The 63,740-nt window shown below is 49.4% G+C and overlaps 1 protein-coding gene across 1 annotated transcript; it reads right to left on the minus strand.

Annotated features, from left to right (window-relative positions):
- Window positions 1–1,588: 1,588 nt before the first annotated feature.
- On the minus strand, window positions 1,589–44,277 carry FAM117A (family with sequence similarity 117 member A). Its single transcript, XM_040640802.1, has 8 exons — window positions 44,052–44,277; window positions 19,628–19,797; window positions 11,169–11,264; window positions 9,183–9,293; window positions 8,584–8,718; window positions 7,294–7,495; window positions 5,742–5,892; window positions 1,589–2,819 (listed from the first exon to the last, which is right to left on the minus strand). The coding sequence occupies exons 1-8, from the start codon at window positions 44,245–44,247 to the stop codon at window positions 2,519–2,521; spliced, it is 1,362 nt and encodes a 453-aa protein (XP_040496736.1). The 5' UTR covers window positions 44,248–44,277; the 3' UTR covers window positions 1,589–2,518.
- Between the last annotated feature and the right edge of the window lie 19,463 nt (window positions 44,278–63,740).

A 63,740-nucleotide genomic window follows, 5' to 3' on the forward strand; every position in this document is an offset into this window, starting at 1 on the left:
GAAATGGAAGCTTACTGAAGTGGATTTTCTCCGGGGTCTTACACCTCACCGACCATGGAACAAACCCTCCTGCTGCCCTCCAGGTTCTTTCCCATTCACGACCTCCTTTATGGACCCCTTCCTCATCCAAGTGTCGGGCCTCCACCTGCTGGCACCAAGAGCTACAGCGAGACCCCAGGACTTTCCACTACAACCCCCAAGCCCCACTTAGTCAATGGACTCTGGGCCGCTATCTGGGTAGAGGCTCCTTCTCTGCTTCTGACAGCCCACTTCTTTGGCACAGCCTCAGGCAAAGGAAGGAAACTCAGGGCAGCACCACACCCATCACTCCGGGCCTGACTCACTAAGGCTTTGGGGGTAGGCCAAACATCTTTCAGGGGGAGGGGTAAGCAATAGAAGACAGGGTCTGTCCTCAAACCCCTGTCTCCTTTACATCAGTGGGGATGGGGCCCCCACATTTGCTCTCTCGCCCAGTGGCTTATTCCGCTGAATCAGCCTGTGATTCCTGGGCACCGAACAGTAGCTGGGGTGAGAGACCTGGGTTCCTGTCCCAGCTCTGCCGCTTCACCAGCTGGGACTTCAAACAAATCTCTTGACCTCTGAGTCAAGTTTCCTCATCTGAAATTAATGGGAAAATAGTAACACGCGGGAGCGCACTGTGGTTAGAAGCATGGGCCCTAGATTCAAGTGATCTGCTTCCCCGTCTTAGCTCCCCCACTTCCTATCTGTGTCTTGGGGGTAAAGTTAAACAATCTTTCTGTCTTCTCATCAGTACAGTGGGATTTATCACATTTCTCTCACTGGGTTGTTGTGATATTTTGGTAACATTTTATGTCAGGGTATCTGATGCTTACCGAGCCAGTGAATGGTAGTTGGGATGGCCTGCCTTAGGAGTTTGTCTTGAGGTCTTCTAACATAGATAAAATTGTAGTTATTATGACTGCCCTTGGGGTCGTCAACTTCTCACCCACACAGTGGGGATAATAGGTCGTGAAAATGTTTGTAGGTCGTAAAGCACCAGGAGAATGTCGGGATATTATTCCCATTCTCCCCAAAGCCTCTAAGCTCTTACAGGTGCAGCACTATGAAGCTGAGAGGCCGCAAACCCCTCTGTGTTGTGGGTACTCACGAGATGGAAAGAATACTCCAAAAGAGCTAACGCTTCCCTAAAACTGTGCCGAGAGAGTCAACCCGATGACCATTCCCTGGTCCTGTCCCCTTGCCGGTGCAAGGGGCACCCGGAGCGTCAAACTTGGGTCACCCTCACTTCCTCTCTGAAGCCCACTCGCCCTTAGGGAGCTTTTCCAGACTCATCCAAGAATTAATGACTTCCCCCACTGACTCTTTCACCCCACCTCCACCACGCCCTTCATTCTGGACAGCCTTTCTGTGGACCTACTGCTTGGTGTCCATCTAAAGAATCCAAGCCTGGGGACCTGAAGACAGGGACTCTGTGCTCCCATGTACCACCCACATCCACGTCCTCGCGTGTTAAGTAAAGGCCCCTCCTGAAGACAAGGATGATGGGTATAACACACTCAATCTCCTACGCCCTTCCCCCCCAAAAATGTTTAACAGAACCTCAGGCTGCTGGGAATACTTATTTATTTGGTCTATTAACACCAAGATCTGCAAAAAACAACTTCTAAACACAGGATAAGAAAACTTGAACATTACCATTCTTCCATTTTGTGTAAGCTCTGCAGTACGGAAAATATACAAACTTCAAACAGCTGCAAAAATAGTGTCTTTGGGAGAAAATAGAGTTTCTACATCGATACAAGAAAAATAGGCATTTTTCTAATCCAACCCAGTCCTGGGGCAGGTGGAGGGTGTCGAGTCGCCACTTGCCACCTGGAGGAATGCCAGCCGTCCCCCTCTCCCCCACCACCCACCTGGGGCTGGGCAAGCTGGGCTGCTGCTTCAGACAATCTTAGGGTGAAAGCGAGATGAAAATGCCACTTGGGAAAACGCTTGGCTCCCCCCTCTGCCAGCAGCTGGATTGGTCAAGTGTTATGGCCCTTTAGGGCTGCTTTGGTCAACTCCTCCAATGAGAGGGAGGCATGGGGATGGGGGCTGAGAGGGTGGGCTATCTATCTTCAGGTCTCCTCTTCCACGTCTGTGGAGGAGAGGGAAGGAAATCCGTGGTGGACCCTCTCCTTCCATCATGGCCAGCTTGCTCCATGACAAGGTCAAGGGCCCCACAGACAGTCCTTTGGACTCACACCCAGGGGTGGGGGACCCAAGACCTTCGGGTGAGTTTTCCACCAAGTGAGAGAGGTGGCAAGAACACAGGTGTGACTTGTGAGCTGCCCAGCTGCTAGTGGAGAAGGCAGGTCCCCTCACGTTGGGAGGGGCCGGTGTCCCTCAGAGAGAGGACCCCGGGGCTTTGACACAATAAATGAAAGTGCTCGAAGGCCAAGAGGGAAGGGCTCCTTCATCCCCCACCTCAGGGGGGCTAGGGAGGGCCTGCCGCCAAGGCACTGGTCTCCATGGTGAAGTGGTGGGGTTGGGGCCCTCAGACCACCAGGGAACTCTGGAAAAGCACAGGCTCTTCTGATGGCGGGGTGCGCTGCCATGGCTCGAACGGCAGCGAGGCGGCTTTGGAGGCCTCCGGATCCTTCCGAGGTGGTGGCCTGGGGCTGGCGGGGGGAAGGGGGGACCCCGGGCTTGAGGGGCAGTTACGGAAAATGAAGCCCATGCTGGGGAAGAGGGGCTTCATCAAGCTGACGGGGCAGAAGGCCGAGCCGGTCGGGTTGAAATGGACTTTGTTCTTGTCAGGACAGGAAGTCAGGAAGGCCAGGTCAGGGCCTGGGGACCTGGAGAAGGGAGAGAGAAACACACACACACACACACACACACACACACACACACACACGGAGAAAAACAGCCAGTGAGAAGGGATCGGAGATGTCATGGCATCGGGGGAGCAGGGGAGCTGGGTCTCTTCAAATAGGACAGTAACTCAACCGAAACACTACAGGCTGCTGGGTAACAGCCAGTCTCCAGGCCCTCAGCAATCCATTCACTGGGACTATGGCTAACCAACAGAAAATCTACTCCAGCTAGAAACAGGAGGGATTGAAGCTAGACAGGAAGGAGAACTTCCTGACGAGGTGACTTTAGAAGAGGAGACCAACGGATATTTTAATTTAAGAGATTTCAGCAGTAAACAGTGTTCCGAGGACAGACCACTTGCCCAAGACTTCATGTAGCCTAAAGCAGGGTTTCTCAGCATCAGCACTATTGACATTTTTGAGATGGATAATTCTCGGTTGTGGGGAGCTGTCCTGTGCATTGTACGATACTAAAGAGCATCCCTGGCCCCTACCCACTAGATGCCAGGAGCACCTGTACCCCCTTAAGTTGTGCCAACCAAAAAATGTTTCCTGACATTGCCAAATGTCCCCTGGGGTGCAGGCGGGGAGGATGTCCCCCACTGAAATCTACTGACCTAAAGAGTCTCATTCTTGAACACGTTTGAAGGGTGTGATTTTTCAAAGCCCTTGCTGAGAGGCAAGGGTAACAACCATGGCGAGAAGGCAAGCCGACCTTAACAGGAGGTCTGGGCTCTAACTCACCATGTGATCTTGACCCATCCGCCTCACCTTTAATGTGGAAAGAACCATCCCCACCCTTCTGATCATATGGAAGAAATGGAAGGATAAAAGGAGTGAGGTCAGGGAGCTCTAGAGTAAGGAATCCTTATGATAAAGGAGAGGAGTGCCTGGCCACGGTCTGAGGGGGAGGCAGCTAAGAAACCGCTGGTTGCCAGGGCTCCTGGGGAGAAGGCAAATGTGTGGTGCGATGGTGAGGCTCTGCTACCAGCAGGTCCCTCGACTGCCTTCCTCTTTACATAGGATATGGAGACAGAAAACTGCACTTGGCGTATAGCGTGGTAAACTGATGACCATTCTAACTGTAGAATTCTAATAATTCCAAACCCAGGAAGAAGAGCGAGACAGGAGGAGGGCAGGGCTGAGCCCAGAGTGAGAGGTGGAAGAAAGAGGGGAAGACCCATGTGCTGGGTGTATCTGGGAAGGTCTGGGGTCCCAGCGGAGTCCACAGCGGCAAGGTCTCTGAACAAGGAGGGTTTTACAAGAATCCCACCTTATGGACGGTGAGGAGGGGGCAGGAGAGGGGAATGCTCTCAGTGTGTGCTCGCCCACGTGGGGAAGGTGACCCAGGAGACCAAGCCCCACTCGAAGGACATGAGGGCAAACGGCATGACCCTAAATGGCTTGATTCCCCTCCTGGGAAATCCAGGCCAGCTTATAGGCTTAGCAGCTAGGAAAGGGGAAAATGTGACAGAAGAATTGCTAAACACAAGAACTTCCCAATGGGCAAGTTGATACAAGGAAGGAGGCCCCAGTGAGCTGAGAATGCTCTCTCAGGGCCTTTCTATGGAAAGCAATCTGTAGGTCACCACCTCTTTTTTTTTGAGATCATGACCTGAGCCGAAATCAAGAGTCGGATGTTTAACTGACTGAGCCACCCAGGGCCCCAAGGGTCACCATCTCTCTTCAAGGATTACCGCCGGGGCTGGAAGCCAGAGGAGATGGCTTGAAGACCCCTGCTGGCTTCATGAGTCTGTGGAAGAATCAGGACGGGGACCAGCCTCATCTCCACGAGCAATCCAGGCTGCGGCTCCTCAAGCATAACGTGGACGGAGGAAAGTCACAAGAGCCCGGTCCGCTTAAGCTGCAAGGTCTGGTCTTTTTCCTCCACACCACCCCTGCGGACCCAGCGTTCCTGGAGAGCTACCAGGCAACAGCGAAGCTGGGGACAAAACCCGCGGGGGCCGTGGCTTTCTCCCTCACCCCACTCTGCCCTCCAGCTGTACCCTCTGTCGCTACCACGGACTGTCCTCTCCCTGACCTGTGACACGAATGCAGCTCTCAAGGCTCAAACCCTGTCCTAGCTACATCTCAGCTCACACACCAGGACCAAATCTTCCTGGCTGAGAATCTGCCCCGCTATGAAGCTGGGGATGGGGGAGTGGGGATGAGCTCTTCGGATGCCTGCTATGGGGGACCGGGTGGGCATTTGGAAAGGTTCGGCCCTCGATCCTCTCTGCTCGGGGGAGGGAACTGTGGTAAAGAGGTCAAACAACATCAGAACGGCTTCTGAACTGTCCCACCTGGTTTGGGAATATTCCATAGTCCTTCCTTGTAAGGACTGGAAATTTCTTTTTTTTTTTTTTTAATAATTTTTTATTATGTTATGTTAGTTGGAAATTTCTGTCTGGGAGTTTATGACACTTGAACCACCTACAGCCACAGGGTGAAGACTTGACTCAGAAGCAGTGAGGAAGCTGTTCGGGTCCCCCTGCCACTCCACTGGGGACAAGACACTTCCCATCTCTGCCTGAAGAGAACTACTAATATGTTCTCTCTCTCTCCGATACCGTCTAGCAAACTCACACCTTCCCCAGGGATGGAAAAAAATAGAAAAAACAAAGGGTTCGGGTTTCAGATCTCTTTCCTTTCCAGCTCCTGCAGCACCTGTGGCTGGCATGTGGGCAGAGCACGTTTCCATAGAGATCATGATAAGCAAAGATTGAAGGGCTCCGAGTAGGTAATGTCAACAAGTTTGATCGTGGAAAAAGTTGCGATTCCGATCATCTGAAGTTGACAACGGCCCCCAGGCCGAGAGAGAAGACGGGCCTGTCAGAGAGGACAGCGCAGGGCTCACCCCCATCCCCGGCCCCGCCCCGTCCACGGTCCACGGGAGGTACTCACACGGCCTCTTCGAACACACGCACTCTCTCGCAGCCTTCCGGGGGCTCCCGTTTGAAGACATAGCTGTGATTGGGCCGAGGGGAGGCGGCAAAGGCAAGGACCGGAGATGGGCTGCTGTCTTCAAGGCAGGCTGGGCGGCCCGGAGAGGAGGCTGCAAACAGAGCGAGGCTGAGGCCCGTGGAGCTGAAGGAAAGGAGGCTCCCCGCTTTCCCGAGCTCAGGCTTCAGTATAAAGGGGCGAGACTGGGACACGTGGTGAGTGGGCTGGCGGTGCTGATGCTAATCCAGGTTGTTTGTCCATGCTTTACCTTAAAATAGCTTTGAGGCGGCTTACAAAAATCTATACCTCATTATACAGGATAAAAAAATACAGCTGAGGGGCGCCTGGGTGGCGCAGTGATTTCAGCTCAGGTCATGATCTCAGGGTTGTGAGACTGAGCCCCACGTTGGGCTCCCTGCTGAGCGGGAAGGCTGCTTGGGATTCTCTCTCTCCCTCTTTCTCTGCCCCTGTGCGCTCGCTCTCTCTCTCTCAAATCAATCGATCAATCTTTTTAAAAAAATATGGTTGAATTGATGGAAAAATCAGGTCTAATAGCAATTCTGTATTCCCAGGAGGTAGACTACAACTGGGATTCCAAGTCTGACTCAAAGGAATCCTAACTTCTGTCTCCCTGCTTCCTTCCCAGCCCGCACTGCCCCGTTGCCAACATACCACAGCATCGTGCTCTCCACCGTCTTGCAAGGCTAGCCCTTCTTCCAGGAAGAGCTCTTGTACTGACTCAGAGAAGCAGTCTTTACTCAACCCCACTTGTGGGATAAAATCCCTCTCCCTTTCCACACACAGCGAATGTACTTTGCCTAGGCTGCAAATATTGACTTTATCTGTATTTATCTCACATTTATTCCTTATTACTCTATGCTCTGTTTACCTCTGCGTACTGTGAGATCATGCCCTTGACTAGCCTACCTCACAGGGCGCTGTGAGAAGCCAGTTCGGGGCGGCAGGCCACAAAGCTCTAGAACAGGACGATCGTTATCGTGGGGAGGAAGGGCTCGGGTCTCATCCTCCCATAAAGGAGCCAAGGCACAGGACAAAGGAGAGACTTGGGAGTCGGAAAGCGTGGGTTTCAATCCGGGTCACAAAGCGTGACCCTGGGGCAAGAGCCCACATTTGCTTATTGTCTATCTTTCCCAACCACCGTGAGACCTGGGGCTGGTCATGCGTGCAGTGGGCCAGCTGGACAGACCCCCAGGCTTTCTACTCAGCATGCTGAGCCTTAGCCAAGACAGGAGGATGGGAGGCACTGCTTGCCTGGGTCCCAGTGAGAACAGACGTGCAGGTGCGGAGACTTTATATAAATTATAAATCAGAATCTGTGCGAAGGACCATTACCACAGCTAGTATCGCATATACAGTAAAGACGACCCATGAAGATATTCTAGTTGGTTAGTAAGGAGGACTCCCAGGCTTGAAATTGATTAGAGGGGGAAAGGGCATGGAGGCCTCCCTGTACCTCAGATGGGCCCTGCTGCCCTGGCCCCCCTCAGCTTACCTTTGTCATTGGGGATGGATGCCAGCTCCTCGACTGCACCCCGCTGCTCCTCGCGGCTGGCCCGGCCCGAAGGCTGGGGGGATGCCAGGGGCACGGAGGGAGAGCCGGCAAGGTTGCCAGGCTCCAGGAGGAGAAGGGGGTGGTCACAGCTGCCACTCTGGGGGGGAGCGGGGGCGCGGTGCCCATCAGGGATATCAAGGATCTGCCGGGGAAGAGGGTGGGGAAGGACTCTCAGGCCCCACTCTTCAGGCCAGCAGAGCGGCAGGGACCCTTAAGCTCCTCCCCTCACTGTTGCTCTGGCCTCTATCCCTAACACACGGTGACACCAGGATGTGGCTTTCTCAAGTCACTGATTTAGGGGAGAGCCCCGCCTCTCTCTCCCCTAGCCCTTGCGACCCAATCTAGAATCACATGTTTATTTGTATGGTTTCATCAAGGTGATGCCACCAGCAGGCTGTAAGCCTCGAGGGCAGGGACCTTCTCCGGGAACCCAAAGATGAAGAACATTTGGGAGGCACGACAGGGGGCGAACCACCAGGACACTAACCACGCAAGCCACGGCAGGACAGGCATGCACATCATCACGTATGAAATACCCCCTCCCTGCTTCTTAACCATCAGTGGTACTTGTACCCACAGCTCACCGAATTGTGCGCAGCTGTCTGGGTGGGAATCAAATCCTACACATACATGAATTAAAAATCAACTAGCAAGTAACTCATAAACGGAGGAGTGTGCCCATTCGAATTATATTAATACTGCCCAACTGGCATTCTCCGATCGTACTGTGTCAGCATAAACATGTGCCTGAGACGGCAGAAAAGGTAGCAAATATTTCTGCCTGGGAGTGGGGCGGGGGCGTGGGGAGGGGCAACTGGGCATGAAGGATGAAGGCAGGTGACCAGGTGGACATGGGGGAGAGCTGATGGACACAGGGATGGTGATGGGGATGAGGACGTAGGGAGCAGGGAGCCAGTGCTTTGGCAGAAGATCGGTGCCGAGGCCCTTCCTCCTGGCTGGGGAGTCTCCCCTCCACCGAGCCCGGCTCCCTCTCTTTCCACCCAGCACCACAAGCCTGTCCCGGATCCACCGCCCAGCTCTGCTGTCCTGGTGGCCAAGTCCATTTGAATCAAATGAACTCGATTTGTGTTCCTGGTGCAGGCTGGTGTTTGTACCCCGCTGCCGATGTGGCCACAGCCCAGGGCCCCGAGAGAGCCAGAGTGCCACCAGCCCGCACCCACAACTCAGCAAGCCACTGGCTGTCACGCATCGAGGGTGCACCCCACTCACCCGCAGCAGCTCCTCTTCACCCTGTTCCTTCACAAACACCTCCTCCAGCTCTTGGTTCAGCCCTTCCAGGCTCCGGTGCAGGCAGGGGCTGAGCCGCAGGACAGGTGACCCTGAGGGGAAGCTGGGAGGGGATGCCTGAGGAGGAGGCAGATGGAGCGATCACGGAACCCCCCTAAGCCCCATAGAGTTACTAGTTCTGACCAGCGGGTAACGGCATGTCTACACAGCAGAACCAAGCGAATAAAGGAGGACCTGGGGACAGGGACTGATTGCAATAGGAACACACAGTGGGCTTTTCTCCAGAAGTTAGTGCTTTGAGAGAGGTCTAGAATGTGCCTTTAGAGTCTGCAGGCTCATCCTGCATCAGTTGTAGGGGGGCGGGGGTTGGGGGAGAGCCATCGGCAAGGGCAAGAAGCCCTTCCAGCCTCACTCAGTGAGCCCAAACCACCTAGGCAGCCGTGTGGCCATGGGACGGGCAGCCACGTGGCCACGGGGCATGGGGTATGGCAGGCTCTGTCGGAGGCGGGAGGACCTGCCCACACGGGGTGCCACAGGCGACGACCAGGGGAGCAGGCCCGGGGAGGGGGCGGGACACATACCCTCAGTGCTCCCCGCACTGCATGGTCCCCTTGCAGGGGGGAGCCCCGCTCCTTCTCTTTCCCGCTGCGGCTTAGCTTTGTCCTCTGCAGTTGTTGCTTCAACTTGGAAATCTGGCAGCCCAGAGATGGGAGGGGGGGGAGAGACAGGTGAAGCAAAGCTAAAGGGCACCGGGGGTCCCTCCTCCCCAGTATGGCTCCTGCCCGAGGCCCATGAAAATGCGTAAAAGGAAGATGGAAAACCTCCCAGGAAACCTCGGTGAGTTCAGAACTGATGATACGCTCACCGGGCAAGCTGGAGACCTTATTTTTTTCTTTTTAAGATTTTATTTATTTATTCGACAGAGATAGAGACAGCCAGCGAGAGAGGGAACACAAGCAGGGGGAGTGGGAGAGGAAGAAGCAGGCTCATAGCAGAAGAGCCTGATGTGGGGCTCGATCACAGGATCACGCCCTGAGCCGAAGACAAACGCTTAACCGCTATGCCACCCAGGCGCCCCAAGCTGGAGACCTTATTAACTAGGTATTTGGTGTTGCTGACTTATCACGTATTCCGTGGATCAGTTGGAAAAATGAATCAGATGGATCTGTTTCCAAAAAGCTCAAAATATGCAATGCCGAAAACCATTTTTGTCTTTCACAAATTCCAAAGGCGTGGAATACTACTCTATTAATAGAAATGGGAAATGATGTTTTTGAATTCACTCTTCAAAGTACATTCACAGCTATCTCAAAGGCCCCGGGACCAGGAAGGATGGAAGGATTTCCCCTCATTTTAAAGGAGACTGCACCGAGCAAGGAGCAGACGCGCAAGAAGGAATATCAGATTTTGTCCTGACTTCCATATCTTGTAACAATTACGCCTTATTATCAATGGTTTTGACTATTATCCCTGTCACATTTGTAATTCTCCACCTACTCGCCCTCAACTGGCGAAGTTTCAGGAGATGCAGATCTATTTAAATATGGGCCCAAATTAACTAGGATTCATCAAGGAGATCTGCTGCCCGTAGCCACACGAGTTATGACCACTGCCAAGAAGGAAGTGGTTTTAGATCTGCTATCGGGCACCATTCACACCACGACTCCACACTTAGCGTAAATAACTTGCTTACTCCGATCGTTCGGAACTTTACATACTCTGTATTTCCCACTAGCTTTTAACTTGTAGAGCATTCCCTTCACATTTTCTCTCTGTTCTTGCCACAAGAGGGGCTCGAAGGGACTCCAAGGGAGTGGGCCCTCAGGGACTGCCAGCTGGTGGGGCAGGTGGAGCTGGTTTAGGACCCAGGAATCCCCGTCTGTGCTTTTCCCTACTCAACTTCCATGCCTGGAGTCCTGGGCGGGGCGGGGGGGCAGTGAAAAGTGGGAACACAGAACTCTTTTTCTCTTCTTTTAAAAATAAGGCTGGATGGGATGTCTGGGGGGGCTCTCAGTCGGTTAAGCATGTGCCTGCGCCTCGGGTCATGATCCCAGGGTCCTGGGATCGAGTCCTGCATCGGGCTCCCGGCTCAGTGGGGAACCTGCTTCTCCCTCTGCCTGCGCTCCCCCTGCTTGGGTGCGCACATGTGTGCTCTTTCTCTCTGACAAATAAATAATATCTTAAAAAAAACAAAATAAGACTGGATGCATAGTTAAGTAGGAGGTGAGGTTGGGGGCTTCCAGTTCCCAGAAACTCAGTCCCTGTCTTTCTCTAGCTTCGGAATGGCTTATCTGGATACGACCTGAAAGCAGAGCGAGAACAGTGGTGGCTCCCACCCTGCGCTTGGCTGCTGGAGGGCGCCAGCGACAAAGCCCCTGAAGGCAGAGGTGTCTGGACTCCTAAGCCGGGCCACCAGGACGCTGAGAGGTGGCTTTGAAGGAGCCACCCCATTAGGAAAAGGCAAGTGAGACCGAAGATGGGAGGCCACTTTGGAGCAGACGCATCCCCGGCGCTGGGCGTGGACAGGAGGCAGCCACCGTGGCCAGGGAGTCAAAGGGGGCAGTTACCTCTTTTCGGTGGTCTGTGCTGCCCCAGGACGCCGAGCGCTTGTGCGTACAGGAGCTGGCCCGCTCTCCTTCCAGCTCTTGCCAGGACAGGGGGGTCTGTAGGGAGAGAAACCCGGTGAGACAGAACAGCTTCTCGGGCAGGCTCCGGGGAAGCAGCCACTTCCTGGACATTGGTGGTGGCTCTTCGAAGCCTTCTCTGTCATCTGGTCATCACCCTCCTCAACACTGACTGCCTCTTTTATTCTTTGAGGCTTCTCCACCTGCACCGCCTATCTCCCAGTCCACGTCCTCCAGGAAGCCTTCCCTGATGAGGCAATAAGGCCAGCCTGCTCTTCACTCTCTTGTGACTTTTACACATGGATTGGCCCCAGCTATTCCAGATGCTCCCCAAGGGACAAGTACTGCCCCTCCCTATCCCAACCAGCTCCAGAAGAACGCGGGCTCGGGGAACCACCAGCATCCTCGATTCTTGGACCCTTTATGGGTCCGGCACAGGTTCGGGCTCCTGGGAGCATAATGAAAACCAAGTGACTAGACGGGACTCCATTAAGCAATCATTACTTGGTAAAACAGGAAAAATGTCAGTAGAGGTCCCTCGTCCTCCATCTTCAACCGAAGCAGGAGACTTCCGTGTAGCGCAGTGTCTCAGGCTGGTTTCATGATTTTTCCCTGCACATGGAGTGAATGTTGGGGGCCCCAAGGTCCTCCTGAACAGGCACGGGAGGGGACATTCTCAGCAAGGAGGAAGCCAGAATTCTGAACTCAGCCCTGACCCTCACCCTTCCTGGCTTTACCACAGCTCCTTCTCCTGGGCCCTGTGCTGCCCTTTGTGAGAACAGACCTCTGAGTCGGCCACATCCCCCCCTCCTCCCTGCTCCCCAGCGGCATAGAAGGCCAAGGGCCCAAGATTGAGGCAGGGGGAGTTGTAGACCCACTTCTTGGGCCCCAACCAGAGGGAGGACGCTATTGGCTTAAGCATGAGGCAGAGGAGGACTAGATCGCTTCCCACCACCAACACCCCTACTTCCATTCCAAGGGAGGGGCCCAAGGGGGAATGCTCTGGGGGAACCAGCTCTAACTTCTCTGCACGAGCTGCCAAACCATGAGGGCCTGGGAACCGTCTCCTCCAACAGATCTGCTGACCTCCCCCGAGAGGTTGTTGCAAACAGAAAAGGGGGAGGATATGGGGGGGGATAAAAACCCAACCACTCACCACCCAACAGCTGTGAAGAAGAGCCGGGGTGTGGGGGTGGGAGGCAGATTGCCCTGTGCGACAGCTGTATGGAGGGGCCACAGGGGGCTGGGTCTCCCTGGCTCTTCCTTCTCCCAGCTGCTGACCAGGACCTTTCCTGGGCCATGCGACCCAGCCAGGGTGAGACGGCTGCCCCACCCTCCTTCCCTCACAGCGGCACGAGGAAGACGGGCCAGAGCTCTAGTCTCCACAGCTCCCCCTCCTTCAGGAAGAGGGCAGGCAGCGCATCCTTCAGGCCGCAGCCCAAGCCCTCAAGGTACAGCTGGCTGCGACAGCGTCCTGCGAGCAAGCGGATCGCTGGTCGACTTCCAAAGGCCTGCGTCTCCCCAGACTGGGGTGCTGGCAGACAGAGCCTCAGGAAAGCTACTGCACCTACTGCAAAGTGAGGAGGGGGTCCCCCCTCCCAGAGCCCCCTCGGCCCAGCAGACACACAAACGGCGCCTCCCTTCCCGGGGCTCCAAAGCCAACCCCACAGATTGTCAGCTCTGCTCATCCAAGCTGAGCCCCACACAAGCCTGCTGTCCCTGGAAGGCGGCAGAGGCCACAGGGGAGGGATGGCGGAAGGCTAAGGTGGTGATGCCCTTTTCCCTTCCACCGGGAAGGTACCGCACTCACAGGAGCCCCATCCAGGCTGCCAGCAGCTCTATTAACATCTCTTCCAGACCCTTCAACTGCCTCCTCCTTTCTGAGACGCATGAGGGGGTGGAAGGAGAAATGTGGGCTGACAGTGGAGTCTAGAAAGGATGTGAAAATTCATGCCAAACTGGGATCATGCCTCTCAGTCCATCTTTTTTTTTTTTAAGGTTTTATTTATTTATTTGACAGAGAGAGACAATGAGAGAGGAAACACAAGCAGGGGAAGTGGGAGAGGGAGAAGCAGGCTTCCTGCTGAGCGGGGAGCCCGATACGGGGCTCGATCCCAGGACCCTGGGATCATGACCTGAGCCGAACGCAGATGCTTAACGACTGAGCCACCCAGGCACCCCGTCTCTCAATTCATCTTACCTCACCTCTCTCTGCTCAGCCACATCTTCCAGCAACCGCTGCTGCCTCTTTGTAAACTGTGCTACTAGGGCCATTGCTTTGCCTCAACACCCAGCTAACCCCTGGTCACAGATGTTACCAATTTACCTTCCATCCCATGGACCCTCCATACTGGGCCCTCATTGCACCCAGGCAAACCTAGCTCTGCCTTTCTCCCCTTACCCTGGACCGCTAAGCCTGGCCTCTCCAGCTAAGAGGGCCTGCCCTGCCATCTCTTCCCAGCCTTCCCCTCGGGGAGCCCGTCTAACTGGTCTACCTCGTACTGCCTGCTCCTTTGCTCCACGTGTCCTCTGTACAGATGGGCTCAGAGTATACATCATCCACACTCAACATGTAGTTACTGAATGAGCACTGAGCGTCAGGTACCGTTCCAGAGCCGGCGACAGAGCAATGTACAGAACAACAAAGATCCTTGTCCCCTTTGAGTTTATGTTCTAGTTGGGGACATAGTTTAAACAGTGATAAGTACTAAGAGAAAAACACAGCAACAAAAGGAGATAGGAATGCTGGGTGGGGAACAATTGATTTTAAATGTCAGGGACATTCTCAATGAAAAAGTAACATCTGAAGGAAAACGTGAAGGGGAGGTGGGGAGTGAGCCATGTGGATATGTGAGGTAAGAGTGATCCAGATGGAGGGAACAGCAAGTGCAAAGGCCCTGAGGCAGGAGTGAGCCTGGTTTGTTTGAGAATGAGAAGGAGGCCAGGGTGGCTCAAGCAGAGGGAAGAAGGGGCAAAGCAGTAGAAGATGAGGTCAGTAGGTGTGAGAGCCTGAAAAACAGCCCTACAAAGATATCAGGTCCCGATCCCTGGAACCTATAAATGTTAGCTTATATGGCAGTTTTTGCAGATGTGGTTAAGTTATAGATCTTGAGATGGGAAGATTATCCTGGGTTATCCAAACAAATTGGGCCATTACAAGTATCCTCATAAGAGAGACATCAGAGGGCAATTAGACACACATACGGAGAAAGATAAGGTGATGTGACCACAAAGGCAGACACTGGAGTGATGTGGCCACAAGCCAAGGAATGCTGGCAGCCACAGAAGCTGGAAGACGCAAGGAATGATCTCCCAGCAAGCCTCCAGAGAGCACAAAGCCCCGCCAACACCTTGATCTCGGCCCAGCGAAACAGAATTCGACTTCTGGCCTCCTGATCTGTGAGAGAATAAGGTTTTGGTGTTTTAAGCCACGAAGTTTGAGGTCATTTGTCACAGCAACCCCAGGAACCTAATACATTAGGTCATCCTGTGTTTGAAGCCATGTACATGCTGGCTTTGAGCATCTGTAAGGCAAGCCCACGCACGAGTGTGGGCTTTGGCCCCTCCAACTGAACGGGCATGTCAAGAGTGGGGACCATGCCCTGCTCCTTTAGTTCCAGTATATCTGGGTAGACAAGCCGCTTCGCCTCTGGGTCTCACCACAGAGGTCTGAGCCAAGGTCTCCCTGGGGCACAGAAAAGTCACAGCTCAGGAAGGCTATCCTTCGAAGAGTGCCCCTTTCTGGCACAACAAGGGTCCAGCCATGTGGCAGGACGGCAATGGAAGGAGCCACTCCAGCTGATCGTCTGGAAGCACCGTGGACCTTGAGCTCAGCAGACCGAAACGTGTTTGTCAAGGGGATTCATGCACTGGAACCCATTTATTTTAACACGCTGGCCCAAGGGGAGCAGCTGAGAGAAGCAGGACCACGTACTAGCCATGACCGACATCAGCCAACTATGCAGACGATGCTCGCATTATGCAAAACTGGAGGTGGGTCAAACCAAGGAAGCCTTGCCTGGGCTTCTGAGCTCCCAGAGCCACATGTGGAAGGATAACTGGGCGTGGGGGTGGAAGACTGCTTTCCAAAGAACAGCCCGATAGAACAAGAAGGCAGGGGTGGGATGGGAGTCGGAAACCCTCCTAACTGGAACCTAGTTCTCTGACCCCAACCAGCTCGGTCTTTACACCTGGACTCCCAGGCAAGAGCCCCGGCTGTGCTGTGTCCAGGGACCTTGGCAGAGCCAGTTAGGCCCTGGGAACACTGTCCCGTATACCTATGCGGGGACGAAGAACAGTGTGGCACCTGGCCTGGTACAGATGCTCAGGAACTACGTGTCGAACATGACATTCGGCAGGGAATCAGCCCCTGGGGGACTCTGGCGAAACACAGGCAGGAAAAGACTCTCTGAGGGTGGTCTGCTGGCCGGCGCCAGGAACTCCGGCTGGAGGTGGCCAAGGCCACCGGCCCTGGCCCTCCAGTGACTACATAACCCTCAGATTTTCCATCGTGGACCCATTTTCAAATATTCTGTGCTGCTGTGAAACCATATGCTGACCAACTGGTCCTGCTCGCCAGTTTGGAAACCAGGCGCCATGCCCAGGCCCCCACACCCAGAAAGCAAGCCTGTGATGGGCAGACTGGATTGTGTGTCGTCACTGAACGCCGAGGCGCTGGCTTGGGAAAAAGAGTAACGAAAGGAAACAAAACACAGTAGGGAAAAGTCACAGAAAGGGAAGTCTTCCCAAAAAGAGTACGCCAGCTCTGCCTCTGGCCTCCAAGACACTCCCTGAGATCTGTCAAGGACTTAAGCTATTTTTTCCCTTGTAGGATAAATCAAGCCTCAAGTAAAGAGTCCATCCTCGAAGCTTCCACACCTCACCTGGAGCGCATACAGGAAGCAGGGCTGGGACGAGCAGCACAGAGGGCCGGGCAGAGCGGGAACCCAGAGTCCCGTCTGTCTGCAGGATGAGACCAGCGGGGGAACTGTGCTCAAACAGTCATTCCAGCTGTGGTGAGACCACTTCCTCCCTGCAGAAGAGCTCACGGAGACACAAGTGCTTTGCACAGCAGGAAGGGAGGTGGTGACGGCACCCCGCCCTGGCCCAGCCACTAGCAGGGCCAGCCCAGAGCACTTGGTGGCCAGCTCGGGTTTACCAGCTGACCTGGGGAGAGGGTGGTCCAGAGAGGGGAAAGCATATTCAGATTGGCCTGGAGAATCTTGACGAAGTCCTCCAAGACACAAAGAACCTCCTCCAGATGATGGTGACTCCATCCAGGAACCTTGCTAGTCCTCCCTGGCTGGCTACTCTGTGCCCAGCTCCCGCCGACCCAAGCTCTTCCTTGGGCTCACCAAGCTTGGCTCTGGGAGATCCAGTCAGCTCTCTCGCATTGCTCTTTCTGGCTCAGAACATGCAGAACTTCACAGAACACCCGATTCCCCAAATAAGACTTATCCACCTCTCTTCCTCCCCTGCCCCAAATAACTTGGGTAACCATCTTGCGAGGAAGACTCGAGAATGCAGCATGCTTGGCTATTTAAATGGCAGGTGCTCTGTGTCTGCCGCCCAGGTCAGAAACTTGCTTGGAACGGGCAGGGTTCTTGTTTCCTCTCGGAGGGTCAGCCTAACTAAGGCTGCTGCCCTCACTACAAGGCATGGCCCCAGGAATGCCAGGGCTGACGTGGTGTCCAAACACACACACTCCAGCTGCTGGCTCTAGGGTGGGAGGGCAAATAGGAGAGCAGAAGTGAAGGCCTGCCAGGCACAGCAGAAGTGGTACAATGGTGTACCTGAAGGGAAGGGGCAAAAGGCAGGGATAGGGCTCAGAGAAATGAGGGAAAAGTGCTGGCCTCAATCTATTTTTTTAACAACATAAAAGCCTTCAAGGACTTTGGTAAATCCTACCTCCCCACCTTCCCTCTACCCTTGTCCATGCTCCCTTGTATCTCCCCAATAAAAGCCCTCCCTCATCTCTAGCCCATTCTGGGGATATGCCCGTGCTCTGGAGAGAAGGAACACCAATCACTTAGGGAGAGGTCAGGAGAGCCTCAGGTCTTCCCGGTGGAACATGAGTGTTGAAGGAGGTAGCTTGTGCCAGGCCAGGGGGGTCTCTCGAGCAGGAATTTGACTGGAGCCCAAAATCTAGAAGCAAAACATTCCCAGAAGGCCGGGACGGAAAGATGGGCAGAGTGCATATTTTGGTTTGGATGCCTACGTTGATCAGAATTCTCCCACCTCTTGACTGCAGCCACAATATTGACAGGTTGCTAAGAGTTCCTCGAGGGCTGGAGCCCATCCCGGGAAAAGAGGAAAGCTGCACAGCTTGGCCTTGCCAGACCCACGGAGGCGCATCGCTGACCTCTGTCTTGCGGTGGCAAGAAGCCCAGAGCTGTTATATAAAAGATCTGGCCTGCAGCTGGAGCCCGAGCAAAAACACATAGCCTAGAGCCCAGGCCTCTAAATCCCGCCAGGGAACATCTGAGGCCAACCCTCCCTTGAGTTGACAAAGAGAACACTCTCCAAGGAGTGGAGTAGAGGCTTCCTAGAAGGTCGGTGGCCGGAAGTGACAGCGACAGGGAGAGGTGGGAAGCCCGCACCTGACAAAGGGGGATACACTCCTGAGCTCGCACACCAGAAGCAGCCTCAGGTCCTGTCCTCCTGGAAGCCCTACTTGACTAGATACATTCTTTGGATTAAACACTCCTCTCCAAAGAGAAGGGGGTGTGTACTCCAGGCCTGTGAGGGCAAAGCAGAAGCCATCTTGCTCAGCCTTTCCCAAGGACGCAGGGAACAGCAGTGCCTGGGGCTCCAAGGAAGCAGCCCCTGCCGTCCCCCACTGGAGTGAGTCCTCCCCTCGCATTCTGTTTGCAGATCTAAAGAGGGCCACTGATCTCAGCTGCGGCAAATTCTTGTTGGTTCAAGGTGGGGCATTCCCATGAGAATTCCTCTCCTCTAAACTGTGCCAAACATTTGGCCCCATCTCATCCCTTGGCTGTCTGTTCACTGGCCTTCATGGAACTGGCATCCAGACTCACAGAGGCCAAATCTTGTTCTCCTTTCCTTATCCTTCATTCCAACATGCCGAGAACAGTACTGCGCATTCAGACGTTCACTAGCAACATTTGAAAATGGATCTCACTAAAAAAAATAAATAAAAGAAAGGGCCCAACGTGACATGCACAAAAGAGGAGGTAGGGGGGATGTGAGCGCACGAAACACTTCTATGCTTGGCTGTCCCCCCACCTGCAAGCAAGCAGGGCGGGCACATGCTCCCAGCTTGCAAAGGAAGAGCCGACTTGCCCAGGACCCCCCGGGATGTGGGCCTGCTTTGGAGCCCCTATTCTTCCCACCCTGTTTCCTCTTTCCTGAGAACAACTCATTTGTTCTGAAGTTGAACAGGATCGGGTTTAAACTGTATCAAAAGGGAAAAGAGTAGACTCTGACCAACTGCTAAGAATGTTGAAGTCCTGAATCAGATTAAGAAGCATCTTTGTATGGGGGCGCCTGGCCGGCTCAGTCGGCTGAGCGTCCAACTCTTGATTTTGGCTCAGGTCGTGATCTCAGGGTCGTGAGATCCAGCCCCAAGTTGGGCTCCATGCTCAGCAGGGAGTCTGCTTGGAATTCTCTCTCTCCCTCTGTCCCTCCCCACCCCTGCGCAAAAGGTCTCTCCCCCCTCTCTAAAATAAGTAAATAAATCTAAAAAAAAAAAAAAAAAGAATATCTTCGTATAATTTCACATAGGAGATGACTCCTTGCTCAGGTGAACACGATCTTATTCAAAAACCAACCAATGGGCTGGGTGGTCTGCAGAGATTCTTTCCAACTTTAGGATTCTTATTGAAAAGACTGCAGGGAAGAAAAATACTGACAGAGGGGACCTGGGCTCCAAAGGACTCGAACAGGCCCAGTGGACTCCCATGGGCTGCTGGCTAGGGCTCGAGTCTTCATTATCGGAGAGCTTTCCACTCCTACTGCTCCAGTGGGATCTATCTGGGCTCAATACACTTTTTGGCCCCCTCTCCCAGTTGTCTGGGGAGTGCAAACTCGGTTGAATGTTGGCCTGCTTAATTTTAGAAAGGTAAATCTCATTTTTGAAAACCTAGAAGAGATTCCAAAGTCAACTCTTGCTTACCCACACACGAATACTCAAAGACAGACTGGAAAACCCAGATTGACTTCTCTCTTCCACCAGCCAGGTGGAATGCAAACTTGTTTTCACGAAAGTTTACAGAGAAAACCAAGCTGGTAAATATCAGATGCTAAAAAGCCACATGGCGAAGATGTACAGCCAAAACCCAGGACAGATCATTTCAGTGACTGAGAGTTTGGAGAGTAGACCAAAGGTCTCTCAGCCATCTCCCTCCCCCCATCCTTATCCCCTTAGGAGAGCGCGTCATTACCTGGGTGGCCTTGTCATTGGTACAGCAGGTGAAGGCCCCATCGGCATCTCGTGGCCACTGGCCCAGAAGGTAGGAGCTGAGGATGGTGTCCAGGGAGAATGTACGCCGGACCTGGGGTGGCTGAGGCCTACACACTGACTTTTCTGGGGCCACGGAGCATGGGACGCTGGCTGGAAGAGAGCACAGCCCACACACCTTGACATCAGCATGGAGGAAGGAGACGAGGTAACCAACCTTCTGTCTCCTAGGAAAGCCTCACCTGATGGCCACATCTTCACTTGTATCCACCTCCCTCCTAAAAGATTCTTCGAAGCGGCCCATAAAAGCAAATATAGTCTGACCAGAGCTTTCCTGACTTGACCAGCTGGCCTTTATCACTGGAAACAATTTACATCATTTTACTTTAGACAAGGGGTTATTTTATACATGTCTTCTATCTTTTTCCTGTTCCTAATGGACTATGAGCTCTGAACTCCTAAGTCTCGGACTGAGTTCCCGATAGCAGGGCTGTTTCCCACCATTAACGAGGGAACTCTAAGGGGCCCCAAACCAATCTTTTATCCCCTGCCCTGCCTCTCTCCAGCACCTACTGCAGGGCTCCTACGCACTGCACAAATTCAACCCAATTAACTGAAGGACTCTTCATATTTCCTTCATGACTGGTTAGCTCAGGGAACCTAGGTGACTGAGACAAAGAGAACAATAGAACTCCTTTCAACCATCCAGGAGGGACAAATCCAGCTTAGGAAAATCAGTCTTTTGGTTCCCTCCTCTGTCTCTGACTTCTGGCTAAATGGGACAAAAACAAAGCAATTATATATCCATCCATTTAATTTTTACCTTGGTTAAAGCTTTTTGGGAGAAGGTAAAAATTGAGACTGTTGATACGATGTTAAGGTTCTGGAATCATCTGTAAGTTTCAATCATCTGGGTTGGCCCTGCTTTCCACAGCCACATTCAAAACATTCTACTATCTTAAGATCTGTAAAGGCTCTTTCCTTCAAACAGAGCAAAACGTTTTCACATCCGTAGTAATCCCTAGCTAATTCGTGTGTGCATTAAGCATAGCAAAAGGAACTGGGGATCGTAGGTATAAATAAACTTGAAGAGCTTTATATTAAAAAGACACCAACAGGCTGGCAGTTCCTCAAGAAGTTAAACATAAAATTACCATATGATCCAGCAACTGCGCTTCTAGGTAAATATACAAAAGAACCGAAAGCAGGGTCTCGCGCACTCATGTTCATAGCAGCGCTATTCACAACAGCCGAAAGGTAGAAGCAACCAAATGTCCAACGACAGATGAATGGATAAACCAAATGTGGCGTACACATGCGATGGGTCATTAGCCTCAAAGGGGGATGAAATTCCGATACATTCTACAACACCACAGAACTTCAAAACATTATACGAAGTGAAATAAAACAGACCCAAAAGGACAAATATTGTACGAGCCCACTTCTATGAGGCAAACTCATAGAGGCTACCAGGGACTTAGAAGGGAATGGGGAGTTATTATTTATGGGCACAGAGTTTCTGCCTGGCACGATGATAATGTTCCGGAGATGGATGGTGGGAATGGTCACACAATATCGTGAATGTACTTAATGCCACTGAATTATGAACTTCAAATGGTTAAATGGTAAAATCTATGTTCAGCATTTACCATGATAGAAAAGGAGACACTAACAACACTGTATATTCTCCAAATCCGTTTATGTATTTACACACATTTCGACATAGTTGTAATCAATGTGAAATATACATTACGTTCTGCTTTGTTCTACCCATTTCATATATCCATTTCCAAGTATCACCAATCTACGTATTTGTCACTTCCAATGACTGCATTATATCCCACCAGGTTGGTACACAGTTGTCTGCTTAGCCGTTCCCTATTATTGGGCATTCGAGGGGTTTCCCTGCCCATGATCTGTATATCACAGATGTTACTGCATGGATAACTTTCAGTCTGTTTTTATCTAATTCCTGGCATATTTCTGAGTCCTCTCCCTCAGCTACCATATGCACTCATTTAAAACAAAAGAAAACGACACACTGCAAAAATAGTAAGCGTGAATTGCAGAAAAGTCAGGAAATACATAAACAAAAAGAAAAACCTCGCATCTCAATATCCAGAGCTGATCACTGATAATACTATGAGAGATATACCCTTGTCAGCCTGACTGCTATACGTACGCTTTAAAATAAAAAATGGGATCATACTGTATATAACGTCTCGTAATATGTTTTCACTTTATGCCATAAACACTTTTCTAAATAATATATATTGACCTACAAAATATCCTTTTAAAAGATCTTAACATTTCTGTTAAAACCCATCAAAGGCTCATTTTTGAAGATGGTAGCCAAAGGCCTCATGTTCTGGTCGCACTTACCTTTCCTGTACATTTCACTCCTCTTCAAGGTCTCTATGTCCTGGACAAGCTGTACCGTGAACCATTTCCCACCCATGTCCTGTGCCTTCCCTCCTCTGAGGTTTTGCAAAGGTGTGCAGAGTTGAAATCTGCCCCATGCATCCGGGCCAGCCTGACCGCCTCCACCACCACAAAGCCTTCTGGATTCCCTGGAAGAATTTTCTGATTTCCCCCAGCACTTTGTACTCTTCTAGTACTTAGAATCCTCTCTCTTGGATTATGGGTATTTTAACTCCTAGATAATAAACAACCTGTGGCCAAGGACTGTCTCTAATTTGTCTTTGTACCCCACACAGTGCCGAGAACATAGGGCTGGTGATTGGCAGATGCCTAAGTATTTGCATAAAATAAAAAAATCGTTACTCCAAGGGAACACCTGCTCTAATTATATCATGGATTCGAAGTTTGTCTGCCTTGCACATTCATGCTCAACCCCCTCCCCATGAGTAAAGCCCCCAGGGCTGCCTGGCTCTTCCTTTCTCTGGCTTAGGAAGGCCTGGCCTCTCTCTTCTCCTCCCTGTGCCTTGTCACCCAGTTAAGTCAGGGATAGGCACGCTGGGTTCAAGCCCCAACTTCGTCTCCCACACTAGCATGTCAACCACTCCTTCTCTTATTCTGGGTGTCAGATCAAAAGGTAGCAATCCAGATATTTTGGAGAGGTTTTGACGCATGCTGGCAGGCAGGTCAGACACAACACTGCTGCCCTGTGGGCCTCCGAAACCGTCTAGGAGAGGCCAGGGATGAGGCAGGCGGCAGCGCCAGAAAGCAAATTTACGGGATTACGTGACGGAGCGGCGGAGAGGCAGGTGGGAAGCAGATGAGCAAGAGGTTGGCATAAAGGCCAGAACACGGTGATCCTGACAGCTGCTTCATCACTGTGCGAAAGAGGGCCTCGACTCCTGGGCGGGGAAAGCAGCGAGGAGGAGGGATCACTGGGAACAACCTCGCCCAGCCCTTCAGCAGAAACTGCTGCAAAAGCGTCCTGGAGATTTCTCTTTTACTGAGACCATAAGGGCTCTCTGGTATTTATATAGAACTTTTCAGGTTCGCCCCATCTGCACAGTCCTTTCATGTGGGTCTTTACTTTCCTGTCAGGCCCAAAAGGGGTTCAGGGGGACTGTAAGGGAACTGAGGCCCATAAAGGGCCAGTCTCAGACTGGACTTGGTAGCCGACAAGGTCCGAGACGGTCCCACGCCTAAACCCAAGCATCTTTCCTCCTCAATCACCCCACGTGGGCTCACAGCCCTTTGGCATCAGGAGTACCTTCTGAGGTTGCAGGGGACACCTGCCTAGACACCTGCAGGAAGGACCATCATTTTAGCTCCTTTTCGGGGAAGGGAGTCTTTTGATGGCAGGCATTGCCCAGGTGTCTGTACTGACTTTCTGTTTTTCGGGTGGGTTGGGTTGGGGTTTATTTGAAGTCTTTGAAACCTTGGGATTCTACTATCTCCCAAGGACCATTTAAACCACACCCACTTGGTATCAGTTTGCATTACCCTTTAAATCCCACCCCACTCATGAACTACAGTAGGAATCCAATCTCAAGGGCAGCAAGCAGAGATGGGACCGACTCCCAGTACTCCTGGGCTGAGGGAGGCCCCAGAATCCTGGGATTTGGTGTGAGACTCCAACCACCCACTTTGGTCAACTCTACATGCTTTCTGGCTACCTTCGACCAAAGTGATTCACAAGGACTCTGGGGGTGTCATGGGTCCTGACTTGCTCTTCCATACACAAAACAAAAATAACACAATTTAAAAAAAAAGGGGGGGGGGAACAAGACAGGGGCAGGAGGCAGGAGATAGGAATGGAGAGAAATTGAGCACCCCAATCCAGAACCAGTGGCCCCTGAGGCCCTCCTCTCTGCCACACCTGCAAGGATCTCACTGCATCGACGTCAAACTTGGAGGCCTTGCCTCAGTTTCTTTTCCTGCAAGGAGACAGCTGCGCCTCAGCCTTATTTCTAGAGTGACCACATCCTGCTGCTGGCACAGTTCCTACCAGTCACAAGGTGACAGAATCACCTTCTGTCTCAGAGACCTCAGCAAGTCCCCACTTCCCCTCCCCAACCCCTAATTCTTGGCATGTCCCAATACCTCTGAAGAGAGGTAAAATGCCATGTTTCCACCCTGCCCAGAAAATGAGGGGGGCACTTTCTGAAAAATTAGGTTTCGATAGGAAACAAACACTTACCGCTTATTTCAAAAACATCACCCTAAGTGGTTTGGTGAGCACCTGGTAATGTGGGCGCCGAAACCAATGAGGGCCTAAACCAACATGTCAAGTTCCCCCCAACAGCAACACAAACCAAAGCTAGAGTCAGACAGTGATGGGTTTTCTGCCATTCTCCAAGGGGCGACGGGCTGGAGCAGTGTGGCCCCCGAACATCCAGAAGAGGCACAGAGGTGAGCGACCCAGTTCTGACCGAGGCTCTACCTTCCTCCGGACGGGACAGTAGCCAACCCAACCTCCCTGGGCCTGCTCTCCCATCTGGCAAGCGGGAGCTCCATCCAAGCCTACGGTACTTCCTAGGGATGCTCTAAAGACCAGGAGGTGAGATGCAAAACCGCTTTCAAGTCTTCACTAGACAGATGAGGTTGAACCAGTTAATGTCACTTAATCCCTCCCGCCTCCACAAGTCTTTGGGTCAGAAGGTGGGGTAAAGGAGCCTAGAAAAAGATTCAGCCCAGAAAAGACACACAGAATGAGTTCCAGCCACACTGCCCCTTGGGAAGGTGCAACTAGCGGCAAAGCCTTGACTGGTAACAGCCCAACCCAGCACGGACCCTGCCTTGAGGAAATGGTGGAGAGGCTGCTTGCCTGTGCCTGTGCCGCCACGGGGGCCCTAGCTCAGTTGGGAACGTCCCCGAAGAAATCTCACAAGCGAGTGTAGTTGAAATAGGAGCTCATGAGCTTCTCCCTCATGGATATACCGGAAAGATCTGGGGATTGGGTTCTGCCCTGCCATTGTGTGATTATGGTCAACGAAGAAGCATTGAGAAGTCACAACGATTGCTTGTGGTTGGAAGCTGAACCGGTGTCATTTCTGGAAAGTACCCCTCTCAGATTTGGGAAACTCGGGGGAGGGCAAGAGGACAATCGGCTCCCCTATCTGAGAAAGGACACCCATAACATGACGGGCCATGACAAAGCAGCAGGTTGCCGGGGCACCAGCTGGGTGCCCGCGGGAGGGTGGAGTGTCCTGTTTACAGCGCGGTGGGGTATTATCGGCCCATCGCATGCAGCGGCCTCCACAGCCCAACCACCTGGCGAAGCACCCTGGCACGGGGCCAGGCCATTTCACCACGCAGCTGAGCAGTGGCGGATGCTTGGGTTCTTGGGCAAGAGCAAAGGGAAAGAACAAAACAAAACAGCACACACCAGAGATAAGAAGCCTTAGGTGCTATCTTCCAGAGCCACTTGGTTCTGTTTCCCAACTGCTGCATTTGGATGGCTGCGGGGACAGGGGTTCTGAGTGCAGAGGGCCAGCGGTCGGGGGTCTATCCGTTGAGAGAATAGTCCATAGGGCGGAAAGCAAAGAGCAGACAAGACACGGGACCGAGAGGGGCCAAGAGGGGCCTGGCACACCACCATGGACTGACTGATTCCTCTGTTGGGCAGATTTTGAGCGCCCACGCCGAGCCAAGTCTATGAGCACGGGTGATACGGGAGGAGGAGGCCACGAAGCTGCCGACAAGGGTGAAATGTGCAAGGCCGCTCCAATGCCTAAGGGCCAGGCTACCAGACACAACCCCCGGGAGTCTCCCCAGCCAGTGCCACTTCAGAAGGACCACCAAACCATCTCTGCGGTTCCCTCCCGTCCCTCGCTAGAAATCAGCTCAGGCCTGAGCACGCCAGCAAACCCCCACCCCAGGAACCCAAAGGAGGACGATGACAGCACTCAGAAGAAGGGCAGGAGGGGGTCAGGGGAAGGCAGCAGAGGATACAGGAAGTGAGGCTTCTGTGGCTACCTTTCTCAGCTTGGCCAGAGATAGAGTGTAGGGTGGAGGTTTGGCGGCTTACAAGGAGAAAGCAGCCGCTGGCCAAAGGGTCCCAGCTGGGCATCTGGGGCGGGGGGGGGGGGGCGACGTCACTCACGTTACCACCTTTGAAGCCATGGAGAAGCCTGGGAAATGAAACAAGGCTCCTCTCCCCCACCCTCCACAAGGCCTAGTGATCCTAAAATACCCAAGAAGGACTGCAGAAGGCAGAAAGACAGCCGATGAGATCATATGTGTGGCCCAAACTCAACAACTAGCTAGTCTAACAAATGAGCTACATGTCACTTTCTCATGTCATTGGGCTTTGAAGCATTATTAGCGCTAGCCTTCCACCTCTCCTCTTAAAGAAAGATAGCTCACAGTAACAGAAGCTGTACCTATACTGGAGGAAATAAGAAAATGCAGATGAGCAAAAACTGAAAAATAAAAACTGTGTACATCCCCGGTCTAGAGATCGCCGCCTGTCCACATCCTTCCTGATCTCTCCCCATGCATGCACGTACGTGTGTCTTTTTAATAAAATGAGATCCTATTATTAAGGAGGAGTAGGCAGGGGTGGGGCAGACTAGGAAACTGAGGCCCGGCACAAGGCTGGCCATCTAGGGAGCAGGCCCCACCTTGTCCACCCCCCACCCCCCCACCCCGCCCAGCTGTGACGTAGCACTTCTGCTGGGGGCAGGGAGGGAGGGGGATATGTTAATCTGGAGAGAAGCAAAGTAAACCAGGGAATCAGAATTTCTAAACATTTCCCCAATAACAGATTGGCGGTAAGGAGGGGAAGTTCCTTCTAGCAGCTTGACAGGGATTCTTTTTCCATTTCAGTCCGTGTGTTGGGATTAAACACTGCAGGTGGGCAGTCTTCTGAGCAACCTGGGGTCCGGCACTGTTGAACTGCTTCACTCAGGGACGTCTGGGTTTTGGAGGGAAGTTGTGGTCAAACTGAAATCCCCAATATGACTGCACAAGAGTTAGAAGCCCTCCTTGGAAAGCCCAAGGAGACCCCATCATCCATCCCAGCTGGGAAAATTAAACCTGGGGCTTTAAACACTTTCAACACCAAGCAGATAGCTCATTTCAGTTGCAACAGGGAGAAGCTACAGAAACTGGAGTTAGAAAGAAAGAAGGAAAGAAGAGGAACATCACATTTCCCTGACCAAGGAGGCTTGTCTAAAGAGAGAAGAGTGATGATAGTTGTATCTGCATGAAAAACTACTCAGCCAGACCCTCAATTAATTCCTAATTCCATGGGTAAGTGTGCATTTCTGGCTGTGTGTCTGACTTCCCAGCATGCAGACCACATCTATGGGAAGCTGGAGAGAAGGGCCAGAAGAAACCCATCTAGAGAGGTCACTGTGGGGAAAAAATAGAGAATACGTCGACTCTTTGTATCAGTAAGAAGGAAAAGGGTGATCCCAAGTGTGCGTGCACGCGTGTGTGTATAAAGAGTAGGCAGTAGTTACTTAGACGGTTGTCCAATCCTCAAGAAGCTGCAGTTAGAAGAAAAGGAAGTGGTGTGAACTTTTCACCTTTTATCTGAATTCTCTAAAGAGTTCTGTAGGATTTCAACATTCTTCAAACAAAACAAAATACTCGCAGTTAGGGATTGGAGCATGATTTCCTTGGGGAGCCACTTGGCCTCTGCAAGAACTGCATAAAAAGCACAGAGTCTAGCCCTCTCCGTCTTAAAAAAAATCCCCACCCATGTGTATTTGAGAGTGACGAATCTCTGGGTGGCCTATAAACTCAGAGGACAGACATAAACCCTTCAGAATCTCCACTTCTCCCAGCAGTTTGCTTCCTATCAAGTCAAGAAGAAATCACGACCTCCAGCCAGCTCTCAGGTAGTCTTGTGAGATAAGCAAGGGAGAGAAAGAGCCAGCGATCGAGGAGGGTTCGTCTACAATAAACCCTGTAAGGGGACACCTGTGAATGCAACTTGCCGACTTCTGCTCTGAAGGTGTGCACCCTCTACTCTCCTGAACTCGTCTATGGAAGAGGACGCAGAGCTTCCGAGGGGTCACAGGTGGGGGACTGTGATGTGCCCATGTAAAGAGGTGAACTGATTTCTCCAGTGCCACAGAGCAAACTGAGATGCAGATCTTTTCTCCCCAAAAGACTTGTGAGAACAGAATCCCCACCCTGTGTTCCACTGTCAGACTCAACTGTCACGACCGCCTGGCTGCTTTGGTTCAGGAACGAGTCCATGGTGGAAGGGTTCTAGTCCCTTCCCTTGCTAGGAACCATACCTGGGTCTCAGGAACACCGTTTTACCCATCTTGGGTGGGTTGAGGGGGAGAAGAAGACACTTAAAAAATGAGAAATTCCTTTTCTAATGAGGAGGGTGGAAACTGTGTGAAAGAAAAGGAAATGAGAACAGAATTACACATAACTCCCAAATAGTCAAAATAATTTCTGCTTTGTGAACCAACTAGGACTTATTTTTAGCTCCCTCCAGCCTGCCTTCCCCGACCTGAAGCAAACTGCCAGATAGCAACAGATGTGTAAGCAACTATTACTCAATTTAATATTAATACCAAGTCATACAGAATACCCAGTCTTTGACATAATTTGATTAACCCCATTTTGTTGCCTTCCCCCCACCTATGATTTCAAAACCCAAAGAAAAAAATTTTGATTCCTCTTTTGAACTTCTCATGTCCATACTCACATCCGTAAGTGCTAATTCAGAACTAGCTTTATGCAACTTCCAAAGTAATCTCTTAGTCAGGAAGAGTCATCAGTGGGTTCCACACCACTGGAAGAAACATTGCAGGGAACAGAATATTTAAATAATGCCAACGTATCACCCCATAAACCACTTATTAAAAGAATAATGTATTTTTACAATGGGAAATCTGGTGGTCACCACCTCAGTGATCACGTTTAACCGTTACTAACAATGGACACTCTGACTAATATACCTCCTAAAATGATAAAAGGTGCACAACTTCAGCCGTGAAACGTTCTTGCTAGAAATGTTTTACCAGAATCAAAATCAGGCCCCAGACCTAACTTTCCATTTGCAGGAAATACAGGGGGTAGAGGAACAAGTTAAATGCGGCCATGAAAAAACAGCCAGAAAAATCCAGAATATGGGAGAGCTAGAAGGCAGAACTGGTCCACACTTTTCAAAGTCATCAAAAACCAAAAACCAAAAACATGAGTGGAAGGGGAATTCTAGATAAACTTTTTAAAAAGACATAACTGGGGTGCCTGGGTGGCTCAGCCGGTTAAGCGTCTGCCTTCAGCTCAGGTCATGATCTCAGGGTCCTGGGATTGAGCCCCGCATCTGGGTCCATGCTGGGCAGGGAGCCTGCTTCTCCCTCTCCCTCTGCCACTCCCTGTCTTGTGCTCTCTCGCTCTCTCAAATAAATACATAAAATCTTTGAAAAAAATAAATAAAAATAAAAAGATATAACCAAATGAGAGTCTTTATTGGATTCTGGCTCAAAGACAAAAAAAGGGGCACCTGGCTGGCTCAGTCGGTAGAGCATGCAACATCTGATCTCAGGGTTGTAAGCTCCAGCCCCATGCTGGGTGTTGAGATTGCTTAAAAAAAATGAAAACCTGGGGTGCCTGGGTGGCTCAGTTGTTAAGTGTCTGCCTTCGGCTCAGGTCATGATCCCAGGGTGCTGGGATCAAGTCCCATGTCTGGCTCCCTGCTTGGTGAGCCTGCTTCTCCTTCTCCCTCTGCCTGCCGCTCCCCCCGCTTGTGCTCTCTCTGTGTCAAATAAATAAATAAAAATAAAATCTAAAAAACAAAAAAAACACGCTTAAAAAATGAAAATCTTAAAAACAAAACAAACCCCCCAAAAAGAGCAATCAGAGGGGAAATTTGAAAATGGACTGGATACTCGATGATATGGGATTATAGATAATTTCTTTAGGGTAATAATGGTATCATGATTATGTAGAAGAATGGCCTTATTCTCAGGAGATACCACTGTGGTTAAGGGCAAAAAGTGTCATGCTATTTGCAATTTATTTTCAAATAGTTCAAAACAAATAAACCACGCAAATGGATGCACATACAAGTCTAGACACACACATGTGTAATACCCAGAAGGAGAGAAGAGAGATTTGACAATTGCAGCAAAAAGTTATCGGTGAGTCTAGGTGAAATATAAAGGGGTGTGCATTGTGCTTATAACTTTTCTGTAGGTTTGAAATTCTTCCAAAATAAAGTTGTGAGAGAGAAAAAAAAAAAGAACTGGCTTAATTTGGAAAGACGGAAATTCAATTCACTCCTCAGCAAGGATCTGAACCCTCTAGCATTTCAATCTTGGCAGGTTGTAGTCAAATTCAACTGGGTCACTGCTCTGGACTTCTAATTTGGGGAAAGGGAAGGTGGGCAGGAAGAAACGAAACAGTGAACAAAGCTTAATCTGAGGCAAGGAATTGAAAGATGTAAATCAGGACGAAGTAGAATAAAGATACCGAATGAAGGAGGCGATGTTAAATTAAGAAAGGTCACATCATCCTGGGAGCAAGACCAAGACTGTGGGTGGAATGAAAGGGCTCCTACAGGTCCAGAAACACAGCTGGAACTGGACAGAACCTCAGCTATGCCCAGTGAAGTTAGCTCTGGGCATCCATTTGCCATTATTGCTCTACCACAGGAATGCAGAAACCAGTGAGATCTCACGAAAGATGGGTAAACATGGCTGACAGGAAGGTAGGTAGGTCGCCGGGAACTGTGAAAGGACTTAGAATTTATCAGTTTTCTTCTGTGTGGATGCAAAAATGAAAGGAAGGAAGCAGACTTTAGTTAGATTAGGAGAGATCAGCTAGATAAAAGGAAGACCTTCTTGCTGATCCCAATCGGATGAGGAAGACTATATAGAGTCTGCCCCTGAACAGCTCTGGGGAGAGAGAATGACATGCCCCCAGATGTCTCAGTGCCCACCTCCGCCCCGCTGAAGGCAAGGAAGTGCAGCAGAAGAGTTTGAGCCTCCTTTAGTTCTAGAATTCCCCAACTCTTACTGGAGGGTCCATTAAGAGATGGCCACTAACCAATTGAGCTAAATGGAAAGCTCGGGGCCCATGCTACTATGAAAGCTCAGGGCCCATGCTATTACCTGGGGCGAGATAAGTTCAGTGGGAAGGTGGGGGAGGCACAAATTCAAAAGCAGATTTGCCTTACCTAGGCTGATCAGACAGCTGTGCTATGGGCTCCCAGACCAAGCAGGAGGGTATAAACAGCGCTCAATTTACCTGTGGCTAGCCACAGGCAGAAGGGCTGATCACATGACTGGGCAAGCAGACATCAGAGCTCAGAGGGCAGGTTTGCTCACTGGCTACACCTCACTAGGTTGGAACCTGTCAGGCTCTCTGCTCTTAACACTGACTCAGGTTCATTTTGCTTGGGGCTGAGGGGCGGGGAAGGGGGCTCATGAAAAGCAATTGCTCAATTATTCAGGACCAGGAAGTTACGGTCACAAGATCTGCTTTGCCTTCAGGGTCTAAAATCCTATTAGGGTCACTCTGCCCAGCCCTGGCCGCCTTGCAAAGCTGCATGGACCATGCTGTCCCACTTGCAGAAAGCCTTCTCCAAGGGTTACTTCCATCTCTTTCTGCAAGTTCTACTGTGTCCCTGGCTGCAAAGGGGAGACACCCAAGAGTCCGCTATATCCCACCCAGTGGTTCCCTACCTGGCCTCCGACAACCTGGACCTGACCCAGCCTGACCTCAAAATCCCAGGCAAATTCCCAGGCCGTCACCCTACTGGTGGAAAAACCCCAAAGCATGCCCGGCAGCATTCCGGGGCAGCCCCTTCGCTGCAGCCCTGATCTTGCCAGTTGTTCGATCTCCTAAGGGAGGCTCAAAGGTTATGCAGTGCCTCCAGGGTAAACCACGTCCAAAAAGCAAGATCAGATGGCCCTTCCAGAAACAGCCTTGAAAGGTATGACATTGGGAAGGTTTTTCCTACCATCAGTGTACTCCCGGGACTCCTGAGCAGAAGGATGCTTGTCGGGTCACCTCTCCCCATGTGCTTCCGGAGGCAGAGGTGGACAGGATCACATGCATCACTGGAGGGTAAGTCACACCCCCCCTCCCACAAAGTACATGAAGAGCTTTGTGTCTGCTCTTAAATCAAGGGCTCAACAGTACTAGTATCTTCTTTTACAAGTCAGGCAAGGAAAAAGCTTAGCCTCCTGAAACAAACGAGAATTTGATCCAGGAAAACAGTTTGGGATGGTCATTACCAAAACATCCTATCTATACGCCTAAGAACCAGAAGGCAAAGGCTCCGTTGCTGCCGTCCCATCTACGAAGACAGCTTTGGCCATTTGTACACCTCCATATTGCACACGACCCACTAGGAATCAAGGAGCAGCCTTTCCTCCTCCTCCTGCATCTTGTTCTGCCCCTGGACATCATCCATCCGGCACTTATGTTGGGGTCGGACAGAGCCAGGAGAACCAGAGAATCATGACGATAGCCTATATAACATGAAAACTGCCTAAAGATAAGCACTTTAAGTATATATAAGCTGGGGTAATAATATAGTAAATGCTCACGGGTCTCTTTCACATAACTGGCTGGAGCCCATGGAAAAAAAAAAAGTCCTTTGAAGCCAACTTAACCACAATCTCATGGCTCTAGGGTGGCTGCCGGGAGGCACTGCAGATAAAGGGCACATGCTAAAACTAAAGACTTTCAAAATTATTCTGTTCAGAAGCAGAGTCAGACTCATTCACTTAACCCTAATTCTGGCAGCTGGGGGGAAGTATCAGGAAGCAAAACTGTCAGGAACGATTCAAGCGCCTTCCAGGAGCAGAGAGAGATGTAGGACATGTGGTCTGGTGTTAGAGAAGAGCGGCCAGGAAACCAAGAGCAGAGTCTGAAGCTCCCCCTTTGCCAGCATAACAGGATGAGCAGATCCCTCCCTGGGCCCCGTGCTTAGTAGTCTTCCCTGACGGACAGCGAGTCCTCCCTCTGCGTACGAAGTTGTAACTCCCGTCCCCCTGGTAAGGCGTGCCGCACGCAACCACACAAACGTCCTCCCTCGGGGTTCTGTACCTCCGCAAACGGACTGGCGCACAGCCGAGCAAGCTGTCTGGCCTGGGCCCACACGCTGGCCTGGCTCTCTACACCGAACCTGACTGCTTTTTACCCGTTGATCTTGGACATAAAAACTCGAACTGGAACTACCATGGCTCGGACACCAGAGGCTTCTGATCTCATGGTCTTGAAGAAAACGTGGAGAGTGAAGAGCTGAGTAAGAGTGTTTCTTAGAAAAAGGAAGCAGCTGTCCCGAGAAGGTACCTGGACATCCTGAGGGTGCTTGGCGGGCTTCGGCAGACTGCGGCTCGCCTGCCCACCCCCTGCTGGGTCAATGCAGGCACGCCCGGGGCGCGGGCACGCCGCAGCAGGTCCCCGATCGTTCCCGGCATCTGATGCCCCCCTGGTCCAGCTCAGGAAGTCAGGACCAGCCGCAGTCTAGTCTCCTGAGGGGTGGCCTACCACAGTGGTCAGTACCTGGGCCCAAATCCTGCCTTGGCCCCAGTGTGCTAGGTGAACTCGGGTCACTTGACTTCTCTGGGCTTCAGTTTTGCTGTCTGTTAAATGGGGAGAATAAGAGACGTTATAAGAGGAAGAGAAGAGAACTGGCACTCTCAAGAACTCCTGGTACTGTCAAGTCAGCCTAGCATGTACTCATTTTTAAGCTTTTTATTTGGAAGTCATTTCAAACTTCCAGACACAAGCACACGAGCAGTACATAGGACATCCATAGAACCTTTACCCAGATTTGCCTTCAGGCAAACATTAGCCCCACCTGCTTTGTCATTTGCTTTCTTTCACGGGCACTTCTTCACACACACACGCGCACGCTCGGCACTGACATGCTCACTCACACTCAAGACACACACTCACACACACTCACATTCAGATACACACACGTACTGCCCTTTGTTGGGTTTCTGCGTGGTGTTCCATTTGAAAACAAAGATGTACCAGAGGGTGGGAGGTTCGAGATGAAATGCAAACAAAGGGGGGGCCTTGCTACTTGGTGATGGCTCCACTGCTCCTCTCCCTCCTCCCTGCCACCAAGGCAGACAGCTAGTGGTCGGGGGCCCTGGCTTAGGGATGAACCATTCCATGGACAGGGACCAGAAAAAAATACTTGATACGGAAGAAGAGAGTTGGTTACTCTTTTCTTTAAACAACAAAAACCACAAAAAAACAACAACAAAGCATTGATATGAACCATGGAAATAGCTTTATTATACAGAATTGTTTTTTATAATGTTCATTATAACGGGATTTGACCTTATGAAGTTGAGAAGTAACAGGCAAAGGAAGGATGCACATAAGCATATGGTTATCAGGACATTCAAGAATTCTATACAAAATCTGATTTCTTAAGAGAGGTAAGTGGGTAAGAGGTGCCTGGAACCCTCTCAGGAGGGCTAGGTAACCTCCGTGAAGCACACCAATTTCTCCATGATACCAAGTCCCTGGATGGAGCTTTCTCCTGAGTTCAAGTCCCCACCAGTCCCCTTTACTGGGCACACACTTGTCTCATGAAGGCATTATCATGTATCACAGTGACTCTACTCCCCCTTAACCTAAAGCTAGGAGGAGGAGACACACTCAAAACAGAGCATGGCAGGGAGGGTGGGAGTGGTTTGCATCCGGGGGTTCCCTACTGGAAGATAAGCTGTCATTATGATGCCAGGCCACCTGAACCGACCCCCCATCAGAGGAATGCACCACCCACATTTATTCCCAGGTGCTCTCTGGGGTTCCACAGTCACACATAAGAAAGACACGCTTTCCTATAAGCTCCAGCTTAGAGGTATCTTCCTGACATGGCTCTAAGCCCAGTAACCATGACCATGACCCCACGAAAGCAGGAAAACCATGCCTGCCTTCTGGGCCTAGCTGTCCCTGGTGAACTTCTCATTCTACCTGGGAATTGTGTATCTGAAACCAGTGGGAGGTGCTCAAAAGCTGCCACCGTATCACACAATGTCATAACCGTCACCTTCCAATTAGCCACACCAAGTGAACAGTCACTTACGGGGTGCTGAAGAAACAACAGACTTCGTTGCAACCCATTTTCCTTTCCAATTTTCTTTTGGTCAACTGAACAGATGAATTTTTGCTCCTGGAATACAGGCATACAAGCAGAAGGGAAACACGGGCTGGGCGTGGGCTGGGCAGGCAGCAGAGAGGATGCCAACTTGGGAGGAAATTCACAATGGATTCGCCACACGTATGTGGGAAGAGCCCTGGGATCAGGAGCAAAAGGGCTTGATAGTCACATGGTCTTGGGCAAGTCACTTCCTTTCTAGGCCTCATTTAACTTATCTGCAAAACAAGTCAAGGCCACCTGCACCTTCACAACTGTCAGGAGGATGAAGGAGAAACATTCTAGAGTACTGACCAGGAGCAACAGAGAGCTAAATGAATGGAACACACTGTTAAAACTAAAGCTCTCTATCTGCTCAACTTCCCTGAAAAACACAAAAATTTGTTGGGACCCCCAGGCTCTTTCTTTCCACAGAAGCAGCTGTTTTTGCCTTCTCCTGTGAACACACAACTACCCAGGATCGCAGTTCCAGAGAGAGTCCAGGCGCTAGTCTCGGCAGTAAGAAGTAGAAGAATGGGTGTGACTTGCACTGCCTTCTTCCCAATCTCTGCATCGGACTCCGTAACACTGCGACAACTCTCTGGCTGCATCCCCTCGGTCTCGCCAAATGCCATCCAGCTCCACCCTCAACCCCGGTTTGTCATATCTGATGGGTATGAGTTACAAAGACAATCCCCAAACAGAGGCCGCGCGGCAGGTTTTCAGCCAGCTTGCAGGTGTGGGGCAGGGAGCGCACGTGTTATCAGCGGTGGTTTTCTCAAAGCGGTGTAGGCGATCAAACACGTACCAAGCGGCACAGAAAACTCGTAAAGGGAAGGCAGTGTGTGGGGCAGGGAAGAGGAGAAGGGAGGGCGAGTTAAGAGAAACTGTCTTTCCTTCCTCTCAACTGCAATTTTACTCTGTTCAAAGTTACCCCCAGCTGGGCAGGTTTAGAAAACCATCTAAGGCACCAGGTCCATGGCTGGCAACCTGAACAACAGAGCAACGTAGATTCCATGGATGACAGTGTATGTGTCCAGGGTGTGGGGAATGCTAATGAGCATCTCTTTCCAGTATTTCCCAACTTGCTGGGGGGAGGGGGGCAGGTTTGGGGAGAGGAGAAACAGGATGGTGCCTGGCTTGGGAAAGGGGGCTTCCAATCTGATCACACCTCTAGATAGAGCCTGAAGCCCCCCTCAGGCCCGTAGACAGTTCTGCTCCCTAGCCTAGAAAAGTCACTAATTCAGATTTCGTTTATCTGCTTCCCTTTGTATACATTAGCACTACTAGGAATTTGGTGTAAATGTACCTTTAGTGAAAAGACACCCAGTATTCATCTCGCTTTCCTTGGCCTGTCACCCATATCTACTTCTAAGGCTAAAGCCAGGTAGTCTGGCTTTTTTTTTTTTTTTAAACAAAATCCTAAATGTTGGCTGTTTCCATGGATCAACCTGGTAACTAACTGCCCAAGCTCACCCTCTGACTTTAAGTGTGAGGGGAAGGGAACCTACCGGGCTAGCAATGACATCCATGGAAATGCCACGTCTTTGCCACCAGCTGGGCTTCAAGCCCAATGACCAGGATGAATAGGAGACCAGTGATTTAAAGAGAGAGAGAACACTAACACTTCGGGGGGGTGGGGGGAGGTTGCCTTGGAAGTAGCTGCAGAGGTATTATAAAGGGGGCACAGTGTGTGGGGACCAGAAGTGGGAAAAACCATTTCAAGTGAGACTGGGGGAAGTGTGGCTCACTCTCCCCACCCCTGCTGCCTTTCCAGCAACTCAATCCAACAAGTATTTATTGAGCACGACACTCCCCATCTGCCCTGGCCCTCCCTCTGCAAAAACACTCAAATCTGTTCAAGCTGCAGGGTGAGTTCCATTGCACTTGAACTTGAAACATGAGGTGCCTACCTTTTAAAAAGGCAGGCACACAATTTGCAGCAAGGGCTGAAGGGACTAAAGAGATCTGAGAAAGTGAAGAAACACAGCTGACCAGACAGGGCCACACCAATGTCACTTTTGAAACGGAAGGGAAAAAATAAAATAAATAAAACTTAATTTAACCTTAGGGAGAATAATACACCGACCAACTAAAAAAAAAAACAACCAAAAAACAAAAAACAAAAAAAAAAAAAACAAACTTACTGGAAATATCTCGGTTAATTCTCCAATTAACCCTACCTAACACGAAAGGAATAAATATTCCTTTATTCTATGCCTCCTCCAGCTTGAATTCCGTTTTATTCACTTGTGGACGTGTTAGTCGTTTGCTTCTAGAGACCCATGTTTATCCTACCTTTCCCTCTTCAGGAGGTGAGACCTCAGTGCTCTCTAGAATGTTTTCATTGAGGATCAGATGACAGGGGATTCAGGTAACAGAGCTGGGGAGGGACCAGACCTAGGCTTATTAGCATAGTTCTCTCCAGGTCGAAAACCCACCCTCCATCCACAGGATAGGGTGCTCAGGGTCTGAGAAGAGGCATCCCGGACTTGCAGCTCTGCCCTGCCGAATACTCTACGAAGCCACATCCAGGCGGCCTCGGAGAAAACTTCACCACTCCTGATCACAGGCCTGCTGCTTCGGATCAACCAAAGCCCTCAGAGGAATCTTCCCAGGCCTCCCCCAACCTCCACCCCTTTTCTTAGGGAGCTGGAAACAGAAACCGCTCCCGTGCAGGCAGTGCTGAGCCAAGGCACTCCATCCATCCCCAATACCAGCTGGCTGGGGCTCGGGAGCAGGGCAGGGTAGGTGTCCAGAGCCCCCACTTCAGTTCCAGGTTCCCCAAGGGCTGGAGCTAAAAGAGTCCCTATTACGAAATACTTTGATAGCATTCTTTTCAGTTCATTAAAGCCACCCTTGATTGGCTGTGGTTTTCTGACACAGTAAAAGTCAACTGAGGCTTATTCGGGGCCTGAGGATAAACATTTAAATGACTCCAAGCTGAGCATGCAGCTTTGTAGTGACCCTGAGGAAAAGCGTGGAGGAGGAGAGCGAAGTGCCAGGAAGAGTTTTTCAAAACCAGGAGGTTTGGTGGGGACCCTGAGCTGGAGGCTTGAGTGTGGGCAGCCAGCTGTAGAGAAACTCCCTCCATCCAGCTGTTCCCAAGAACAACGGCCCGTTCACAAGCTCTACACCGCTGGAGAGGAACTGGAGCACGGATAATTTATAACTTCAAATATAATCCAAAACTCTTTTCTCTCAGAGCGCAGGATTTGTTTTTGACCTAACAATGTGAATAGACTCGGCTTGTGTTTGGTTAATTCATAACCCTGCAAACCAAATAATGGAACCCTCTACGAAGACTCAACTCAGCCCTCAGCCGGGGCAGGGGAAGTGGGTGTCCAGGTTTCTCGCTCATCTTTTGTCTGTTTCCATTCTTCCTGGCCCCTCTTCTATCCACCTAAAAGTGGGGTAAAACTTATTAAGCCACAAAGAGATTGTCCACTCCCACTCAACAAACGTGCTGGTGGGCACCCACCTTCACACTGAACTGGAAAGCAAACACAAGGTTTCCCCTTCCAGCCCCTTGAAAAGGCTCCAAACTGCCTGTAGACTAAGGGTAAGCCCCAGGAAAGCATTGGAGCTGGTGTCAAATAGCATTTGATCGCTGTGATAGTGTCAGTAAGACTTCAAAACCAGACCTGTCTCCAGAACATGTCACACCTTAAAGTGTGAATCCTATGGCACAAAGGGTCTATGGGACAGGTATAAAAATCCAGAGGGGAATGCCTGATTTCTTTTCTTTTTTCTTTTCTTTCTTTCTTTCTTTTTTTTAGTAATCTCTACTCCCAACGTGGGGCTCAAACTCACAACCTGGAGATGAGAGTTGTGTGCTCTACCAACTGAGCTAGCTGAGCGCATGAGGATGCTTGATTTCTCACAGTTCCATTAAGATCAAGGAATACACTGAGTAACGTACAGAATTGTTGAATCCTTATGTTGTGCAACTGAAACTAATATAAAACCGTATGTTAATTATGCTTTAATTAAAAAAAGAACAAGATCAAAGAATAGTGTGGCGTGGGTGCCCATCGCACCATTCAGTATAAACTAGCCAAAAATATGGGTAAAGTGTTCTCTGCTATTAAAGCCCACCAACCACTCTGGCAACATTCACATGGCCACCATAACTGGAAGTTTTGCAATCCTGCCCCAAATTTTCTGGAGATCTATCTATATTTGGAACCAGAGAGAATGATGTCCTCTTACCACCACACCCACTTTTGTTCTCACCCCTCCTCCACTGACCTCAAATGGTTTAAAATATCCTAGCTCTATGTTACACGAGTGGAGAACTTCCCATGTATATATAATCCTTTGCTACCCAAAACATGGAAGAACACAGGGACCCATGCTCCTTTAGGTACCGATGGGATAAAGCAGTTAGGCACTGCGGCCCCCAAATTTCAAGGGTGCTGTCTCTGGTGATAACATTTAAGACAGACTTCAGCAGTATATTTTGGGGAGCACATGCCTGGGGCAAGCAAAGCTGTCAAAAGCAAGTTAGCAGCATCAGGCTAAGTGGTGTTTAATGCTTCCCAAACAGAAGCTGCCTCAATCACAGAGAGAGCTCAAGGATGGTTATAGATCTTACGGGATTTTAACTGCACCCCCAGGCTTCATTATAGCAAGATGGCTCCTTGGCACTGAGAAGTCGGACTACTTCTGGCACCAGGGTCCAGGAGCATCATGATTTGATGAGGGCTTTCTCTCAAGGTCCCTAATAAGGGACCTTCTTTATGGGGTTCCAGACCTATCTAAATACCCATCCCCCAAGGACTAAGTTTTCAAAGCATTGCAAGGAAAGGAGTTTAATAATTACCAATAGCATTGCTAATAACAATGCCGCCTTCTATTCACTGCAACGGCCATCCTGGAGAACCCAATGGATGTTTGAAATAAACCCACCCTATGTCCCTGTGGGGAAGGCAGTATTTTAAGGCAGCCACGACTACTGCCAGCTGTCAGTGATCTGTTTGGAAAAATAAAAAGTAGCCAGAAAAATCCCAAACAGGAGATAAACCTTAAGCCATTTCCAACTGTGTTCACTGAGTTGTGGGTGGTTTGGGAGGGGTTATGAGGAGAGGGGGTGCACATTTGCCTAACAGTCAAGCTTTTATGTAAATCCAAATTAGTTTATGTCTACTGAACACATGCCACCTGACAACGCGGTGGGGGGGAGGCAGCCTCCATTCACATGTGCTGATCCTCCACAAAGACTGAGAACTGACTGGAAGCTGATGACCCCCCCCCCTTTTCTTTTCGCCTAAAACATGAGGGGGGATACAGGCTTACTTTTCTTTACTCCCTTAGAATTTTCTGAGGAGATGTACACCACACGCAATGAAACGGATCTTTATATAGGAATAATGGTAAGGAACATTGTTTAAGACACGGGTAGGCCAACTTTTTCTGTAGAGTGCCATGGTAGTAAATATTTTAAGCTTTGTGGGCCTTATGGTCTCTATCACTACTACTCAACTCTGTCCCTGTCGTGCAAGAGCAGTCACAGACAATGCTAAATGAAAGAGCATGGCTGTGTTCCAATAAAACTTTATTTACAAAAGCAGGCAGAGGCCTGGATTTGGCCTGCAGGCTATAATTGCCAACCCTGGGTTTAAGAAGGTTCTGGTGGGCAGAGGAGGTACAGAGGCAACATGTGGTTCCCCCAGCACCCAGCTGACCCCTGTGGGGCTGGTCCACACAGAGGAATTTGCAAAGCTGGATTAAACATTATCTTCATTCTAGAGATATGGAGACAGAGATACTAAACAGGATGTGGACCTGGACCTAAGACTGGAACCCAGAACATTTCACCTCCCAGTCCCATTTTGTCCATCAATAGTCCCGGAAGAACAGAAAAGTTAGCTGCCTCCAACTGACGTAAGACACAAATGAGAATTTAATTAAAGGGGGAACTGCCGTAAGAAATGCATCCTGGGTTGCTATTCCCCACGGATGGAGCTTAGCTTTCTTAGACTTGATCTTCATTTTTCTCACTATTCTCTTTTGCCTTCCACACCCCTAACCCAGGCTCAGAAAAATGAAGCCATTCCTCACTTTATGAAGACATCCCTCATGGATGAATGGCCACAGAAGGTAAATCCTGTTCTTTACACCATCACCCTGTTTTTACAAGGTCTCATATATCTTGTCAGGAACACAACAGGGTGTGTGGTAGAGAGATAACTGCACAGCCCTGAACACTACGTCATTTTGGGATGGGAAAGAAACAGTGACGGCACCTAATTGTCCCTGAATCCCAGTCCCAGTTCACATGCCTTTTTAAACAGTTGGGTTCTGGAGCCCTGTTTAGAAAACCTCATTTAAAAGACGAGGGAATAAAAGTGCAAGAGGAGGCCTTGAAATTCTGAAACCTGCAGTACTGGTTTCAGACCAATATGGGTTTGCTCTTTGAAGCCTGAAAGGCAATGGGTTTTGGCCAACAGTGCTCTCACCTTGGCTGGGTGGAGGGGAAGGCTAACGATAAACGCTGATAGCACCTTCTAGGTGCCTCCGCACGTAGTAACTGTTAACTCAGGATATAGTTATGATGCACCTTCTAACAGATGAGGAAACTGAGGCACAGAAGTTAAGAAACTTCCATGCCACACAGCTACTAAATGGCAGAGCCTAGAATCAAAATTCAGGAATCCTGGCACCCAAAGCCTGGAGGATTCTCTTAAGGGTTTATGAACGTAAGGCGTTTCCTCCTATCGCAAGTACACCACGGGCCTAGAGGAAACCACTTCTGCCACTTCTCAAGTCTAAGGAATGAAAACAATCTGAACACACATAGACAGTTAAGTTAACATGTAGAAGACCCGATGTGCTCCCAAACCAAAGGCGAGGTACATTCCCTTAATGTCTGCTCACAAAGGAGTCCACCAGCTCAGACCCCTCTTTCCATCTTTCCTCTCTCCCGCCTCACTGAAAATCTATAGATAATCCCCCTATATACCAGGTAAGTGCCTCATTAATGCCTATGGGATACTAAACGGCGGAGGGACAACACATCAGCCCAATTCGTACACAAGAGACCACTCAACTTGCCCTAAATCATCCAACAAGTTATGCAGAACTCTAGCTTCCTATGGTTTTTACCAGGATCTTCGGGCCTCCGGCCCTATAAAAAGGAAGAGGCCATGTAAAGAACTCAGTTATCCAAACCTACACTCTTCTCCATTCCACAGCACCCACCAGTGTTTGTGCCTTTAATGTTAGTTCTATAGTAGACGCAAAATAACTGCTCTTAAAATATGACTGCTAATAGATTTCCAGCTACCGCATAGGCAGGCTTTCTGTTGATTTCTACTAAAAGTGACAAAGGTTCTGGTGCTTGCCGTTCTATTAACTTCTCTGGACTCCAAGGAAGTCCAAACAAAACCAACAGGTTTGTAATCTTGTAGTCTGCTTAAAGCTCATGATAGGCATGAGTTTGGGCACTGCTCTGCTCTACACCACCAGATTCTAGGCATACTTTGACTAGTTGGTCACCATCTTGCTACCACATTTGACCAAGTTTCTGTGTTCCAAGATGCAATGTTAACATTTACAGTGAGGTCCAGATAGACTTGGGACTTTCTACTTCAGAGACCCTCTTAATCCCATTCCTACCTAGAAAGGCACTGTAGCAACTAAACTTTCAGGAGGGGGGTGTGCAGCAATGAAGCCTAGCAATCACAAAAAGCTCAAGAAACTCTGGTGTAGAGAATGTCATTAACCATTAGACGGCGGGGACCATGACTTTTGTACATTTGGTAGACTCCGAGGCTTTGGAAGTGTACGATGATCTTTTTCACATCTGGTGTGAATCAAATGCAAGCCTCACTTTCAACTTATTGCCAACCTCCTCATGCAAGTAGGTTCTTTTTCCCATTCCTCACTGCTTGCCTTTGTGGGGGATCCATCACAGCTTTGAGTGTGAAAGCAAGGTTAATCTTGCTCCTCCCTAGTTTCCCCACACTCACCACATCAAGCTGCTATTAAGACACCGTTTCAGGGCTGTTCAGAAAGTGGGGGTATTTGCCACAGTGTACTTGATTGTAGCCCTCACCCCACTGCCACGTTGGCTGGCAATGCCCGGGACTAAACAGCCTTGGTGGGGGTAGGAGAGAAAGGCAGGGGGCAAACTGCCCAGGCCCTATACACACACGCACACCGTGGTTGGAATGAGCCAGCCATATTAAGCAGGTCAATGATCTGGGAACATACAACTTCTGGGCTACACCAAGAGGAATGCAGGGAATCGGAGCGGAGCGTTTGTACCGTAGTAAAAGCCGTTAAACTAACTTATTCCAACCTATTCCAACGGCTCGGAAGAAATCAGCTCCGGGAGGTGGCATAAAAGGAAGTGCACGTGAAGTGGGGGGGGGGAAAGGAACTCCAGAGCCGTAGAGCGGGATGCTGGGGCCAAACTCAAGTTAGAGAAGTAACACATGGCTCCACGGGGCTCTCCTCCATGCCCCTCCCCCTCCCCGTGCAGATGTCCAGCGCCCACCGGCTCCTCGCTCCAGCACCAGCCAGCACAGGGCGCCCCCATCACGCGCCACTCACTCCTTCCTCACACCTCGCTGCCACCCCTGCATCTTCCACTCACCCCCACACGACACCTCTGCCCACTTTTCGGTTACGCCCCCAATGCCAGCCTCCGTCTGCCATGTCCCTCCCCTCACCTCCCGGCCCCGACTCCCTGCACACTCTGTTCCAGCCGTGGACCCAGCGTTCACCGCTCCTCGCTCTCGCTCCCTCCGCCCTCACAGACTTTGCGCGACCCTTTTTCTCTTCCCTCGCCCCCATCCACTTTCCCCTCAAGCTTCTCCTCGTACCCCTCCCCCCCGTCACGCGCCCCCCCCTCCCCCAACGGCTCCTCCCCCCGGTACCCGCTCCAGGCCCCGCTCACCTGCGCGGCCACCCCCGTCCCGGCGCTGGTGCGGCTGCTGCAGCTGGAAGGGGACCGTGGCCCTGAGCGGCTGCAGCCCAGCCCGGGGGGAGCCGGCGGGGGCTGGAGGAGAGCAGCCCCGCCGGAGCCCCCCGGCCCCTCCGCGCCCCGGCCCCCAGGGACCTCCGCCTCTGCCGCCCGCTGCGGCCCCTGCCATCGCCCGCCCGACCGCCTGCCTGCCTCGGCCCCACAGCGAGCCCCACACAGCCCCCCAACCCCCGCTGCGGCTGCTTATCTGCTCTGCGGGGCGGAGACCGGCCCCCTCAGCCCAGAACTCTCATTGGCCTACAGAGCCCCAGACCCCGCCTCTCAACCAATCCGCGGCTTGTTCTTCCCACTCCAGAGGATGATTGGTCGATATGCCTAGCGATCCAACCCAAGACCCCACCCTCGTCCCGCCCCCTCCCGCTTTCCTTCATCCGAGTGGGCGCTGATTGGTCTGTCCGGAAGAGGGCTGGTTCTCCGGGGCCGCCAATGAGAAGACGCAGAAAAGGGGAGCGTCACACCCAGTCCCAGGTAGTATGCAAATACACTGTCACGTGACGTCAGGCTAAGCGGGGGTGGGGCCGGGTGTAAGATGGAATCAAGCACTAGTGAAATCTTTATGGGGGGTAGGGAGGAGTGTCAAACTTTCGGCAGTTAAGCCCGGCAAGCACCGAGAAAGCGATAACTTCAAAAAAGCATTACTTTTGATTTAACCTAAAAATATTAGTTGTGAATCCTCATAGGATCTCAGTGCCGCTCGCAAGCTCCAAAGTAAGATTCTACAAGTTAATGCAAAGTTTGCATATATTTGCATGCGGTTTGCATTATATTCGTGCACTTAATGGCTACCGTGCCTCATGTGACACCCACATTTGTCTTTTCCACGTTTCCAAGTTCCTAGCTGGTGTGGGTCCAACCAAAAAAAACAAAACAAAACAAAAAAAACCCAGCTGCTAGCCTGTAAATTATATTGAGACTGAAAAGGAGCAGGGACTTTCCCTTCAGAGCCGTCCATTCCAAGTCTAGCTCAGCAGAGTGGAAGGAACAAAGTGACTGAGAAACTTGCCCAAATTTGTACAGTGACTCCATTAACAAATCCTGATCTTCCCAGTTCAGTGCTCTCTGACCTACAAGTCAAAATGAGATGAGATAGTCCCCAAAGAGAATGCATGCAGTTGTAAAAATCACATGCTATAATATATATGAGGACATTTGGGAAGCAAAACAGCATTTAAGTTACTATTAAAAACTATTACTCTTCAAAAGAAAAGAGTATTACTCTTGGGATTTATTAACTATTTTGTTCTATATAAGGAAAAAGCAGAAGGCAATCAACCCTGGATCGTCTGTGATAAGGGACCATACAAATAATTGGATAATTCCCTCCAGATTTATATTTAGCTATGAATTCTATTTTTGATCTTGCTACAGATTTATCTTTCTATTTCTGTTTTTGCCCACTTTAATGTTAAAATGAAGGTATTCCCTGAAGCCATCCTAGCTAATCAGAGAAAAAGAGGTAATCTGGGAGCATCCTGCAAGGCAAGGAGAGGTCATTCTGTGATTATGTATTGAAAGCAGATAATACCCAAAGTGGAAATTCAAGAATTGGTTGAATATTAAAATCACCCCCTATACCCAGAACGAATTGAGGCAATGCAACATCCTGAAAAATGGTTTTCTTTGCAAAGAATGTATGTACTCTACCAGATTTGAAGGGTTTATGTCAAGATCTGACATTTGAAATCTATTTTATTGGCTGGGAAATGCTGTCTTCCTTTTCGATGAAGAGGACAACTTTAACACAGGCAGATAGGGATCAACAAAAACTGATGAACTGATAAAAAGTCAGAGTCTTTATAAACTTAATTCAGTTTTTTTAAAAAAATATCTTACAATGTATAATGTTCCTCAAGTCCAATTAATTCAAAGTCTTTGTATACTTTTTTTTTTTAATTCTCATGACAATATGGAAGAAGAAAACCATAGATTTTTATTATAGAGCAAGTAGGAAAACCGAGGCCCAAAAAGGTGAGTCCTTTTGATTTCTAGCTCAGATCTCTGTCAGATCTTATTGAAGCACCCTGCCCTACCTCTCCATTAATAAAATCAGTGATGGTAGCAGCTAACATTCACTGAGTTTCTTTCTCTATGCCAGGTACATATTAAGTAGTGTATGTACGTTCGCTCATTTAATGCTCATGACCACACCTATGAGATGGGTATTATCTCCTCTTCAATGAGGTTTCAGAAAGAAATAACGTGCCCAAGGTTATTCAGGCAGCCTGACACCAAAGCTGAACTCCTATTCTTGTAAAACTTTGTTATGAACACAGATGGATTACTATTTATATTTTACATAAAGAGTCTCCAAAGAGGCAAATTTGCCTGAGACATTAAAATTAACACTTGCCTGGTACTTTATAGCTTTCACATACATCATCTCATTTAATTTTCACAATAGGCATGTAAAGTAAAAACAAAACAAAACAACCCCCCCAAAAAAAACCCACAGACATTATTGTCCCTATTTTATAGAAGGCTAAGTCGCAGATGTTCAGTGACTTGCTCCAAATCATCCACTCAGTAAATGGCAGACCCAGGACTTACATCCAAGATCTTTTGACTCCAAATTCAAGTACTTTCCCAACCAACGCTCACCTTCTAGACCACTGGCCTACCTAAGAGCCAAAGGATGGCTAGTTGATCCCTTGAAATCTGTTCTTGCCTGACAACATATTCCATTTTAGGACCCCTCAACATGTAAATTCTTAAGAGATGATGGGTAATTGTTATTGGTTAAGCCATACAGTGTGTGTTAGCGGTAAAAGCCCTGGAAAGAGGGATCTTGAAATACTTTGGGCAGATGGCTTCCTTTCTCTATGCAAGAATCACCTCCATTAACCTCACAGAGTGGTTCTAAAGATAAAATGGCACAATATTAGACAGGTGCATTCTTCCCTTGGAGAGAAGGATAATGTGGCTAGTCTCAAGGACATGGTGTTTAAATTTTGTTCTAAAGCCAAGGTACCAGGAATTGAGGACCTGGACAGTGGAAGAAGAGCCAGTGGAGGTGGCAGGGCTGAAGAATTGGATCTTCCGAGTCCAGAGAGTCATGGTCCTTCCTGATAAGTTGTTGGCAGGAGACACTCGAGTTGACCTAGTCAGAGGAGTGAGAAGGCAAGCGTGCATAGGAGATCCCTGTCTTCTCCTTACACAGGTATCATGCCCAAGCAGCTGTCTCTTATTCCCTTCTCTATCACCAGTAGCTTCCCCTGGCATGGGCTTGATGGTGGGGATAAAGACCTCATCTGAAGATAAACCCTTGTCTTTTTCCTCCACTGAAAGAAAACCATGGCTTTGAGGAGGCTGTGTGCTGCTAAGGGAGATGCCTTGCCTTACAAAGCATCTTGTAGCTTGCAAAAAACACAAAAACACAAAAAAATAAACAAAAAAACCCCAAACCCTTTGTTACTATTCCCCCTGTTACCTTATCACCATGATTGTCATTAATTAATTCACCCAGCACAAATTTATTCACATGACCACTGTGTACTGGACACAGAGCTAGGCACTAAGGAATGACAATAATGTTCAGAGACATGCTCCCTACCCAGCAGGCTTTGAACCGTGTATGCAGAAATGGAACCGGGCTAGATGTTATTCTGATTGAGACATGACTTGATTCCTGTCTTCAGGGAGTTTGGGTCAGAGGCAGGCGCTCAAAAATAGCAAAAGGGGAGGATTATGTACACGAAGTATGTCCATAAATTGTTTCTCCTCTCTAGGAGAATTAGTTGCCTCAGAGGGTTCAAACAGCAAATGTGAGGTTCCTTGATCCCAGCCTACTTTTGGGAGGTCCACAGTTGTCACAAACAAATGAGGACTCAAAGAACTGGAGTCATTTTTCCTGCAGGAGTGAGTCAGAGGAACAGCCACTCCCCAAGCAGTCCCTCTAAGGCCTGTGGGGTCTTAGAAGTGGCAGGAGTCTGAGGGAGTGCCGCGGACGAAAGGCTGTGGGGAATTCTGGCAGATCAGAGGATCGACAGGGAGGTCTTCTCCTGCTGGCTTACTGCATTAGGAGAAGGCTGGGGTCCTCATGGTGAAGAGAAGCCTTCTAGTTCTGAAGGCTGTCCGGCCCTGTTTCCAGGGCACCTTGCCCCTCACCCTGTGCGTTTATGCCACAATTACCAACAGGCACGGGAATTCCAGATCACCATTTTTACCCTCCAAAACCTGACACTCAATAGCAATTGTTCGGAGAAGAGAGAGCTCTTGATATTCCTTGGTACCTGGGGGACTGTCTCTGCATTTCAGGTAAATGTCCAAGTGCTTACGTCTTTGGCCTTCAGGTTCCAAAATAATAAAACAGAAAATAAGATGACGCAGACACACAGTGTCTCTTTCCGACCTACCTCCTTTCCTCAGCCTCTGTCTGAAATGTCAGGCCTGGCTCCTCAGGGAACGAGATCCTGAGGAAATGGGGTCAGAACTGAAGGAGCAGAGCAGCCGGAGAGGGATTGGGAAGGAGGGTTGAGGGAATGAATGAGGTTATGGGAACAGAATAGGGAGGGGTCCCAGCCCTCAACATCTCTCCCACTCTGGTGGCCTCTCTCTCCCTCTATCCCTTCCCTCTTACTCCCAAGGTAACTAGATGGCCTGGATTTCGACCTTCGGGGTTGTGTCTGACACATTTCATCCCTTGCTGCGGCCCACCGCTTCCTGTCTTCTGGCTTACTTATCTCACGTGCTCCTTTTCCCTCTTTCGGACCGGATGACGTTCTCTCCCTCACTCTACATTTCCTCTCAGGGGGAATCAAACTTTCCTGCTAAACTACAGCCTTTTTAAAATGAAGATTCTTTATCCTTAACAATATACGGTATGGTGGAAGTGCTAATACAGGTAAAGGGTAAATGTGGGATCAGAGACTTCAAAATTTTGGAATACCGGTCCTAGTGGCACTCCATGAAAAATACAAAGTAGATTTTTTTTTTTTTAAAGAATTGAGGGGCGCCTGGGTGGCTCAGTCAGTGAAGCATCTGCCTTCGGCTTGGGTCATAATCTTGGGGTCCTGGGATTGAGCTCCGTGTTGGGATCCCTGCTCAACGGGGAGCCTGCTTTTCCCTTTGCCTGTCCCCTACTTATGTTCTCTCTCGCTCTCAAATAAATGAATAAAATCTCTAAAAAAAAAAAAAAAAAAGAATTGAGAGAGATGTTAGAGACTCGACCTGATCAGTCCTCTGATTTTACAGATGGGGAAGTGGATGCCCACATAAGAAAAGGGCTGGCCAGAGGCCACTCAGGAAATCAGAGACAGGGTAGGAGACCAGGACTCCTGCGTCCTGTTCAGTGTTGCCTCAAAACAGAATTTAGGTAGAATGCTATTCAGCAATGAAAAGGAACAACTACTGATATGTGTCGTAGCATGCATAGACCTCTAACACATGATGCTAAGTGAAAGAAGTCAGGTGCAAGAGACCACATATTATAGGATTCCATTTATATGAAACGTCCAGAAAAGGCAAATTTATAGAGACAGAAAACAGATCACTGCTTCACTAGAGCTGGGACAGGGAGCACGGATTACCTGAAAACAGGCACAGTGAAACTTTTTAGGGGGGATAGAAAGGACCCACAACTGGAATGTGGTGATGGTTGCACAACTCTAGAAATTGACTAAAAAAAAACAAAACACCACACAGTTATACACGTATAATAAGTAAATTTTGTGCTATGTAATTTATGCCTCAATCAAGCTGTTTCCCAAAGAAAGGCGTTAGATATGCGTATGAATGAGGGATCTCAGATGTGTGGCAAGCCCTGCTAATCTTCTAAGGGAATGTCTCAGGAAACAAGTAGAGCTACTCCTGTGATCTCCCTTTTAAAAGGTCACTGTGAGAGACAGAAGATTTGGGTCTTTGGCCTATGGAACGCCCAGGCTGGCATTTTTCATTTGTTACAAATGTCCTCCTCTCTAAAACAGAAAGTTTCCTAAGGAGAACAGGTGTGTCTTGGTCATCACTCTCATTACTCAGCAAGCGCTGTGCCCGGCCTCACAAAAAAGGAACTCGACTTCCGCCAGGTCACATGATCACAGGTGCCTTGGAGAACCATTTGAGCAGCACCTTGGGGGGGAACAGTCTGCGTCCCCCCACACCCAGGGGGAGCACCCTGGGGGGAACAGTCTGCGTCCCCCCACACCCAGGCCTTCTCAGAGATCAGAGTCTTTGAAGACGACAAGTTGGCTTATGCACACTCCCAGAAGACTCTCAGCTCCCTTTATTTTTTTTTTAAAGATTTGTATTTTGGGGGACGTCCGGGTGGCTCAGTCAGTTCCGAGTCCGACTCTTGGTTTTTGGCTCAGGTCATGATCTCAGGGTCATGAGATCGAGCCCCGTGTCAGGCTCCGTGCTCAGTGTGGAGTCTGCTGAAGATTCTCCCTCTCCCTCTGCTGCTCCCCCTGTGCGAGCTCTCTCTCCCTCTCTCTAAAATAAATAAATCTTTAAAGATTTGTATTTTTTAAAGTCATCTCTATACCCATCGTGAGGCTCCGAGATCACAACTCCGAGATCAAGAGTGACATACTTTGCCTGCTGAGCCTGCCAGGTGCCCCTCAGCCCCCTTGACTTCCCTCTTCCCTTCCCATTTACCTTAAGTTGGCCTTAAAAACACAATTACCTGGGAGCAAATAAGCTACAACACCCTAAACGTTCTCCATCTGATTCCACATCCGGTCCCTCTTCCTTCCCCTCACACCACGCACCAAATCAGGCATCAAGTATCATGAGATCCAACGGAAAAAGATTCTAAATGTAACAGAAGGAAGGCGTGATTGGAAAGTTGGTCTGCAGTCTGATTTCCTTTAGACCCAGGGCATAGGCTCCAGAGCTTATCTTCAGAGCTCAAAATATTCTCCCTAAAGGGCTTTGGTAATAGATAACTGCAGAATATCACCACAGCTTCTTCCTCACTTTTCTTCTCTGGGCCTTGGTATATGAGATTGCCCGCTCCCCTCTCTGCCCGCCTCCTGGTGACTCCGTCCCCTCCACCATCTGCTTCAACTTCCAGTTAGACCTCACTTCCTCTAAACATTCCTCAACTGACCTCGTCAGGCACTAATGATTCCCTCAGGACTTAGGTGTTCGGCTTAGATGTTCAGCTTGCAGCCCATTATTTTGTACTAGCTTATGGGTAGCTTTCTCGCTTCTCCTAAGTCATTTTATATATGTCCGTCCCTTCTCCGCAGTTGGGAGCAAAGGGAGCCATTTGCTCTGGTATTTTTTTTTAAGTTTATTCATTTGAGAGGGAGAGAGAGAGAGGGAGGGAGAGGGAGGGAGGGAGAGGGAGAGCGAAAGAGAACCTGAAGCAGACCCCGCACTGAGCACAGAGCCTGATGCCGGGCTTGATCCACAACCCACCAGGAGATCATGACCTGAGCCGAAACCAAGAGTCGGACGCTTAACCGACTGAGCCAGCCAGGGGCCCCTTGCTCTCGTATTTCCTGTCAGCACCTAACGTGAGCCACTGCCCTGGGCAGTGGTGAGTCGGTGTTGGTTATCTAAGTAATTGAATGTTTCTCCAACTGATCGTTCTTGAATGTTCCTAATTACTCTTGGAAGTTGGGGCTAAAAGTCCTGCCTACTGAAAGGAGGGAAGGAAGGCTCCAGGTTTTGTGAGGACCAATGCTGATCATCTGGGGGATCCTCTTTAAGGTAAAGAGTAAAGAAATTATAGAATTAGGTTACAAGGCCCTAGAAGGGTTCTGTGCAAGTGAGGGGCTCAGATTCTTAATGCTTCTTTAGCTTCATGGTAAGCCTGTTTCTGATTGAAAGAATGAAGTCCAGTTATATCCCGTCCAACTCTTCAGCCCTGACTGAATGAGGTGTCTATTCCTGGTTTTTCCTGTGGATATCCTGTCCCAACACATCTATTCCACAAGATGGCTCTGGCTTAACAAAATGGCTTTGGTAGCTGAGTCTGTCTATCTCATGAGAAAGTCCCAAAGGGCTGGACTGACACTCCTCCATTGGTAACTTCAAGGCACTTAGAACTGTTCTCCTTCCACAGCAGGTGGTTTCTCCTGCTGTGTATCACGGAGGGGAGGGGGGAGTTTATGCTCAATCCTGGAAGCCCCCCATGGCTCAAAGACTCGAGGAGTTGTGTTGTTGTACAATGGAAGGGCCTGGAATGTTCCAGTACATTCCACCAGTGGCCTTTGTGACCCCTGCTTCCAAACAACTTGGGCAAAGGCTTGGTAGTCTACAAAGTAGCCTGTATTTTGCTGGGGTAGGAAGCAGTTTGGCCTTGCTTCTTCCATGCCACTCTGAAAATATCACACAAGTTGGCACCTTCCTTGGAAGTCCCACCCAGAAGCTCTATCCAATTCTTTGACCTCCTGGGTGTTTGCCCAGATTGTCAAGCCAGGGTTTAGAGACCAGCCCTGTCAACTTCTTGGCCCTATACATTCAACTCTAAATTCTTCCCAAGACAGATTGGGAATTCTGGGATCCCTGAACCAGTGGTGGGCCTGCATTCCTCAAAATGCCCAAGAAGTCTGCACCACCTGCGCAGACAGTAACATCAGACCCCCGGGAAGGAAGTAATATAATCAGGATGCCAAACGCCATGTGGCCCTGCTACACAGCATTAGAAGAAAACATCCACTTACTGGATGCTTACTATAGGCTATGCAGTTTGCACACATAGTCTCATTGAATCTTCAGTCATAGTTATTATACCCTATACAGTAGGTGTAATTATCCCCATTTCACAGGTGAGAAAACTGAGGCTCAGAGAGGTTAGGAAATGGGTTGAAGTGACAGGTCCACATGCTTTCAAAGACTGTGTGTATAACCACTACGTGGGAAGGGGGGGTTAGGAATACAGGCCAGACCAGTCATGCCACCCATCAGACCACCCACTCCCCTGCCTCCCTGCCGCTTCCCCAGCCCTAAACTCTCTAGAGTTCTGACTTGTTTATATTGCAGGAAGTGGTGCTCAGAAATTATGGAGGTGAGTCTGGCAGGTTCCAGCTGTTCCTGGTGTGGGAGTTGAACATTTTTTGGAACTTCTCCTTAGTAAAAGCATGGCTTTCCTTCAGTGGACTAGCCCAGGATCAAATCCATTTGCTTCCTCCAAGCTTCCCAGCTTGGGGGAGGAGAGAGAGATGGGGAAGCTGGGGGATTTCCATTTGAAGAAATGAGAGAAAAAGAAAGGAGGTGGAAGGGTTAGTGCTGCTCTCTAAGCAAGGCCGCCAGAGCTCTGGAGCCAAGACGCAAGACATTTCCGTAGTGTGGCAGGTAAAGTGAGAAAGCTCTTCGTGGGGTCAAAAGGGAGGCAACAAGAGGAGGCCCTAGGGAAAACTTGACAGAGGAGGCTGGCAAGGAGGGAAGAATTGATCCAGGACCGAAAAGTGTGTTTTAATTCTGAAACCACCATAATCAAAAAAAGGAAGGGACTCACCCCTTGACTCTATCTCCCCACTTCTGGGGCGGGGCAGCAAATAAGGTGCACTCTTGCTGGACTGTGCTCTCCGAGGCCAGAAAACACTGGCTGTGCTACACTGGCCCAGCATGTCCGAGCACGGTGGGGAAGGGTGCCTGACCGCCGTGTTTGGCTGATGAATGATGAGCACCCCTGCCTGTTGCCCATTCTCTTTTCTCTCTGCTTAGTTTGCTGCAAACTTCTGCCTGGCAGGGAGCCCCAGAGAGGGGTGGGGTAAAAAGGGTCCTCCAGACAGTATTTAATACTCCGTGATTTATAGGCTGCTGGAAGGGGAGGGGGGAAGCCGGAGAGGGGAAGCCCCTGGGACTAGTTTCCATGACGCACCAGTATACCACTGACAAGAGTCAAAGTATTTTCTTGATGCCTGTGCCTTCAGTTTCAAGAGACAGCCCTCACCCCTCCTGGGGCCCAAGGCTCGGGTACCATCTAGGTTGAGACCCCTGGAACTGGCTGGAATGAGACTAATGGACAGACATCCACATCCGCAGCCTCTTCTGTAAGCCTTATGCTGCTGGGCGAGGGGAGAAATCAGTGAGGTCGAGCAGCTCAATAGCTGTTTTTAGAGGATTTATTTTTTTCATACACAAGAATTCTTTTGAACCCTCCATGGCTCCAAGAAAAACTATCTGAAACGTCCCTGCTTAAGGGGCCAGGGGGTTAAGTGCCAGGGATGGAGGGCTAAAAGCCAGGGATGCTGCTTGCAGGGATTCTTGGGATCAGGGCTAATGGCCTCCCTGCTGTGGGCTTGGGAATACCAGGCCCGGGCTTTGGTTGCCCTGAGAGATGCAGCCATTTTTACTTCTGACTGAAGGGCCCCACCTTCTGGGATTTTCCCTACTCTGGTGAAAAACCAGAGTAGACTATGTCCCGGTGACCAACAGGGCATGTGCCCAACAGTCTGGAGGGCACTGAAGGAGAGAACAAGGTGAGGTAGGGTGAGAACGGTGTTTTTTATAGTTTACAGTTTGGTCCCTGCTGGTGGAAGGAAGATGCCTTCCGTGAGAGCCCTTCATAAGTGTGATCTCGAAAAGGTCAAGGGATGGGCCCTGAATAGCCCTAATGTCCCTGAAACAGTGTATTGTATGGCTATTGTCTCTACATGTAAAGGAACCCTTCTTGACCCTATTGGTACTTTTCTCTTTTTCTTGCCTCTGGGGTTTCCCAAGCGAATAATGAATAACGGCACCTAATCCCCCAGACCGAGTTTAGGGCCTTTAAGCTTTAACAACAAAAGTGTTCCACATGCGTTTCTCGAACTCCTACTATGTGCCGGGCATCACCCTCAGTGCCAGAGATATAGAGGTGAACAACACACACGGTTCACTTCTCGGCCAAGTCCACGGTCTAGTTTTCAAAAGATTTTCCTTTGTGCTTTGGGATTTGGTAATCCAGCGGGCAGGTAACCCCTTTACATTTTCATATGCGGGGCCCTGATCCTCGGCCTCCATCTTTCCACAGTCTTTCAAAGTTTGCCTCGTAGGGTGACCCCCACTTCTCCCTTGGCTGATAATTTACCTGACCTTTCTCTGGCCTCTGATAGGTCTTCCTTGGGAAGACTGGAATTAGACACCCTATTTTGTGTACGAATGCTAGATGCACGTGTGTACATGGGTAATACGACGTTTTCTAACTTCCTTCATTTAACTGTTGGCCATGCTTTCAAACATCCAATAGTTAACTGAGCGCCTACCAAGCACCATGCTCGGTACTGAGGGTGCTGTGGTCTGGGGTACGCGTTAGGAGATGGAAGATAAAGAATCCAGAAGTCACACAAGTAAATATATAACTACAACCGAGATGAGAGCTATGAACAAACGTACAGGGTGCCTAAGGGTATAGAAATGGAGGCCGGGCTGTAGTCTGGAAGCTTTAGGAAGGAGTTCCCTAAGGAAGTGACATTTGGCCTGAGAGCCGAAGGATTAGTGGAAATCGGTGAAGAAGAGTATGAGGAAGAACATTCCAGGCAGAGTGAAGTGCAAAGGTCCTGAGGTAGAAGGAACCAGTGCATTCCAGAAGAATTGTACGAAGGCCAATGAGGCTATAGCACAGAGAAAGGTTGTGTGGGATGGGCTGGAATGTTAAACAGAAGACACACCATGCAGGACCCTAGAGGCTAGGTAGGATTCCAGTCTTTATTCTCCAGAAGCACACAAAACCAAATCTACAGAAGAATTAATAATGGCTCTTTTCCCAAAATTACCAAGTTGCTTATACTTGTCTTGAAGGAGAATGGTAACAATGGCCTGAAGTGCCGGGAGCTTTCCCAGTGTCCTGGCATGCTGTGGCTAGGTTTGCCTGGCACTGGGGAGGCCCAGGACTCAAGAGCCAGCCCCAGCCTGGCAGCCCTCAGGCAAGGGATGGCCCCTGCTAACGTGGACAGAGGAGCAGGGGTGGAGGGTGGGTGGAGTGCTTTGCCTGAGGTATCAGCTCCACAGTGACATTTGGAATAGCCCCAAGACTATGGCTCTTGCTCCTAGATAACTCTATCATGTTTGCCCCCATTTAAATGGCCTGCTTGCCCTGCCGCCCTTCCTGTACAGTTTTCTCCCCACCCAATCTGGGGAAGGCCCCTGGATAAGAACTCTCGATTGCCCAGAACCGGAGTTTTTGACCTGCTGAGTTCAGGCCTCAGTACTATCTGGAACCATGTGTATTTACATATCCTTGATAGCTTTGCACTGGTATTACTGGAAGTCATGGGAGAAGAGGGTCATAATGGTTGGACTTAGCCTTTCTGAAGGCCTCTCCTTCTTTCTTGTCCTATTTTTGGAGAATGTGGTTTGGTGTAGTGACATCTACTGGCAAAGCAAGGCAGGTAGGCAATGACCAGATGCCCACTTATCCTCAAGTAATTTCTAGCCTAGTGAAAAAAAATCATCCAAAACCCCTGATATTGGTTAGAGCAAGAATAAGAAGCCCACGGTTGTGGGTTTGGACCATATATGTGCTGGTTTGCCTTAAATAGAGAAATGTTTTTCCTAGTTGCAACTTGCATCCCTAACTTTGGCCAGTTGATTCACGTTTGGCGACAGTTAGTCACAAGGGAGACTGGGGAAGCATGTGTAAATGACTCAGAGGGACCCATTCCTAGCCCCCATTCCTGGGAAAGCATCTCCCAACGAAATAAAAAGACCCACAGTTTACAAATGGCAAAATTCAGGGTCATTTTTCATCCTCCTGGAGCTTAACTGGTTTGGGAAATTTTTTTTTTCCTGGGACTCAGTTTCTCCTAGGTCACTGGGAAAATACTGTCTACAGAACCATCTTCGAGGTTCCTATAGTGGGCAAGAGTGACTACAGCTTTTAAAGTGGCCCCTCAACTCTTGCTGAGGTACAACAGAGCTTGCCTCCTCACTGTCTGTCACCTCTCCGTTCTGTTCACGGTGTCATTCTCTCTCAGTAGCATGCAAACTTGACGAAGAGTTTACTCCTAGAGGTCCCTGGGAAGCCAGAGTGAAACAGTGAGGAGAAAATACTAGGGCAAGAATTACAAAGCGAATGTTCTGGCTTCTTAATAACACTGATTCCATAACCAAATGTGGCTCACATGAAACACCTCTGTGTGTGTGTGTCTGTCTGTCTGTCTATCTATCTGATCCTTGTTCAGACTTAAAAAGGAAATCATCAAGATCCCAGTAGAGAAACGGATAATGAGTAGGATTTCATGGAAGAGGAGACAGAACTAGTAAAGAAACACATGGCAGACTGAAGTAAATCCTAACCAGAAATTAAATCCAAAGCACATGTGAGGCAGTTTTCATTTTGACTAAAATTGCAAGCTCTTTTTTAAATTTTTTTAATTTTTATTTTTTTAAAGATTTTATTTATTTATTTGGCAGAGAGGGAGAGAGAGCAAGCCAGCGAGAAAGGGAACACAAGCAGGGGGAGTGGGAGAGGAAGAGGCAGGCTCCCAGTGGAGCAGGGAGCCGGATGCGGGGCTCGATCCCAGGACCCTGGGATCAGGCTCTGAGGTGAAGGCAGATTCTTAATAACTGAGCCACCCAGGCGCCCCAAAAGATCTTTTTTTTTTTTTTAAAAAAAAGGTTTTTAAGAAATCTCTACACCTAAGGTGGGGCTCGAACTCACAACTGTGAGATCAAGAGTCGCATGCTCTGGGCACCTGCTCGGAGGGAAGCCTGCTTCTCCCTCTCACACTCCCCTTGCTTGTGTTCCCTCTCTAGCTGTCTCACTCTGTCAAATAAATAAATAAAATCTTAAAAAAAAAAGAGAGTCACATGCTCTATGGACGGAGCCAGCCAGTCCCCCATATTGCAAGATCTTATTAAGTGGTAACACTCACTTCTGGGAATAATGTCTTAAAATTGGCACCCTCACATGATGATGTAAAGCGGTGACACTTTACATTTGGGCAAATCTTTGGGAAAAGAAAAAAGTGATATATAAGGGGTAGACATAAACACAGAAGAGACCGACAGAGGCATGCAGATCTGCGCTGCGGCGTTTACTGACGTAAAAGACCCTCAATAACCCACATAGGGAATGAGCACATTATGTCACAGTACCACAGTGCAACGTCACACAATGATTATAATTACAGTGACGAAGACCATAGGGGAAACGTGGTGCATGTTGAGAATATGTAAAAAATATGAAATTTCATGTAAACAATGGGTGCATCTATACAAAAATACGCACAATAATAAAATGTGTTCATGTGGTGAAAAATTGAAAGGCACTCTGCAAAAAGGAAAAGTAGCTTTGTGGCAGCAGTGAGATTAAGGGTGTGTTATTTTCTCAAAACTTATTTAGTGTTGGGATGCCTGGATGGCTCAGTCGGTTGGGCCTCTGCCTTCAGCTTAGGTCATGATCCCAGGGCCCTGGGATCCCAGGGCCCAGAGCCCTGTGTCGGGTTCCCCGCGTAGCAGCGAGTCTGCTTCTCCCTCTGCCCCTCCTCCCTGCGTGTGCTCTCTCTCCCTCCTTCTCTCTCAAAAATAAATAAATACAATCTTTACAAAAAACCCAAACACCTTATTTGGTGTTATTCTTCTGTGTTAATGTTTGAAAAGGTGGAGGGGTTGGGACAGGTGAAAGTCATACTGTCCCAGCCCCGTCTATACACACTTGTCCTCTACCCTCTGCTCCAGGAGGAGAAGGACCCCATCTGCTTATCCACGGTTGCACTCAGGCTCCCAGGCCAATCCTAGCACTTAGCAGATGCCCAGTAAATATTTGTTGAATGAATAAATGAAAATACCTGCAGTCCAAAAAGTCTCAACCCAGGATCACTGGGATCGTTCCATGCTGGGGAATGAAGAAGAATTTGGTTTTGCTCAAATAAAAAAAGGAAGGCGGGGTGGCTGGCTGGCTCAGTCAGTAGAGCAAGTAGCTCTTGATCTCGGGGTCATGAGTTCAAGCCCCACATTGGGCTTAGAGCTTACTTAAAATAAAAAAAAAAAAAAAAGAAGAAGGCCCATCCATAATGACAATTCCCTGGTCTTCTTGATAAGTGAATTTGGGCTTAGAAAACCCAGGGAGAGACAGTCTGTTAAAGCAAACCCAATTACCACCCATGAACATATGTTGCCCTGAGGCCTCTGCTGCCATAACAACACTGTGTAACTATAACTACAGCCCTGGAGGGCTTTGGCCCTGTCAAATATGGAAAAGGATGTCTTCATCACACGCAGCCTTTGTGCGCAGATTGACTTCCCTGGGGAGCTTAGATCAGGGAAGGGAGGTAAATAAGTGGAGAAAGGGGGGAGATGAAGGGCACGAGTGGGAGAACTGCTATTGAATCAGGATTAGGGTGATTTTTTTTTTAAGTGATTTTCGAAATGTGGTTATTTGACTGTTTAGTTTTGGTGGTTATTTATAACCCCAGCTGCAGAGGCGGGGAGCTGTGCCTGAGCCTGCTGGGATCTGTCCAATACCTTCCCCCAGGGTGGGGTTGGGGGTGGGTGGTAGATAAGGGTGATACAGGAACCAAATTCACAAGTGGCCAAGAAGGTAAGAGAAGTTCCAGGCCACCTCCAAGAAGAGTGAGAAAGAAGTGACCATTAGTGACTGTGCTGACTCTAAGTTTAAGACAGCTGTGAATGAAAAGATCTTAACATGAATTATGGGCCCATCAGAAACCTCTGAGGTTCTCCAGAAGGGAGAAAGACTAGGCCAACACTTCTACTCAGAAGTCATGAGATTGGCCTGGCTACACTAGCCACTCAGAAGGTCAAGGCAAGCTTCTCCACCTTACAGGACAGTTGTCTGCACGCAGAGGAAACTGCTGTCTCTAACCCCTCCGGGGCACATCCCTGGTCAAAAACAGTCTTCGAGGAGAGAGGGTGGCTGGTTCTGTGCAATCCTTTCCTAACCGAGCCAACACTTGGCAGTAGCCACTGCATTTACTGAGCCCTTGGATGTCAGGCAGCCAGGGAGAAGCTGGAGACCGGGTAGCCGGCCAGGCCAGGCTCCCAACCTCCACGAGCTCCCAGACCTTTGAAGCAAATGATGAATGGGCAAGGGGAACATTTTAAAGGAACATGAGGGATCTTTTAGGGAGTTTACAAATGTGACTGAAGAGACAAGCTACAGATACAAGAAAGAAAAGGCACAACAATATACACAAAAGATCAGCCCCATGCCCCCTGCCCTGTTCAGTTCCTCTTCGACTCTGGGTAAGGTTAGTATTTGTTACAGCAGGATTCGCACTGGTCTCCCTGCCACTCTGATTAGTCCCCGCCACGGTTTCCAGAAGGAGATCTCTAAAGTGCAAGTGTGATCGTGGGACTACTCTGCTGAAAGTCCTTCAGAGATGTCCCATCACCTCCAGTCCAGGCTCCTCAGCAGGATGTCGCCAAAACCATCCCTGCCTCTTCTTTTGGCAACCACCCAAACTCCACCCTGCTGTTAGTCACCTCCACGCACGACGCTGCTCCGTCCCTCGGTGCTTTTGCGCACACTGCTCCCTTTGCACGGAAAGCCCCTCTTCTCTTTGCCCGCTGGCAAACTTGTCTGTCCTATGAAACTCCACTCTTCTTTCACCTATTCTAGAAATCCTTTCCTTTACCCTCCAGACAAAACACTCTACTTCCTCCTCTGTACCACTTCTGACCCTTGCTCATCCTTCTATTTTCCTATTAATACTTTACAGTATTTGGGGGCCATGAGATTACGGGCTTGGGGAGACATGGTGTCTTGCCCATGTGGGGTATGACTCAAAACCTGGGATAGAATTCGTGGGTAATCACTCTGTGCTTCTTGAGCTGAAGTGAGGTTGAACAGAAAAAGGAAACAATCACAAGACCATGTAAAGATATATTCACTAACGGTAGGATATTAGCCATGACTAGGGTGTCTGGAACTATAAATATCACTAACAACAGCCATTTACAGAGTATTTACTCCGGGAGGAGCTGTGCTAAGTGCTTTACAACAGTTGCCTCCTTGAATCCTTACAACAACCTTGTGGGGCGGCTATTAGTGTCTCCATTTCACGGATAGGGAAACTGAGGCACAAATTAAAAAACCTGTCCACGAGCAATGCAGACAGAAAGTGGCAGAGCTGAAAGTCAGTTCCAGATCTGACAACGGAGCCCTGGACTGGGTACTAGTGGAGCTATGAATAAAATAAATAGGAGTTCCTATTATCTGTTTGGAAAGGAGAAAGGGGAACAGAACATCAACCAAATTGTATAAGAAAAAGTATAAATATAGCAGTAAATGTAAAATAATATATCACTATGCCTACTACCTCAGAATGAATAAATCAGGAAAGACTTTTTGTTTTAAAAGATTTACCTATCCATTTTAGAGAGACAATGAGAGAGAGCTCAAGAGTGCGTAAGTGGGGGAGGGGCAGAGGGAGAGAATCTTCAAGCAGACTCCCTGCTGAGCTCAGAGTTTGAGGTGACAGGTTCCATCCCATGATCCACGAGATCATGACCTGAGCCGAAACTAAGAGTCAAACACTTAACCATCTGAGCCACCCAGGCGCCCCAATCAGGAAAGACTTTCTGAAGAAAGTAAATGTTCAAGAAAGTTGGGAGATGCAGGAGTAAAGGCGGGAGAATCAGTGTGTGAAAGTGTAAACGCGGGAGAAACAGTGGAGCTGAGCTGCCTCTGTGAAGTCTTGCAGATGAGGATGGGCGGGGGGCAACTAGGCAACACACTTTATTTTTTTTATTTACTTTTTTTTTTAAGATTTTATTTATTTATTCGACAGAGAGAGAGACAGCCAGCGAGAGAGGGAACACAAGCAGGGGGAGTGGGAGAGGAAGAAGCAGGCTCATAGCGGAGGAGCCCGATGTGGGGCTCGATCCTATAACGCCGGGATCACGCCCTGAGCCGAAGGCAGACGCTTAACCGCTGTGCCACCCAGGCGCCCCTAGGCAAGAAACTTTAAACCAACATCAGTTCCTGCTTCAAGAAGCTAATTGTGCCATGATGAAATGACCCTCCAAGTAAAGATTATATTTGATTCAGAAAAAGAAAGGAAGAAAAAAAAAGCTTTTAGCATTCCCTCTTCCCCATTCTAAATATACCTAGCTGTTCACTTTCATCTTAAGTACACGTCTTCCTTTTGATCATCTTTCTATCCTATCGATGTTAGTTTTTTTCATCTTTCTTTCAGAGTGCACACTTTCTACGGACAAGAACCATGTCTAAATGACACTGTAAATTCTTCAGTGTCAGCTGCAGTGTGTAATAATCCAGTGTAAGCGATTAATGTTGAACATTTGTAATGCTGGTGTTTGTATGATGAATGGTTAAGTCAGGATAAGATCTTATTCTAAAATACTAATTTCTGGGGAGGGATATTTCACCATCTTAGTGTGCTATCCATTCAGAGACTGTGGAACGGTAAATATGCTCTGATTGACTAGCAAGCATGTAGTGTGGGCAGAGCACGGTCTAGGCACGCTATTAAGGATGATACACAAAACTGAGATATGCTCTTAACACAAGAGCTCCTTACCCTAGTCTGGGAGCCAGAGCATCCACGCTGACCTCAGGAACACACCAGGAAGTGCAAAATAACAGTAATAGTGGGAAAGTAAATGCTGAAGGGATACAAGAGGAAAAAACATGAGCCCTTTTCCAACAAGTTCTTATGTGCAGTTCAGCATCAGGTAGGTTATTCATAGGTATTTATACTAAACACTAAAAGCTAAATACTAAATACCGAAAGCTGCCTCTGTTACTATCAGCCCAGAATATCCCCGACGACAGTGCTGGCTAAGGGTTTGGAACTTTAACTCTTCAGAGTCCTCTGTTTTTCTCCTCAATCAGATGTTTAACTTCTGCTGCTTTTTTCTTTAGCTCTGCTCGTCGGGGAAAACTCCGGTGAAACTGGGGTCCAGGCTTCTAACTTAACTACTGAGCATGCCTGCATTCCACGCCGTTGCTTTCCACCAAGCTTTGGTCCTCTCAAAGCATTTCCTCCAGCGAGGTTAAATCCTCAACGCCTGCTCTCCACCTCCCAGCTTGTTTAAATGGCTCTTCTAGCCTGATATCCTTGACCAACTTTTCCTTCCTCTCCCAACTAACCCAGTTGTTATTATTATTATTATTTAAATATCCATGCCTTTTTAAAGCTCCAGCTTCACTAAACATATTCCTTCCTCTTCTTCCCTCCCCCAATTCCTGGCTGAAGCATTTAGATTTCTAGAGGTCACTTGGGCTAAATGAGGTTCACTGCTTCTCCGACTCTGGTACCGCACCGGCACCCGCCCCCACCCCTGCGGGCCACCCAGAGCTCTCAAACCCATACAGAACGGGGGAAGGAAGTGGGCGCTCACCACTGAGTGAAACTGGGAATTCTTTGGAGCTACAGCTTCTGGAGAATGGTTTTACCTCTTTCCGCGACGTGAACGACTAACTTACTTGCTATTCGCTAAGGGCAAGGACAATGTCTCCTCTACCAGACAACAAACTTCCTGATGATGGACGCTACCCTTTAGTTCCTTTTATAAGCCGCAATTCCCACCACTTTGAGATACAGAATGGCTTTTAAGATGCAATTTCTTGTGCAAAATATCCCTTCCCAACTTCGAGTTTATAGGATAAACAGAAACGTCCTTTAGCCAATTAGGCAACGAAGGGGTTAAACCTCAGCCACCTGATGGATTCTGGGGGTTTCCTTCCTCGACTTCAGAAATTAAAACGACCGGGAAGGGAAATTTTGCCCAAGGTAAAGATGAGAA

This window comes from Ursus maritimus, unplaced genomic scaffold (assembly GCF_017311325.1).
Source record: "Ursus maritimus isolate PB19 unplaced genomic scaffold, ASM1731132v1 scaffold_24, whole genome shotgun sequence".
Lineage (NCBI taxonomy): Eukaryota > Metazoa > Chordata > Mammalia > Carnivora > Ursidae > Ursus > Ursus maritimus.

Excerpts from the sequence above, each read along its gene's own strand:
- FAM117A (XM_040640802.1), bottom strand. The coding sequence starts at position 44,247 with ATGGCAGGGGCCGCAGCGGGCGGCAGAGGCGGAGGTCCCTGGGGGCCG. Across the intron at positions 8,719-9,182 it reads CAGTGCGGGGAGCACTGAGG|GCATCCCCTCCCAGCTTCCC; the intron begins GTATGTGTCCCG and ends CCTCCTCCTCAG. Across the intron at positions 5,893-7,293 it reads ATCCATCCCCAATGACAAAG|CCTCCTCTCCGGGCCGCCCA; the intron begins GTAAGCTGAGGG and ends CTCTGTTTGCAG.